At 46.0% G+C, this 72,089-nt stretch overlaps 1 protein-coding gene across 1 annotated transcript; it reads right to left on the bottom strand.

The window, feature by feature from the left end:
- Positions 1–28,217: 28,217 nt before the first annotated feature.
- Positions 28,218–62,053, bottom strand: LOC117874527 (calpain-14-like). Its single transcript, XM_034764735.1, has 22 exons — positions 61,800–62,053; positions 59,965–60,321; positions 56,538–56,607; positions 55,279–55,397; positions 54,536–54,672; positions 52,367–52,541; positions 51,708–51,773; positions 48,805–48,890; positions 46,888–46,962; positions 46,041–46,204; positions 45,181–45,344; positions 44,131–44,142; positions 41,943–42,148; positions 41,266–41,302; positions 40,681–40,743; positions 38,776–38,833; positions 36,886–36,950; positions 36,427–36,495; positions 34,971–35,049; positions 33,322–33,438; positions 32,634–32,689; positions 28,218–31,902 (listed from the first exon to the last, which is right to left on the bottom strand). Exons 2-22 carry the CDS (start codon positions 60,199–60,201, stop codon positions 31,876–31,878), a joined length of 2,082 nt encoding a protein of 693 aa, XP_034620626.1. The 5' UTR covers positions 60,202–60,321; positions 61,800–62,053; the 3' UTR covers positions 28,218–31,875.
- Between the last annotated feature and the right edge of the window lie 10,036 nt (positions 62,054–72,089).

Genomic DNA, 72,089 nt, shown 5'->3' with positions numbered 1-72,089 from the left:
AAGTCTTTAACAATGACAGAAGCAGTTGGTGCTAATGTAGAGAAGACTGTCTTTGCAGCTAAGCAAGTTTGAGCTTAGGAAAGGAAAACACAGGTGCTGCAAGAAGTGGGGTTAGTAAATGTGATTCTACCACTCTTCTTACTGAGTCATTCTCCTAGCAGGCTGTAAGCAGGTGAAGTGGCCCATTTTTTTCCAGGAGACAATACAGAGATTCTTTCCCCCTTGTGAAACATAAATTAATATTCTTCTGCCAGTTAACATGGTTAAAGAGTCCAGTGTTCTAGCAAGATTTCAGTTGGGGCGATTCTGTTTATTTATAAACTTCCCCCTAGTTTCAAAAACAGAGTATTCTCAGGTTCCCATCTTACACTGTTAGGTACTATTTAATAGAGTGGAGAACATGCTTATAAAAGTTGCAGACAACACCATTGGGGGAGAGGGGTTGCCAGCATCTTGAAGGATTGGATTTGAGTTCAAAATGACGATGACAAATTGGAGACTTGATCTGAAAACAACAAAAATGAAATTCAGTAAAGATAAAGTACTGCATGTAGGAAGGAGAAAAAAAATCAAATGCACATATACAAAATGTGGAATAACTGGCTAGGTGGTAGTATTGCCAAAAAGCCTCTGGGGGTTAGAGAGGATCACACACTGAATAGGAGTCACTCTGATGCAGCTGCAAGAAAGGCTAATATTCTGGGGTGTATGAGTAGGAGTGTAATATGGGAAATAATTGTCCTGCTCCGGGCAGCACTGGTGATACCTCAACTGGAGCACTGTGCCCAATTCTGCTTGCCATGATTTAGGCAAGATGTAGATAAATTGGAGAGAGAGTCCAGAGGAGATCAACAAAGGTGATAAAAAGGTTTGGAAAACCTGGCCGATGAAGAAAGGTTTAAAAAAAGGACTCGAGCTGTTTAGTTTTGAGAACCAAAGACTGAGGAAGGACCTGATAAAGTCTTCAAATATATTAAGGGCTGTTATAAAGAGGATGCAATCAATTCTTCTCCATGTCTGAGGGTAAGACATCTTACCTTAATCTGCAGAGAGATAGTAGGGAAAAGTTTAACTATAAGGGTAGTTAGTCTCTGGAATAGGCTTCCAAGGGAGGTTGTGGAATCCGCATCACTAAAGCTTTTTAAGAACAGATTAGACAGACACCTGTCAGGGATGGTCAAGGTTTACTTGGACCTGCCTCAGCAGAGGGTGCTGGACTTTGACTTCTTGAGGCCTACTGATATATGATTCTATTCATATTCTTCTCACTTACAAGAAGTAGATGGGGGAGCACAATGTATCCAGCGACTGTCACACACTTTGTTTATAAGCCTTTTATGGCAGGGACCATCTCTTTATTAGATCAGGGTACAGGGTCTGGCACATTGGAGCTCTGATACAGTACTACCATACCAACCACCATTTACTTTGGTATGGGCATAGATCCTGTGGTGCTGTCAATGCAACACAGCTATTGCAGTTTTTAATTGAAGTTAATAATTTTGTTCCCACCTGGTCATCAACATTTTTCTAGAAGACTTCACAGTGGGTCAAAAGGTTAAAAAATATGCAGAAGGAACTTGAGCAGGACAACTCACTTGTGGATTAAAATCTTGTCCTTTTTACAGTACAAACTTCAATAAAAAGTTTATAACAATATAGAATGGCAAAGGAAATACAGTACAAATTAGATTACAGGTAAAGGTAATAAATAAGACAATCCTGACAAAAAATGCATCAGATGATGCTCTCTCATTATGTTGAGAAACAACTCCCTCTACTGAGGGAAAGAGTTATTGACAGGGCCCAGTTAATGCAATAAATAGCCAGTGATTTATGTAGGACAGGGGTCTCAAACTCAAATGACCACGAGGGCCACATGAGGACAAGTACATTGGTCCGAGGGCCGCATTTACTGACACCTCCGCCCTGCTGCCCTCAGCCCCGCCCCCACCCCACCCCTTCCATGAGGCCACGCCCCTGCCACGCCTCTTCCCACCCCTTCCCTGCCCCCATTCCAACCCCTTCCCTGAAATCCCCACCCCCACTCCGCCCCCTCCCTGCCCCCAGGGGGGCAGGAGGGGTGTGGGGTGTGGCAGGGGGTCGGGTGTGTGCTGGGTGCGGCAGGGGGTTCAGCTGCAGGAGGGGTTTGGGCGGTGGGCTCTGGCCCAACACGCACGGGGGGCGGGGCAGGCTCCATGCCTGCCCTGCCCCCGCACCGCTACAGGAAGCCGACAGAATCTGGGGAAGGAGAGGCACAGGTGTGTGTGTGTGGCTGTTGCTTCAGGCACCACCCCCAGCAGCTCCCGTTGACTGTGGTTCCCCGTTCCCAGCCAATGGGAGCTGCTGGAGGCGGTGCCTGAAGCAACAGCCACACACACCCCTGTGCCCCTCCTTCCCCAGGTTCCGTCCACTTCCCGGAATGGCACAGGGACAGGGCAGGCAGGCAGGGAGCCTGCCCTGCCCCCGCTGTGCGTCGGGCCGGAGCCGCTCTAGGTAAACGCTGAGGGAGCGCGGGGGGGCCGTGAGGAGCTCGCGGGCCACAGAAAATAACCCCGCGGGCCGCATGCGGCCCCCGGACCGCGTGTTTGAGACCCCTGATGTCGGATAAGTAGCTTGGGGCCCATTCTCCAGTGCCTTGCACCTCATGTGGTCATTTACACCTGTGTAAGAAGGATGTAACACCACTATTGAGACTGCAGAATTCCAATCTGATAACGTTCTATAGCTGCTTTGCACAGATGCCAGTGACTCGGCAAAGTACAAGGAAATCCCTAACGGTGGACCTATGGACCATGCAAGGGTCTTGCATCTGTAGGCTGAGGCAAATGGCACACAGTAACATATTTAGCAAGCGATCATGCAAGCTACAAAAAAACAGTTCAGAGGAGGAGAAGGAGAAAATACATTCATTAGTTGGGAAGTTATATTTAGAGCCAGGCTGATTTTACACACACACACACACACACACACACACAGAGAGAGAGAGAGAGAACCAATTCCCCCTCAGATACATTGCTGCAACCGCACTGATGCCAAATGAGTTGTAGCAGCAACTAGGAGAATTTGGTTTTTGTATCTAGGTAGATAATAGCAATGGGAAAGAGTGGGTCCAGTGAAGCTTGGTGTGTTCCAATAAGAGGACACCTGCCTACTTCTGAATATTTTAACCCTGGGGCTGTTTCAAACAGGTTGAATATTTTGGATTAACTGTCAAGAGCAGTTCTTAATATATGGAGATATACCTATCTCATGGAACTGGAAGGGACCCTGAAAGGTCATCAAGTCCAGCCCCCTGCCTTCACTAGGAGGACCAGATACTGATTTTGCCCCTTCAAGGATTGAACTCACAACCCTGGGTTTAGCAGGCCAATGCGCAAACCACTGAGCTATCCCTCCCCCCAAAGACAAGCTAGCAGAGGATGGTTTCAATCCATTGACCTCTGGGTTATGGGCCCAGCACGATTCTGCTGCACCACTACAGTAGGTGGACGTAGCAGTGAGACTGCAGAAAAGCCACACATTCAGAAAGCTGTTACAGCAACAGGTGGGTGACTGATAGATCAACCTAGAGCCAAAGACAACAATAAGGGCCCAGAAAGAAGGAACTTTAGGCAAGTTTGAGGAGTGGGAAGCGGTCAGCTTAGAAATGGATCACTCTGTTAGTTAATTCCAGGAACAGGGGAAATCAGGAGAGTATAACCAGGATCTGATTTTCTGGGTGGAAATGGGGAGGAGGAGTCTCAAAGCTCCAGCTTCAAGTTGCTACCAGTGGTGCTTTGTGAATGTCATGGAGTGGGTGGAGAAAAAAAGAATAATTGCTTCCAAGCATTTCAATGTCTGACTGTGCAGAGCTGGTTGGAATGTTTGATAAAATTAAGTTTCAACAAAATAAGCTGTGCCATCAAAAGCAAAACATTTCAAGGAGAGATTGGTTTTGACAGAGTTGTCCCCCCTCCCTCCCGAAGGTTTGTGAGGTCCAGGGCTCTCTGCTCACTTCTGACCAGAGAGACCCCATCTCCCCCACAAATCAAAAGGCTGAGCTTCTTGATTCACAAAACAGAATTGCGTCAATGGCTGTTTTCCAAAGCCTTCAACAGGCTTTGGGTTTGCTCCAATGAGGAATGAAAATAAAGTTTGAACCCTGAAAAGTGGTCATGAAATGGAATGGCCATCCTCCAGATAGCACTAGATGTGTGGGCCTGCTGGGGAGTTCTGGCTGAATATTGCCACTTGCTCTACCTGTAGCAGTTTGAGCAGGGCAAGACTGAAGCACAATTCTTAGGATGTTGGGAACCTGCTGTCTAAAAAGAACCTGACAGTGAATCAGTGAGAACACAGGGGCCAGATGTCACCACTGGCCTAAGGGGGTGCAGTTCTGCTGATTATGCCAGGGCTGAGGTTTGTCAGAAGAGTTTCTCCTTCCACATGAATACAGACCAAGCTAGCAAAGACAACATGGACCGGGAATACCTATCCAAGTGCCAACCTGCTGACATAGCCAAGCAAGGGGATTAGATGGTATTCCTTCATCCCCTAGCTCCTGATAAAAGTGCAGCAGAACCATGATGATCTGAGCCCAGGGGGTGGGCGGGAAAAAGGGTGAGTAGATATTTCCCTCTTCACCCATTTCCCTCTCAGCCTGGGCAGAGGCATACTGGTTCTACTGCACACTCAACCTACCTGAGGCGGTAGGTGTGGGGAGGAGGTAGATGGGAGGAGGGAGACAGATCACATCTCAAGTTGCTTTTAAGCAGCCTGTTCTGACACATGCTCCGAGTTCAGAGGAATCCAGCCCTCCTTTGCCAGAGGAGGGATTAGTTATAGGGCCGGTGGAAAGAGGAAATCCTGGAAGAGCTCCAAAACAAGCCTATCCATTTAGAAAAAGGTAGATTCTGTGCTCCCTCTCCCACCAAAATGCCCTTGCACTGTAGCTTTCCTAGAAGAATCACGTTAAATAATCTGCACAACATCATACTCTAGACTAGCAAGCCCCCCAAATGTGTCCTCACCTACAGCCCGGGAGAAGGAATCCCAGACCTTAGCTGACTGAGAATACTTACGGGCTTGAAAGTGATTGTAAGTGGGGAATTAGCCCAGGCCCATGAAATCTTTTACACAAACAGCAGTTGAGACATTTTGAACTTGCAACGAATGTGCTTAACCATCAGTGCAGCCCCCTCCCAAGACCCAGGCAACGTGTTTGATATGCAAGCTTGCTGGACTGAGGATGTGTGCCCAGATTTCAATCATTGGGCCAGATTCTCAGCTAGTGTAGGCTGGCATAAGATCCACTGGAGTCAGAGCAACACTAGTTTGCACCCACTGAGGATCTGGCCCACACAGTGTCCAAGGGGCTCACAATGAGTGAGGCCAATTAAACTAACATGTCTAAACCCAGTGACACCCACACTCCATGATCTAGTATGGCAATCGCAATCGAGTTGGCCGCTTGAACTAACAGGCCCTAGTTTTGTTGGCTTGAGTGATACACCAATATCTCATGGCTTACTTTTGGTCACTACCTCCTGTATGATGGGGGGATTTTAAATGAAACTTGGAGAGGACACTAACTTTCTTATTTTACCTACCTAAATTCACCTTCCAACTGTAACTGGATACTGCTGTTTATTTCTTGCCCTAAACTACTATGTAATAGTTCTGAACCGCGGCTGAGTTTCACCATAGAAGTGGCTGAGCAATCCCTGTACACACACACACACACACACACACACACACACTTTAAGATCATTTACGATGAGGCGCTACAGAGCACATACAAAGAGCTGCTAAAATAATGTTATAAAGACTGCAAAATCCAAAGTTAACAAATGCCAGAATTAAAGGTTACTTTCACAACTTTAGTTTGGCTCCTTGTCCGTATGCCTTATGATACAATCTTTACTTACAGGGTCACATACTATTCTTTCCACAGGAGCCCTGCCTAAATCAGTGCACAAGCAAATGGTCTGTTTTGTCTGTGGCTGCTTCAGGATGATGCAAAAGACTCTGGAGTGTTTGGGATAGTGCAATTGGAAAGGTCACAAAATTTGGAGGAGCCAGTGGTTCTCCCCCCCCCCCCCTCAGATTTTGTAACTTGACCAGATCTGGATTTTCAAGTGGACAGTAACAGATACTTCTATGAGCCCACAACTATACCCCCTGCCAAGTTTCAGGTTGGTTTCAATGTAGTTTTCAGACCAGTTCAGAAAAAGGTAAATTTTAAATAAATAAATAAATAAAAGAACTACCGGTTGTTCCTAGCCTCTGTCCTGATCATAAATGGTTCAGGCCTCTTCAAATATTCTTTTAAATCTCAACCTCAGAGAGCATTCATAGAAAATTTCAGACCGAATGCTCAAGATTTGCTAGAATTAAAAGCAATGGAAGAGAGACAGTGTTAGGCAACTTTAAGAGAGATGCTGCTGCCACAAAGGAGTGCTCAGATATCCATAAGGACATTCCCCATTTAAAAAACAAAAGACACTATTTCTTTGTTGAAGTTTAGCTGCCTTTAATTCCTTTGGGGAGATCAGTCATTCCTTAGGAAGAGTTCCCAGCTGTGGGAGTCTGACAAGAGATTCCAGCGTACTCTAGCGCTGCCTTTCTCCCAGTGCAATGAAAGAGTGCTCTTTGTGTTGCCTCTCCTTTGAGGGGACACCACACATGCAAAAACCAACCACACCATAGAGTGAAGCAGAAATCATGGTGGATATTTCCAAAGTCATCTGAGACAGAGACAGACAGACAGACTTTTCTTTTCCATGGAAGGTATGTGTCTATCTAAATCCCCTAGAGTTAGACAGACACCGAAAAACATCTCAAGCCTGCTCCTAACCACAGCCACATCGAAGCTTAAAAGACTCCTGCATCAAGGGCTGCAGATGAAGGCACTGAAATCTTCAGCACAGTTGACTAGCTCTGCTGCAGGTATTGCGTAGAACAGGACTTCATTTCAGGAAGTCTTGGAGTGGATGCCTAGGGACTCTGCTGATTGGCCCAAACATACATGCCAGAAAGATACGCTTCACCCTTTGCAGTGTCTTTGTAATGCAATACAAAATGCATTTCTCTTTGTTCCTATGAGTCAGTTTGGTTTAGTCCTTCCAGAAGGTAGCTCCTGCGTAGAGCAATGAATTCTCCAAATAGGTATCCCCAAGGAGAAATCGTACAAAACAATTGCTTCTGTTTATGAGCTAGCAGACTGATTAGTGTATAGAAAGTTTTCAGTACCTTTTCCATTGTCAGGCTAACTGAATTCTAGCTTGTTTCACAGCTGCAGCCTGAATTGGAGATTCAAATGTGATGCTTTAAAGTGCTTTATTTTCCACCAGAGCTGTCGTGTCAAAACTGCACATCATGCTAGCATTAAATGCATCAAAGATGGAAATGGAGGAATTCTCATGGGCTTCTCTTCACTATTAGGAATAAATTGCAAATAGATTTCCCTCCCCCCCCCTGAACTATTGAGGATCTTTTTTAATTAAATCACAAACATTCTTCTCTGGCAAACTTTCATTGATGACTTCACCAGTTAATTAAAAGGTTTAAGCTGTGAGGAGATGCTATGCATAAAAAAATTAAAGAGGAGAGCTTCTTTAGTAGTGATGGTTAATTGAAAATCTCCTCAGACTGCCACAGTAACATGGGCTGTTCCACGCATATGGGGTCAGGAGGATTAGGACTCAATCAAGGGTTAATTAACAGAATTGTCTAATAGGCCTGGAAGCTGGACTCTTGCTTTCATTCTAATTCACACTGAACTAATTAAGAACTTAATGTAGGAATTCCTCCACTGTAGAAGGTAAATGCAAGAACTTCCATCATGGAAGATCTTTATAAAAGGTATTAGTGGCACTTAAGTTGTCTGGAGAGCCTTTTATAAACCCTGTTTGCATGGACAGAGAGGGGTAAAAAAACCAAACCAGTCCTTGATGATGTATTAAAGCTTTCCAATCTTTAGCATCTGTAGTCCAATTACTGATGTGTATGAAGTGCCATTCAGGCTCATATCCGCTCCCTCCCCCCCGCTTGCTGTAACTGATTAGCCAGAAGTAGACCAGACACAGGCATTTTTACCAGTGTCATTTAACCCTGTTCCAAGCAGGTCTCAGTGTCTCATAGACTCATAGACTTTAAGGTCAGAAGGGACCATTATGATCATCTGGTCTGACCCCCTGCATGCTGCAGGCCACAAAACCGTCCCTACCCCTTTCCTTGACTCTGCTGTTGAAGTCCCCAAATCCTGTGTTTTAGTGACTTCAATTGGCAGAGAACCCTCCTGCTAGCGATCCCTGCCCCATGCTGCGGAGGAAGGCGAAAAACCTCCAGGGCCTCAGCCAATCTACCCTGGAGGAAAATTCCTTCCCGACCCCAAATATGGCGATCAGTAAGACTCCGAGCATGTAGGCAAGAGTCTCCAGCCTGACCCCTGTTAGCCATTATACTATTTACCTGCCATTGCTTGGTATTCCTTGGCTAATATGTTTTACCATTAAACCATTCCCTCCATAAACTTATCTAACTTAATCTTAAAACCAGACAGGTCCCTCGCCCCCATCGTTTCCCTCGGAAGGCCGTTCCAATATTTCACCCCTCTGACGGTCAGAAACCTTCATCTAATTTCAAGCCTGAACTTCCCCACGGCCAGTTTATATCCATTCATTCTCGTGTCCACATTAGTACTAAGCTGGAATAATTCCTCTCCCTCCCTTGTATTTATCCCTCTGATATATTTAAAGAGAGCAATCATATCCCCCCTCAGCCTTCGTTTTGTCAGACTAAACAACCCGAGCTCCTCTAGTCTCCTTTCATACGACAGATTTTCCATTCCTCTGATCATCCTAGTGGCCCTTCTCTGCACCCGTTCCAGTTTGAGTTCATCATCTTTTTTAAACATGGGAGACCAGAACTGCACACAGTACTCCAAATGAGGTCTCACCAGCGCCTTATACAACGGAAGCAGCACCTCCTTATCCCTACTAGATATACCTCACCTAATGCATCCCAAGACCGCATTGGCTTTTTTCACCGCCACGTCACATTGTCGACTCATAGTCGTCCTGCGGTCTACAAGGACCCCTAGGTCCTTCTCCTCTTCCGTTACTTCTAACCCAATGCATCCCCAGCTTGTAACTAAAATTGTTGTTAGTCATCCCTAAATGCATCACCTTACACTTTTCACTATTAAATTTCATCCTATTTCTGATACTCCAATTCACCATCTCATTCAAGTCTCCCTGCAGAATATCCCTATCCTCCTCCGACCCTCCCACCTTCGTATCATCCGCAAACTTTATCAGTCCACTCCTGCAATCGGTTCCGAGGTCAGTTATAAATAGATTAAATAAAATGGGTCCCAAAACCAAACCTTGAGGAACTCCACTGGTAACCTCCCTCCAACCTGACAGTTCACCCTTCAATACAACCCGCTGCATTCTCCCCATTAACCAATTCCTTATCCACCTCTGGATTTTCATATCGATCCCCATCTTTTCCAGTTTAACCAATAATTCCTCATGGGGTACAGTATCAAACGCTTTACTGAAATCCAGGTATATTAGGTCCACCGCATTTCCCTTATCTAATAAGTCCGTTACTTTCTCAAAGAAGGAGATCAGATTCATTTGGCACGATCTGCCCTTCGTAAAACCATGTTGTAATTTATCGCAATTGCCATTAACCTCAAGGTCCTCAACTAGTGTCATAGTGATAGGAATGCTAATGATCAGTCTACTCTCACTTTCCCACCTTTGCTGGCACTGATGGAGCTGCACAAGTGCTTTAGAGCAATGGGAGGAGACTAAGGAAAAAAAACTCACTTTAAAGATCACTGCACAACTGGGGGATGTTTTAAGAAGTCATCCAGTGGGGAACAGCCTCTGCATCTAACTGCGTTAAAGTCAGTCGTACGTGGGGTTTAAATTCATGACTGTGTCTCTTTAACCGTCTTGCCTATTGCCTTAGTGCCCCAAGATGTGGTGGAACCAATAACCAGGTCCTGATGCCCAACCTCTTTGGACTGGATACTTTTTTCCACATTAAGCAATAGTAAGGTGAAGCAAAGCACAGAGCCTCAGTGCAATTTCTTGCCCAGAAGGACAGGAAAAACATTTTGCAAAGGTCAAGGATGGCAAATGCTCAGGGCAGTGCTGGGTTGGGCTATTGGCAGACTTGACTCTGAATCAGGGCAATAGCTAGAGAATTAAAGCCACTCAAGGCAGCCAGGAAGTCACCAGCAGCTGAGCAGGGGAAAATGTGAATGGCATCTTTTTTCCTTTATGTGCCAAGTTACAGCTATCAATTTGCCTGTAGACTAGCGCAGCAGAATTAGCCGCTTATATCAAAGCTACTCACCCAGTGCCTGGTGCCATCACCTTTTGCTTTCATAGACTTCCGTGTGGGAGCTCAGCATCACACAGGAGCAGGCCTCTGAGAAGCCTGGTGTCTCAATTCCAAGTCAGACCGATGGAAGGACCCAGCAGCATTGGTGGAGCAACAGTGAGAGGGTAATATGCCTACAAGACGGCGCAAGTACATCTTGGTCCGTTTATCACGGGGCGCACCCTGCTGACAGCTCCCTACCAATATCGTAGTGAATCTGTCACCACTGACATCACAGTTGTCATTAGGCTGCACTCCATGGCCCCTGGCAGCTGTGCCCAGTTCTCGAACTCTCTTGCTCAAAAAGAGCACTTGAACTAATGGAGTATCTTGTTTAACAGCAGTACAGGTCTTATGCTGATGCAGCTGAGCAGTTCTGATTCCATCCAGTAGAGGGCAATGGCGTGCATATACCCCCCCCCCCCCCACTGAACATAGACAATGTTCATTAGAGCTGAGCCACATTGCAGATCAAAGGCTTATCCAGATGTGAATGCATTAGCTCATCAGTCTCTCATCTGGCTGCATGATTATCCATTAGCCACATTCAGAAATAGAATCACACTTCAGACAGGTGAAATTCAGACAGGAGACTAAAGAAACCAAGCAAAACGTTTTTATCTTAATTGGGTGTTGTCCCTTTATCACTATCCCATGTGCAGACGCTGAGTAGTGTTTGGAGGCCAATCACCACAGGCATCTCTTTGGCCTGATGCCGGTGAGCATTCAGGCTTGAGTTAACACAGCTGGCAATGTGTAGCTTTACATCTCCCGTTTGTAGATAGGAGTGTTTTCACACTTGGAAACCAGGCTTCGCCCCACACCTTCCTCCTGGAAAAGCTTGCAAGCATGCACAATCCTGACAAAAAAAGCTTAAGGTATCAGGTGACAAAGCACCCAAACTTGTTTTTATTATTATTATATATAAACACTTTTAAGCAAAAGTCAGAAGAGATTCACGCCCCCTAACTCCCCACAAAGTAAGAGATCAAATAGCCCAGCTAGGCAGCTTTGAGACAGCTATCTACTCAGGAGCAACTCTCAGCCCTAGCTACACTATGAAATTGACTGTAAATGCAATTGTTTAATAAGCTTCGACCGTGCCTCATTTGTAATGAAAGTGGTACCAGGGCACAAGAAATTTTTTTACATTCATAACTGATGCGGGAAGCCCAGAGGTGCCGGGGCTACGAACTGCCAAGCCCAGAGGTGCCGGGGCTACGAACTGCCAAGCCCAGAGGTGCCGGGGCTCAGCCCTAGCACAAATTAAGCACTGAGGGAGGGAGCAGTCATGCAACAAACAGTGCACTCTTGCTTGGGAGCAGATGATATTTTCCAGGACTCACTCATGGCTTTATAAGTCAGTGATAAGAACTCAGTCCCATCCACGTTGCTTGGATGTTGCCTGGGTTAGAACATGGCCAGGTCGAATACACAAGGGGCAGAGCTGAAATGTATAAACGCCTGTTGGTTTTTAAGCTCCGAAGCTTCTAGCTCTAGGAAATGCACATGACCCCAGTTTAAGCCATCTTCATAAGTGCTGAAAATTAATTATCCCTTTGATCAATGGACTGACACACTGTACACAGCACGGAACTGAAAGCTCATCCAGGCACTTTGTTTCTTAGATGAAAAATTCATGAGACTAACCGCTCATCCTCTTGTCTGATACTATCAAAGCTGTGTAAGTGCAAAGACTGGGTGACCTGCCATCTGATCACACCACCCTTGCTTTCTCAAAGCATCAGCTTCAAAGTGCTAGCAACGGACATCTATAACCCAACTACTCAGCTCCCTGAAAGGCACACACAAGCCAGAGGTGGCTGTGATCAGAAGAGAGGGATAATCAGGAGGTGTCAGTCTGTCCCCGTGCAACTTTGAGTCACATCCATTTATTTTAGTGGCATAAGCAAGTGTTTACCTCTGCAGAGCCAGTACCGCTACGGTAGAACACGCTGGATTCTATTCTGGATCATGCATATTCATCAGAACTGACAGCTAAGTTCTGATTGCAGGGCCATTACTACTCATTGTCTAAGGCCTTAGCTACACTGACGCTGTACAGCGCTGCAACTTGCTGCGCTCAGGGGTGTGAAAACGCCCTCCACTCCTCCCCCGAGCACAGTGAGTGCAGCGCTGTAAAGCACCAGTGGCCTTGGCTACACTTGCAAATGTACAGCACTGTGAGTTAAACCTGACTTCGTGCAGCCGAGTAGGGAAAGTGCTGCAGTCTGTCCACACTGACAGCTGCCCAGCGCACTGTCGTGGCCACATTTGCAGCAATTGCAGTGCTATTGGGAGCGGTGCATTATGGGCAGCTATCCCACAGAGCAACTTTTCCCATTCTGGCGCCGTGGGTTGTGGAAAGGGGGCGTAGGTGCAGGGGATTCTGGGTCCTGTCCCAATGCCCCATGATGCATCGCTTCGCATCCCAGAAATCCCATTGTTTCCATCCACCTTTGGCGCCATCTTTCAACGGTTTCTGTGCAGCGCGATCTGTCTGCGGGAAATGGAGTCTGAACTGCTGAGGTGTATGCTGATGAGTCTCGCCAGCATGTCACGTTTGGCTGTCGAACTATTCGTTAAGCTCCAAAGTGACAGTGAGAGTGAGGAGTCCGACGATGCTATCAAGCCGCGTAATGCGTACGACACGAAATTGCTTGTGGCATTCACGGACATGCTCAGCACCATGGAATGCTGCTTTTGGGCTCAGGAAACAAGCACCGAGTGGTGGGATCACATCGTCATGGAAGTCTGGGATGACGAGCAGTGGCTGCAGAACTTTCGGATGAGAAAAGCCACTTTCATGGGACCGTGTGAGGAGCTTGCCCCCACTCTGCGGCGCAAGGACACGAGATTGAGAGCTGCCCTGCCAGTGGAGAAGCGGGTGGCTATTGCAATCTGGAAGCTGGCAACTCCAGACAGCTACCGGTCAGTCGCAAACCAGTTTGGAGTGGGAAAGTTGACCATTGGAATCATGTTGATGCAAGTTTGCAAGGCCATTAATAGCATCCTACTCAGAAGGACCGTGACTCTGGGTAACGTGCAGGAAATAGTGGATGGCTTTGCACAAATGGGGTTCCCTAACTGTGGAGGGGCGATAGATGGGATGCACATTCCTCTTCTGGCACCACCCCACCTAGGATCCAAGTATGTTAATCGGAAGGGATATTTCTCTATGGTTCTCCAAGCACTTGTGGATCACTGTGGGCATTTCATTGACATTAACACAGGCTGGCCCGGAAAGGTGCATGACGCACACATCTTCCGGAACACTTAGCTGTTCAGGAAGATGCAGGCCGGGACTTTTTTCCCCAGAGCGGAAGATCACGGTAGGGGAAGTTGAAATGCCCATTGTGATCCTTGGAGATCCCGCTTACCCGTTAATGCTGTGGCTCATGAAACCCTACACAGGGAGCCTTGACAGCAGCAAGGAATGGTTCAACTACAGGCTGAGCCGGTGCCGAATGACTGTGGAGTGTGCCTTTGGCCGTTTAAAGGGACGCTGGCGATCTCTGTATGGGAAGCTGGACTTGGCCCCGTGGTTATATCCGCGTGCTGTGCCCTCCATAATATTTGTGAAGGGAAGGGTGAAAGCTTCACTCAAGCATAGACCTCCGAGGTTCAACACCTGGAGGCTGAATTTGCACACCCGAGAGCAGGGCTATTACGAGCCCAGTGAGGGGTTGCCTTAAGGGAGCAATTTGAGGCTGAAAACCAGCAGTGATATCTGGTGCCCTGCACGGGAGTGAAGTGCAGTAGTTCCAATCTTTAGGAATCAGTGTCTGCTTAGCAGACAAGCAGACTTGCAGTGCCTGTTTATTTTCTGGGCTAAGGAATCTTTTACTTTATGCAATAAAGAATGTTTTCAAAGCCAAAGAATCCATTTATTGAAAAGAAACAAGGGGGTGGAGTGGGGAACACTACAATCACAGATTCGCATATGTCCTGTCTGGTGTGCTGTGCAGTGAGTGCTGCACTTCAGGACAACTATACTGCATGGTAATGGGGGTTGAGTGCAGAGGGTAAGGGTCATGGGTTTCAGGGCTGGGTGGTGAAGATACTGGTGTTGGAGGCAGCAGGTGGCGTGAAGAACACAGAATTTGGGGAAAGTGGGTTGGAGGTGACAGTGGGGCACAACGGAAAGAGTTTTGGGACAAGGGCTGTGGTGGGGGGGGGGTGGCGTTTGCGGTACCTCCCCTCTTTCTGTATGGCTACCAGCTCCTGGATAGCGTCTGCTTGGCACTCCAGGATGCTTATGAGCCTATCAGTGCTTTGCTGCCGGTGCGCGGTGCTTTGCCGCCGGTGCGCTGAGTTTTCCTGGCGGATCCTGCTTTCTCTCTCCCTCCAGTTCTGTGCTTTCTCATTCTCTTTAATAGATTGCCGCATACTTCTTGCAGCATGGCTTCTTTGCTTTTTCATAGTCTCTTCCTGTGTCTTTGCAGTCTCTGAGCAGGCGATAAGAGGGACGGCTGAGGTCTCAAGGTTGATGCAGCTGTATAGGCAAAATGCAACATTTAACAGAGGCAGCATTGTTTATACCAGACAGAATAACGTTTCCCCCCCACACACTTAAGGGGTAGAAAACATACAGGGTCTACACAATAGCATAATTTTCCCGTCCGAAACAGAGCACACATCCCACGGGAGCCTCAAAATGGTGAGTAAGGGGGACTGATTGTTTCAGGGCTGCACTGTTCTCTGGGTTTCTGTGCCTTGGGGAAAGCCAACAGCTTCAGGGGGCACCTACACTGAACACTGTCCCAACATTTTCCACAGGAGTTCATTCTGGACGATCTCTCGCTGCTGAGGGTGACCTGGAAAGCAAGGGAGGTCTTCTACTGCAATGCGGCTTCCGCCCTGGCCCATATGCAGCTTGCCTGTGTGCAGCAATGGTGCCCCCGCCCCTCGCAGCACAGTGGCGTGGTCACGTTAGCCTGGCTGGGACAAGGACCACAGTGGCTCTCCCAATAAACCTGCGCAAGCGCATTGCACACATTCTGGATGAGACATTCAAGGAGATTACCGCGATGTGATAAACCACATCAATGCACTATTCTGCATCTATGCATGCATGCCTAACCTTCCTCTCCCAAAGAGCCCACACTGAAAAAATTCCTTCCCGAACAGCAAAGCACGCAACGCAAAAGGCAGATAGGACCACTTACTGGGAACCTGCTCTTCTGTTTGTCCTCCACCAAGTACTGGCCACTGCGACTGGCTACCTTCCTCCTGGCTCAAGAAGAGCTCCTGGCTGCATGGCTCCAGGGATTCCGGGGTGTCTCCATCCGGCCCACCACCATCACTCCCGTCTTCCTCCTCCTCCTCCCCCCCCCGGCTCTGAAGTGGGCATGGGGGTGCTCGGAGTGGAGGTGGGGTTAACCCCAAGTATCGCATCCAGCTCTTTGTAGAATTGGCAGGTCGCGGGGGGAGCACCCGAGCAGCCGTTTGCGTTGCGAGCTTTGCGGTAGGCACTCCGCAGCTCCTTCACTTTAATCTTGCACTGCAGGGCGTCCCGGTCATGGCCCCTTTCCATCAAGTCCTTTGATACCTTCCCGAAGCTATCATAATTCCTACGGCTGGAGCGCAGCTGGGACTGTACAGCTTCCTCCCCCCAAACACTGATGAGGTCCAGCAACTCGCCATTGCTCCATGCTGGGGCTCACTTGGCGCGTGGAGGCATGGTGAGATTTGCTGATAGCACTCCACGCCGCGCCAGGCTGAGCAAATAGGAAGGGGATTTTTAAAATTCCCGGCAAATGTAAAGGGTCGGTCACATGGTTGGTTACCTGAGGCCAGGGCACTAGAGTTTGAACTGATAACCAGAGTGGCTAGAACAGGCACTGTGGGATACTGCCAAATAATTCTGGAGGCCATTCACAGCGCATTGGGCGGCCATACTGGCGCCTCAGCACTGCAGCGCAATACTTGCTATTCCTCTCGGAGAGGTGGAGTACATGAAGCGCTGCAACCACGGAGATACAGCGCTGCAAATGCCTTGCCAGTGTGGACGGGGAGTGAGTTACAGCTCTGGGGGAGCCTTTACAGCACTGTAACTCGCAAGTGTAGCCAAGGCCAGCGTGATCAGAGCCTGCAGCGCTGCACGCTCACTCGCAGCGCTGCAAGCTACTCCCCTCGGAGAGGTGGAGTACATACAGTGCTGCGAGAGCTCTCTCGCAGCACTGGCGGCACGACTATACTCGCGCTTCACAGCACTGCCACGGCAGCGCTGTGAATTCCCGAGTGTAGCCAAGGCATAAACAGAGCTTGATTTTCAGATCCCAGGCTGAGATCTCAGGGCTACTGGTTAGGAAAAATAAAATTATCTTTCAACTTGCCAATAGTGTGAATTTGATCTGGAGTCACTGAGGAAGAATTAAAAAAAGTTAGGAATCCAACAGAGTTTTTTTTGTTTTTTTTTTTTTTTTTTTTTTAATTAAAAACAAAAAACCCCAATCAATCATCATAAAAACACTTCACTAACATACAGAACTGTTAGAACTTGCTAGTTCCAAAGGCTGTTCTTTTTTAAGCCAGAAAGATCAACAGATACAAACAAAGCAGGTAAAGACAGGCAATCAGTGTTCTAGCAGGTCTGAAATAAAGCCCAGCAGGGCACTGTAATAATTCCACTGAATAAGCAATTAAACAGAGTGATACAGGAAAAGGAGGATTTCTAGGTAGGGTGACAAGAAAGCAGAAGCCGATTGGATTTAATTGCACTGGGAGGATTTTGCTCTAGCGGGCAAAATATGTTCCAGCCAGAGTGGGTTGCCCCATTTATGGGGAGGAGGCGGGGGGGATGTTTCACAGGAATAGACATTTGAGACATGCAGAGGAACCCATTCCAAAAATGTTGGTTTCTGATCTCCTTGCACTAATGAGCACATGGGCAGATAATGATGCTCAAGCATATGCATCATCTAAGAACGGTAAAACCTGGAAGGTTTCCAAACTCCATGGCAATTACCAACTTTTAAAAAATTAAAATAACCTTCCTTTGGGTGTCGGGCTATTATTCAGAGTGTCTTACCTCATTATAGTTAGCGCAAGCAGCAGGGTAGGAAACAGGGGAGGGTTGCCTTCAGTTAGCAGCAGATGCAGTCCCTGGGAGGAGGAGGAAATGTTGCCATCCTGCTGCTGTTGCATGGACATCACAAATCCCCCATAGATCCTTCATTAGAACAAAAACAAGAGGAGTAGGGAGCACGCGAGTCTCAGTTTGGGCTCCCCTGATGCTCCTTGGGCCTCTTTGGCAAAGAATGTTCATGGACAGAGCTACCCTGGGTAAACAGATTCAGTAAATAGATGTGGCAATTATACAGACTATCATTCTCAGTGGAACAGCAGTAGGGAAGATGATTTGCATAAGAAATGTGGATTATTCATGTAAATGAATGTGTTATTTGTTTATAAAAACAGATTAAGATGTGTCTAAAGGCCTAGAACTAAGCTATATGTAAGAGTTAGCACTTAGCTAATGCCTTACGCACTTCAAAGTGCTCACGTGCATTTATCTAATTAATCAGTGGGTGTGTCCACACAGTCTACTTCATTTGGATTTTGCTCATTATGGAGAGGGTAAATATTCCCCATCATTAAGAACCCATCATTAAGGTAATAGTCACCTTTGTAGTAGGTGCTTGATTTTGACGGCCAGTAAAAATGCTTGTTTTAAAGTATATACATAGAGTCTTTTCAGCTTCAAGTTTCAGCAAACAGAGGTGGGTGTCAGGAAAAAAAAATCAGAAGAGTTCTTTCTGGGTTAGAGAAATTTGAACTCATGTATGGAAAAAAGTCTGGGTTTTTTTAAAGCACACACACAAGAATGGTTTGGCTAATAGGCTAGCTTCTCTTCTGTGCCAGAACTCTGCTCAACACAGGGAGATGGCAGGGCTGGGGGAGTCAAGGAGTTGCATATACTTCCTGGTTTTCAGGGCTGACCCCAGCCCTGAGACAACTAAGCAGCCCAGCACCTGCTCTAAGCGGTGCCACTGATGCTGGGACCTTCTGGTGGAGGCTCTGACACTATACCCCCTCCCTGAGCCTCCCTTTCACCTTCAGCACATCCCCTTCACAGATGCAGGATCTGGCCTTGGCACACTCATACCAACAGGTGGTTCTCCTCTGAACAACTCTGCTGGGCATTTGCAGCCAGGTAACAACCGCTTTGTACCACTTGAGCGGTGCAATGGGCTGTAGCACAGTAGAGAATCTGTATGGGAAAGAAAGGTTTTAGGAAGGCTGCAAGCGTAGCTTTGAGCAGTTTTCACACAATTCAAGCAGGAGACCAACCTAAGTCTCATCACACAGTTACAATGAATTATCCAAGTTTTAAAGACAGACAACAAAAAGTTCCATAGGACCAGTCTTGTTTCCTTGCTGGCTGCTCACAACTAACTCCAGGTAAATAATTTTATTGGAGAGAAGTTTGTAAATGAGTCCAACACCCACACACCCAGGACATACTCCTTTAAGATCAAACAAACAAACCAAAACAAAAAAACCCAAAAAAACCCACGGAAGCTGGAAGTATGGAAACGCAGAGTTAGGGTAGGCCACACAACCTTCATTCTGCCCCAGATCCCAGCCAGTCTATGAGCCCTCTGGCTTCATCCTCTTATAGCAGGAGTGGGTTTGGTGCTCCCATACTCTTAAATACTTAACCAGAAGTACTACAGATGCTCAGCCTCCCCTCTGAATTACTGCCATGGCTCAAAACTATGTTCTTCTCTCTCCCCAGGTTAGTTGTTCAACTTTTACAAAAAAACCACACACACACCGCAGTTTATTCCCTGTTCCTGAGTTTGATAGAAGGTTCCTTTCTTCTTGTATTTGATGCAATTAGAGCTGTGAAAAACTCAGCAATTTCAATTGTCAGATGGTCATGCAAGTTACAAAATGCTCATCCAGATTTCAGACACAAGGATGTCCAATGTGGCTCAGATCTGGGGGTTTGGTTCAGTCATGTACACAGATGGGGAGGTGGAAATTAAATCAGTATTGCCAACCTGAAGTGTTCAAAACTCAACAGTCCGGCCCCAAAATTAATGCACTTTTAGAAAAAAAGCGCACGATTTTTAAACCCAAAAGTTTTAGGTTCTTTGTGTTTGCCATCTGGTCTTTGAGCATTTAGGGTTCATGTTCCCACTCCCCTCCCCCCACCTCGCAAGAGAAGGGCTAAAAGCTTACTTTTTTAAACAGAGATTCTCATGCTCACCTGATGCCAGGAGCTGGGCCTTTAAGAGAAGGCCACAGAGATCAGGAGACTTGTGATAAAATTGCAGGAGTTGGCAACAATGACTCTCCAACATGAGGTAATGGTCTACAGTGGTTCATTGAAAAGAAACAAGCAGTGGGGTGGAGTTTACCTGCGTTTACAATGGGCTTCATTTTTAACACACCCCGAGAAAAGCAAGTGGCCTCCCTCTTTAAAGGTGACCTGCCAAGGAGATTTAGCAAACTGGGCTTGTGACTCTTTAGAGATGTCTACAAAAAGCCTGGAAGGTTAAGAAGAGTGGGAAACTCTAATTTTAGAGTCCTTAGCCCCCATGGTTTTGCCACAGGATTTCCTGTAGGGTACCTGAGAAGGCACAACAAGAGCTCTCTCACCTGAAGCGTGTGATGGGTTGAACCTCCTTCCTTAGAGGTTTCTAAGGTCAGGTGGCTGGGATGATTTAGTTGGGGATTGGTCCTGCTTTGAGCAGGGGGTTGGATTAGATGAACTCCTGAGCTCCCTTCCAACCCTGATATTCTATGAATCCCCCTCTTAGGGTGCCACCTGATGTGCTGGGGTCTCACTGAGCCCACCCTTTCCACTAGCCTGGGTTTCCTCACCCTGTTCTCTGTGCTAGGCTCTCAAGCCTTCTCCAGCACACACAGGTAAGGCCACACCCAGCTACAGGCACAGACTGAAATCAGCTCTGTGTGGGACAGCTTAGCTAAGGGAACAGCCAGCACTCACATGCACGCCTCCTTTGGGGTATAAACCCAAAATAGTATTGTCTTGTGCTGTATAAAAAAAGACCTGCACAGCACAAGCTCAAAAATTCACCCTCTCTCTCTCAATGTGGAAGGCGATATGCACAGCTTTTTGATGCCTCCCCTCAGATATGAATTGCACAAACTGGGTTTTGTAATAAACTATAAAAGGCAAATTTTAAATGATTATAAGGGATCATAAACAGAATAAAGCAGATCACTGAGCAAATAAAACAACACATACAAACGAAGCTTAATACCCTCAAGAAACAGGTAACAAAATGTAATTTCTCACCTTAAATGTTTTCGGCAGGTTGCAGAGTTTCTGTAGCTTACAGTTCTAGTTATTTCTCTTTGCAGAAGAGATCTCTGTCTAAGCCTAGACTTAGCCCTTGCCTTTCCCTCAGTTTAGTTCCTTTTCCTTCAGATGTTTTTAGCAATCTTCCTTCTTGGACAGGAAGGGTCCTGTCTTCTCCTTCTTGGAGAAGAGTCTTGATTGACTTACTTCCCAGCCTTAAAATAGAATTTACATTAGGAAGAAATATTTTGTTTCTCATTCTAACTCCCCCCGCATCCGCTCTTAATGGAAAAACACTGAAAGTCCAAGATGGCAGTCTAGAACCAGATGACCTGATCACCTGACCCTGTAGTGTCAAAGCAGCAACGCTGGCAACTTCTCAGGAAGGCAGGAGATTAGTATCTTCCAAGTCTTATTATTCTTCTTAATGGCTCATTGAGGCTGATTGCCTACTGTCTGGTGGGCGTTCCCCCAAATGCCCGCACAGTTGTAATTGTTACAATATCAATATTCCTAACCTGAGATACAGAAATGATACATGCATACAAATTGGATAAACACATTCAGTAGATCATAATCTTTTCAGTGATACCTCTCATGACCCATCTTGCACAAAACATTTTAGTTAGGGCATATTCATATCATAGCAATATTTCTATTAAAAATAGGGGGTGCAGTGTCACAAAGGGACCTGGGTGTTGTATCTTTAGCGAAACCATGTCTCCAGAGTGTTCATCAGGCAATGGAGTTAAACAGGTGTTAACAAAAACAACTAGTTTAAGTAGTCTGACCGAGGAGTTCTTTCCCCTTTCATTTACTTGGCATAATTCTAGATAAAAAGGTGTTTAAAGAAATTAAATTAAAGCATCCATTGGTACCTTATCCAGGTTAGCACTTACATTTTTCCATTGTTGCAGTTACGTATAAGGGGAATAGGCTAGTGCAGCCACAGCTTTGGAGTCTTTTAGACTAGGCAAGTCCTGCATTTCTACTGGTAAAAAAATTAAGACTTGGGGTTATTTTTTGGGGGGGGAGAAAGGGGTGACTATTTATGAGTCATCTTTAAAGGCCCAGGTACAATAAGTTTTCTTAAATCACAATCCAAAAGAACAGCACCATCAGAGTTTCCTTCAGCCAAAGTCAAAGCAAACTGATCAGAAATCTCCACTTTCTCACTCACTGGTTTCAACTCCTGCACCATGTGCTCAGGGTCTTCTCAACTTCCTTTTGCCTTCCATACAGCAACAGCTGGTTTATACCCATAGGTGTCTTACAAAAAGGAGAGAAATTCTGCATCTTCCCAAGAGAGAAAGCTACTGGTTGGGGGATCCCCTCTTTATTTTGTCAAGCCTTAATGAGCATCACCTGGAAGCATCTTCCTCTTCCATAACTGGCAGCTCTGCTGGGTGAGGAGGAGCATCTCCTTATTTCTCTCTGCAGGTGATTAACCTCTTCATGCCTGTCTTGGTGGGGGAATAGGGGAATGTACTCTCTTTGGATCTACACCTAGGTTCAGATTCAGGGCCCTCCTCAAAGATGGGGGTTGCATTTATGGTTATGGTTTGGACCAATGTTTAATTTGGCAAACCTTATTGTGGGTAGAGAGGTTCATTCTTGTGGGTTTGTGCTAGGGCTGGTTGCAAATTTTCATTCAGAATGGTTTTTCAAGGGAACAATGATGTTTTCATGAAGTATAATTTTGCATTGAAAATTTCTGCAGGGAGAAAAATCCCATTTTTTCACTAGCGCTATTTTTCACACCTGGAATGTTGCTTTGAAGGAATCCCCCAGCCCCAAAGCAGATCTCAGCTAATGCTGCCTAGTTTTACGTAATTTCAAGATGAAACCACAATGTATCACATTGTTCCCCCCCGTAAAACCAGCCCACACTGCATTGAAAGTCAGCCTGGGAGTGTGGAAATCTTTGCAAAGCTTGGCGAAAAATAATAGCACTGACTTCTTATAGCACTAGATCTCAAAGCACTTTGCAAAGGAGGGCAGTATCATTAACCCCATTTTACAGACTGGCAAACGCCAACATCCACAAATCAACTTCTATTGAAATGAATGGAAGTTAGGAGCCTAAATCTCATGGTGACCCAGGGTGGAGGTCACTGGTAGCACAAGGAATAGAACCCAGAGCTCCTGAGTTCCACTCTAGTACCATACCCATTAGGCCACACTGCCTATGTGGTAGGGTTTGGGTTCGGCTTCAGAATGACGGCCCCAACCATTTTGTTGCAGGGCTCTCATACAGTTCCAGCTCCCTGGACTGTAAACAGCTGACCATGCAGGTAGCTTTAACTTGCACCAGGGAGCAGATCAGCCTGAGGATCACTGCAGTGAAAAGGGTGACTTAAACCCACTCTCCGTTTGGTGCTGAACACAGCTTGCCTGGATCAGAGGATCTGCCTCACTCTCTGTATGTTATGTAATCAGTTGATAAACAGGGGACTTCATTCTCATTCATCTGAGACATTTCACCAGCAGGCAACAAAAATCTCCATTACCAAACAGGTAGCTTCTGCCCACCTCAGATAGCTACAGCTACCTAAGTGCCAGGCATGGGCAGTCCTAGGTAGGGTGACCAGATGTCCCGATTTTATAGGGACAGCCCCGATATTTGGGGCTTTTTCTTATATAGGCTCCTATTACCCCACCCCCTGTCCCGATTTTTCACACTTGCTACCTGGTCAGCCTAGTCCTAGGCCTTGCTTTGTATTCCATGTGGCATTAATCTCTGGTGTTGCCTTGCTGGGGACAGTGAGGTTGTATTTTATAGGCTTTTTTTCCTTCATCTGTGGAATGTCAGCTTCTTTCATTACACAGATGATCGGAGAAAAACAGAGATTTGCCCAGAAAGGGAGACATTCGTTCCCCTGGAATAGGTGGTATAACAAATCAATCCCGACTGCACTGCTAAATTGAACTTCCAGCGTGGTGAGGCTCCTTCGCAGGTGTAATCCAGTGTAAGACACAGCAGGAAGCCGAGGCAAAGAGAAGCATCTCATTTAGTGAAAAGCAGCTTGCTGGGAAAAACATTTCCCTTCCCCTTCCCCCTTTTGTGTCACAACATCTCAGAAATGTAATAAGCTCTGTCTGTCTGTCTGTGTGCACAGCCGGGTGGAGGGGCCTTCCCTGATCCCTGCTGAACAATGGTTAATTTAAAATGAGCTCCCTTGCCCCCCCCCCCATTCTCAGGTGAGGGATCATAAACCAGGTGCTAGGGTTAGAAGGTACGTCTGTACTGAACACTCCTTATGGCAGCGTGTTGAGTACATACCCACATAGGCCCCCAGCACGGGTATAACTAGTAATATAGACGGTGAAGTACTGCTTAGGTGAGTAAAGACACACCTGAACCCCAGTGTATGTACTCTACACACCCAAGCTGTGCCTCCCACAGCTAGGCTGCTATTTTTCAGCAGTGTGGCATCCCACTTGCCTTCCCGCTGCTTGAGTCTTTCCCTGCCACTGGGAAAGGCTCCAGCAGGGGAAAGGCTCTGGCTGCAGGAAGGCAGTGGGGAAAGGCTCCGGTAGTATCCACATAAGACCAGCATCCCCGCGGCCAGAGTCCTTTCTCCGCTGCCTCGCTTCTGCCATTGCTGTTGATTGCCACGTGTAGCTACACGCCGCAGTTTGGATGCAGTCTGCTTTTCACTTTGGCCACTAGCCAGACATAGCCTACATGCCCCCCACCAGCAGTGTTCAATGTAGCCGAACCTAGAGAGGGGGGATACTGCCCATGGGAAAACAGGGCTCGTAACAGTGTGATGAACTCAACTCTGAGAGCGCTTTCTGTTACAGAAAGAAAGAATATGCCTGTTATTAATGCACTGAACTGGAACACATGAGAGCTAGGTTCAAGTGCAGGCTCTGCTACAGGTTCCCTGGTCGACCTTGAGCAAGTCACTTAATCTCCCTGAGCCTCAATTACCCAGCTGTAAAAAGAGACTAATAATACCTTTGTTCTCCCACCCTTCTGCTATCTTGACTGTAAGCTCTTTGGGGCAGGGACTGTGACCAGTGCCTAGCCCAACAGGGTCTTGAGCCAAGTCAGGCCCCTAGGTGCTACTCCAGTATAAATAATAATGATGACTCTGCTTTTTTTTGCTACTCACAACTTGTTTTGATTTCAAGTTCTAAATATTATCCCTTGTGGGAACCCTCGCCCTGCCACACACACACACACACACACACACACACACACCCCTCTGCTACTTGCACCTGTGTTTCATTCATGGGCAGTCAGAGCAGCAGCACAAAACTTGGGAAGAAAACAGTCATCCTGCAAGCAGATAGACTCTCTCTGCCCAGCTCCCAATGGGCACGTGGCCATGCACGCACCGTTGGCAGATGTAGCAGGGAGGCCACAGACAGAGGGGAGTGTGGGTGGGAGTTACCGTCTCACCACCTCCTTCAGGTCAGCCCTGGAGCACTTTATGGAAGCAATGGGGCCCTGCCTCGCAGTGTCTATAGCAGTGGCGGCCATTCAGTACCAGCCTGGGCAGGATTCATACGGGTGATCCTCAGAAATGCAACGAGGCCCAGCGTTGCCAACTCATGCGATTTTATTGCAAATCTTGTGCTATTGGGTGTTTTTCCTAAAGCATTTTATGGGAGAATTGCAACTTTCATTTTTAAAACCAAGAAAGTTTCTATCCCTCATTGTGGAGGCAGTGACCTTAAAGGCCCCAAGTCCCAAAAGGAAATTAAAAGGACCCAACCTTTACTATTTTTAAAATCTCATGAATTTTAAGCCAATCATGATTTTGGGGGAGCTGACCCTTATGAATGTTTGGGTTTGGCAATATTGTATTTCATATCCCATCACCAGGCTCTTGATCCACCCCATAGCTGACTTTTCCTAAGCTGCAAAAGGAAAGGGATACCTTATACCTTGTCGTTTTAAATGTCCATCCATCCAGATGTATTTCCTAAGGGAAAACATTTTTCTCAGAATCTCATACTTCCTTGGTTGTGTTTGCAGACTGGCAGTCTTCCCTCTAAGGATGGAGCACCATCTAGTGGTGCTTTGTGTAATTCATGGAGATATTACTGTTCATTACTAATGAAAAGTCTTCTAATGAAGAAAAACCTGTTTCTGGACCTTAGGCTAGGTCTACACTAGCGGGGAGGGGGAGCGGGGGTCGGCCTAAGATATGCAAACTCAGCTACGCGAATAGCATAGCTGAAGTTGGCGTATCTTAGGTCAATTTACCTGGCCGTGAGGACGGGAGCAAGTCAACTGCTGCCACTCCCCCGTCGACTCCGCTTCCACCTCTCGCCGCGGTGGGAGTTCCGGAGTCGACAGCAGAGCGATCTGGGATCGATTTTGTCGCGTCTACACTAGACGCGATAAATGGATCCCCGATAGATCGATCACTACCCGCCGGATCGGGTAGTATAGACATGCCCTTAGAGTCTGTTACTGTGTCAATGTATATGAAAACGGTGATGGTGGGGTATGTGATAACTGATTGCATGCATACAATGTCTTCCATCGAGCATCTTAAAGTGCTTTTAAGAAAGGTGCATGAGTTATTACAAATGGGGATATTGAGACACAGAGAAGAGAAGTAACTTGCCCAAAGATACATAGCGAGGCAACAGTATTCAGAAAAAGGACTCTGCTCTCCAGCTCCCTGATCCCATGCTATAACCAATAGGAATCAGCCTGAAAACCACCAATTCATCTTATATATTTGGCCAGAAGCATTCAGTGTCTGAAGGCTGTTTGGTGGAGTCATGGGGTGTATAGCCCCCATGCCGCCTTGGCACCTACAGGGTTAATTTGAAAACTGCTTGCTCATCTGATTGGGGGCCTCAAAACAGCTGTAAAGATAAAAGGGCTTCAAGGCAGATGGGCAGGGTGACCACCAGAGAGTAGAGCTCCCTTCAACAGATTGACAAGGAGTTGCTAGGGAAGTTGGTCTTCCAGAGTGGGAGCCCTAGAATGAGAATCTAGGGAAAACCTAAAGAGGATATAAGGTAGGGAGCAGCAAGGCATTGGTTCTAGCGTGTCCCTGAGTTGGAAACCAGTGTAGTCAGAAGGTGGGGGTCCCCATCACCTCCAACAGAAGGCATAGTCAGAGACTACCCTGTGCTAAAGCCATGGGCCTTCTGATTCATTTACGGTGAAAGGGCCCTTGTTATAACCACAGCGCTCTGGCTGGGTCCTCGTCAGGCCCAGCCAGAGAAGTGAGGTTATAACAAGGACTCTGTGTTTGTCACAAGGATCCGGAAGTCACGACCTTTCTGCAACCTCTGTGGCAGCCAGTGTGGCTGACCCCAGGGCCGCCCAAGCAGCTAGCTCCAGGACAGCAGCTGCTCTGGCTTCCCCCAGGACTGCTGCTTGGGCGGGGGCCGGGAGAGAACCAGCCTCATCAGCCCCTGCTGGAGCAGCGCTGGGGCCAGCTGCCCCGGCCACTGCTCAGGCAGCCCCAGGCAGTTAGCCCCCAGGGACCGCCCAAGCAGCGGCCAGTGCAGCTGGCCCCTCGGGACCGCCCAAGCAGCAGTCCAGGGCGAGGCCAGAGCAGCGGCTGTCGGCAGACCCTGGCAGCGGTCCCAGAGCAGCTGGAGCAGCTGCTGCTCAGTGGTCCCCGGCAGCTGGAGCAGCTGGCCCCATGCCCCCCCAACAGCAGCGGCCCTGTTTATAGTAAAAGTCATGGACAGGTCATGGGCCATGAATTTTTTATTGCCCGTGACCTGTCCATGCTTTTTACTAAAAATTCCCATGACTAAATTTTAGTCTTGGTTATAGCAAGAAATTGATAGACACAGAACTAAATGACTGATGGTGTGAAGGGGAGAAATGGACTCAGAGTCAGTGCAGCACCACACACAGCTCCGAGAGGGTGCGAGTGGGTGTGAAGACTGTCTCAGACAGGTGGCCTAGCACTCTTAGATTTGAATTGATAGCCCAGAAGTAGAAAGGTTGGAATTGCCAGACTGGATCAGACCCCAGGGGTCCATCTATTCCAGTACCCTGCCTTCAACAGAGGCCAATGATGGTTGCCAGAAACCATGCAGTAATTTGTAATAGGATAATTTGTCCCCTGGGAAAGTTCCACCAGCTAAGTGTGTATGTGTGAAAAGGTAAACTTGCTTCCTTTCAGTTTCATGTAATGCCTCCTTGCTCTTGTTCTCAGAAAGGGCATTGCTAGTCACCTTCTCTACATTATCCATTATTTTGTATACCTGTATCATGTCTCTGGTTGTTCATCTCCACTCTAGGTAAACCATTTCAATCCTTTCATCAAAGGCTCTCTATTCCCACTACTATTCGTCTGAGGCATCCAGTCCAATCTTCTGCTCCTTCCTACCCATCTGCTATAGCAATATCGCCCATTGCAAAGATAAGCGTCTCTGTAAATGCCGGTGGTTACAAATGAATGCATCCTTCAGAAACCTTTTATATCATTTTCCATGATGCACATTGTAAATGAGGAGTAACAGATCTTCAGCATTACCCAGGAAATGTTATTCTGCAAGTGATATAAAAGCTTTACAACACCCGAGTATGCACCATTGCCAAAACATTTTATTGTGAGCCAGATAATGTCGTTTGCATTGTACACATTTTCATATAACAATTCCAGGAAAACATTCTTTACAATTGTGTAAGAGCAAGTCACATGGTTCAGTGTAGTTTATTGTTACAAATGCTTAGTGATACATGGCACAGATGAATTCTGTTCCTTTTCTGGATCAAATAATCAATAGCGAAATAATCTCCCTGCAATTATGTTGCTCAGCAGTAAATGGTGAGAAAATAAATATGTATAAAATAAACTGGATATAGCCAACAATCATACCACTGTATAACATAACAACCTTGGAAATGGGTCCCTCACCCCAATTCTAAGTATAACCAATGCAAGAGGCTATTCAAACCATGCCCAGCACTTAATCCTATTATTTTTGGCAAACTCCCCCAGCTGTAAATGATTCCTGCTCACCCTGAGCCCACTTTACATAATAAACCTAGTGGCAGATCTTCCCCATCTGTAATGCCAGGCCCCAATCTGCAATGAACTGCCTACCCCAGGGAGTGTCTGGGCAAAGCTTGTGGCAAGATCAGGGCCCATGATTCCTCAAATGTCCATGTGGTTCATATGCTGTTGGTATTACACTCAGTAAATCAGTGAGCTGAGTGCAAATGAAATTGGCCTTGTTTAGTTTGCACTGTCCCAACATGTTCATCTGCAGGTCAGGAAGGAGGCTAGAGGGTTGCTTGCTTGTGGAAAGCCGCATGCTTTATCACAGGATCTGTTAAAAGCACCTTGGGGGTGGGGGGGTTCTGGGTCTGGGATCTCTGAAATGACACCTATGCTCAGGAAGCTATGCCATTTTCTATGCACCGTACACAGTTCTGCTAACCCAAGGATGGGCACATTGGAGAGATCTGAACACTGGTATCTATCTATGTCACAGCAGGCCACACAGGCAGATATGTTGTCTATTATAAATAAAACCAGATACAAAAAGTACAAAAATAAATATTTTAACAAGAATACTTCAAGTTAGAGTAACTACATGAGAACAGACTAACTATAACTGTAGAAATAGACTAACTGCTGGGGGACAAAGCATCGTACTTTAACTAGTCCAGCTAATGAGCTATAAACATGAGCAGCAGGTGAACATGCCCTTGGGCGAGGCTAGCCCCTGGACCCACCCTTCTGCCAGAGGCCCTGCCCCCTCTGCTCCCTCACTGGAGCCCAGAGCACACCTCCCCGCGGCCACTTGTCGCCCGCTGTGCCCTAGTGCTGGGAGGGCGGGCATGTGGCGCTGCCGGAGTGCCCCCGGCCCTAGTGCTGGGCAGGCGGGCAGCCCGGCAGCCCAGCCGTAATAGCTCCAGTCCCAGGTGGGCAGGCAGGCGGTACAGCCAAAGCATCCTCAGCCCCAGCATGATCCCAGTGCCGGGAGGGCAGGCGGCATGGCGTGGCCCCAGCCTGGGGGGCTTGCGCACCACAGCCCTCAGCCTGCCTGCCCCAGCCTCTCGGCCACAGAATGGAACAGCAGACAGGAGGGGGCCTGGTGGAGCATGGGCGGGGCCACACCAGGCTATTTGGGGAGGCACAGCCTCCCCCTGCCTATGATACCTGCCACTCATGGCTATAAAGATTATCTAATCTATAGGGGGTGGCATGTTATTAAGGGCCAACGCTACTCTCATTACACATGTGCTGCTCCATGGACTTTACTGGGGTATTGTACAGTATTCGGTAACCAGGATCTGAATTTGGCTCAGTTTCTTGTATTATCTCTCTCTCTCTCTCTCTCTCTCACACACACACACACACTAAAAAAGCATTAGTGAGGCTGCCTGGGTAAACTTCATTTGCCCCCCTTGTGCGTATGCATTATGATACAGTCTTTAATTACATGATCACATGCTCCGCCCCACACAGACGCAACCCCTGGCTCATTCAGTGAGCCAGGCTGGACTTGCTCTGGGGATGAGTCAGGGTGGTACAATGCAGGAGGTGTTGTCAGTAGGACCCCTGCTTCATTTGTTGCCAAGCTGGAAGGTGTGTAATCAAAGAGGCAGGGAACTGCAGGAAGAGCAAGATTAAGGCAGCTGAATGCCACCCTGGGGAACTGGATTTTGTCCCTGTCTATGCCACACAGTCCCTGTGTGATGCTGGGCAAGTCATTTCAACCAAACTTACTCCGTGATTGTGTGACTGAAAGACTATCTCATAAGACATACACACAAGGGGGCTGAATAAAGGCTGTACAGGCAATCTTAATTCTGGAATTTCCTAACTTTTGAGTGCTTGACTTTGCAACCTCAATAATCTTCTTTGAATGTAGTTAGTGACTTCCTAGATTTGAAAACAGAACACTGCAAAAACCAGCATTTCCATTCTGTAGCATCATCTTGATGCCCACATGGGTCAATCAGCAGGGTGGGGACCTTTAGATCCATTGCACAGCCCTGGGCCACTTCAGCTAGCAGAGTATCTGAGAGCAGGAATATGTTCCAACTCTCATTGTGGACCAGCTCTAGAGGGGGATGGGACATTCTGCCAGTGGGTATCACAGCTATTTGCTGACAGCAGAGGAATGTAAGACTCAGGAATCTCTGGTTCCATTCCCGGTTCTGGAGGGGAGTGTGCTTTAATAGGCACAAACTCTTCTGTTCATTCCCCCGTGACCCCTTTTACCCATATCTTCCAACCTGCTCCCATCCCAGTCCTGTGTCTTCTCCTACCCTGGTTCCTTGTCCCAATCCCATTCTTCTCTCTTACCCAGGCCCAGTCTGTACTCCTTAGGTTTCTCATCCACCTCCCAAGTCTCCTTGCACAGACAATCTTAGTCTCTCCTCCTCTTCCAGTCCCCATCCCCTTGCCCAGAGCATACCAGTTCCCTCTTCCTTGTTCATCAACTGGCATAATCAGCATAGGTCCATTGACTTCAATTTCCACCTGAGGATCTGGCCCTAAAGCTTAGACGTCAGCTTCCAAATTCATTGGTAGTTTTCAGTGATTCTTTTTACACTTGGCGGGAGGGATGGACCTGAATTACATTTGCCTGAAGGGGTTGTGGAATTTGAATGTGTTTGCGTCTTTAGCGCATAAGCCATTTGGGGCAGGGATCGTCTCTTTTCTAGGTTTGTCCATCGCCCAGCATAGTGTGGGCCCAATCCTAACTGGAGCCTTTGGGCATTACCATACTATACATATATATTACTAATTGTAACAGTGTCCAACTACAATCAACCTGAAAACTATGGGGAGCCTTACAGATTCAGGACATCCAATAAGGGACTTTTAATCCTGGTAGCTTTGCTAGTTATAAGAACTACATGTCACCCTGGTCTCTCAGTGAATCCACAACTCTGCAGTCCCATGCTAACAGCTGATTCTCAGAGGTGTCTGAAATGATGTATTAAAAATAAAAGCTGATCTTCAGTTCACTGCATCTCGGGTCTTTAGATCCAATCTGTTCATAAAAGTAGATCCTCATGGGATAAAATCTATCCATATGGAAAGAGCCTGATCCAGCAACCCCTATTCACTTCAGTTCTCCTAATGCACTTAAGCCACCCCATTGGCTGACCTGGGACTGCTCGCATGAGTAGGGATTGCAGGATTGGCCCAAAGTATCTAGCATGTATAACAAGTTGATAGGGAACAGCCCTCCATGTCCTGGGAGGGGCCAGTGTGTCTAAGTCCAACTCATTCCTCCTCCGCTGCTTTGCTTTAGGAATAGAGAGTCATCATCATCCACTGTAAAATAACGGGGAAAGTGGGTTGAACTAGCACATCCAACTGGACTTCAGTAACATTCACAATTGAGTAGGAGATCTGTGGGTTCTCTGTCTGTGGCAACACAGTATGAGGACCTCACATATGGTCCAATCCTGCTCACATTAGAGTCAATGGGGGCTTTACCATTGACTACAGTGGGATCACAATGAGGCCCACAGAGCAGGAACTAAGATCTGTGCTCTTCAGATCCCATAACACATAACCCATCCCAAGAGTGCAAGAGAAGCAGCTCCATTACGATGAGGCACCTATAGACACTGGAGCATGTGTAGCATAGATTCCATCCAGCAGAAGCCAGTGATGTGACCACATGCACACATCCAAGCCATTCGCTACATTTTATATCACCAATTAGCCCTCCAAGAAAGTATGATCTCTTGCATTTTATTGGTGGGCAGATGATCTTGTGGCTAATGCAAAGGTTTGGGACTCTGGAGTTCTCAGCATTAATTGCTGTGAGACTGTAGTTGCTCCGTGATTCAGTTTCCCCATGTATAAAATGGGGATAACTAACACTTCCCTATCTCACATGGGTGTTGTGAGGCCTGGTTAATGATGGTAGCATTTTACAGTCATTATGCACAGGTGCCTGGCAGTGCTGATTCAGGCCCTGTTGTTCTAATAAGCCCTTTACTACAGCCGGCAAAGAGGTCTAAGGCATGGAGCTGTATTTCAGGGAATGGCCTTACCTCAGATTCCTGGAGATATATCCCTTTGCCATCTTTAGTTAAGTTCTGAAAGGCCTCTGTGAAGAAATAGAATGAGGAAAATTAATTTGATGGCCAACAGGGACAAAGACAACTCACCAGACTCGCCAGCCCAGGAGTGAACTGAAATGCAGAGCCTCTAGCAGTTCTAGGGGGACTCAACGCCATCCAGGATAGTTCGAAATGCCTGTGTTGGGCATATGGGACATTTGCCAGTGACAGGTGGGGTGGAGTATGAGCTGCCTCATGGTGCTGTGATCATTTGACCCCCGGGGAGATCAGAAGGTTTCCCTCTCTATGGCAGCTCTGGCTGGGACACGTCACAGGTCCTCCTGCTTCCTGCATAATAGGAACATCTCTTATTCCCTTAACTCCTTGCACAAACAAACACTGCAGTGCCAGATACAAGACCTGCTCTCTCCACAGAACCAAACCTTTCCAGGTTGCCTGGCCTAGGAGTCTGGGAAAGAGGCTTAGGGCCTGATTCTCCTCTAATTCACTCCATGATTTCAGTGGGGTTACTCTTGCTCTACACTAGTTTATATGAGAAGAGAACCAGGCCCCATATCTTGGATCTTGCAGCCCCGGGGATTGAGCTGAATGGCTTTGCAAGGGGCCCCAGACTTGCTCTGGAGTCCAGCATCAGTGACATGCTGAGTAACGTCCATACCCCCCATGATCTCCACTCGCAGCATGAAGCAGACGAAGCTCTCAAAGCTGATTTTCAGGTCAGGGTTGCCATATCTGATCGCCATTAGGTTACAGACTTCGTTGCTGAGCGAAATACCTACAGAAAGGAAGAAAGGGAACGATGAGGCACCTTGCAGCCATTCAGAGCATCACAGGGTAATTGCAAAACTAACAGGACTTCACCCTTCTCCAGCATCTTTCAGTGAGGCTCTCAAAGTGCTTGATATACATTAACTATGCCTCAAACGAGGGATTGACCTAAACCAGGCCCTCAGATCCAAATGCGACCCCCAAACTTTGAGTGGTTCAAAATTTGGATCATCTCTACTCACAATATCCATGGGAGGTAAAACAAGTAATATAACAGATCCCTCTACCCGCCACTACAATGCAGCCACCTCTGGGGTAAGGCACAGAAATTGTTTAGCAGCAATATAACACAAGAGTTTAGGAAAAGAGGTGAAGAAGAATGTCCAGCTGAAACTAGTGGGGAAAATTATCTCCACACCATTTTCAGGGTCTGGATATCTCTCCAAGTCCAGGTGGTTGTTTTTTTGTCTCACAAATAAATGCAGGTCAATTCACCCCAAGTGTCTTTCAGTATTTGTGCCTGGAAAGCACAACCCTTATGATTTAATGTAAATAATGGCAATGCCTGGATTTGGAGGTTATCTTTCACCTCTTTAGTGTATTATAGCTACAGTTTTGAATGTTACCAAGCAAAATGACTTTAATAACCAGATGGAGACAAACTGCCAATAAATCATGAGCATTTAAAAGCCCTGATCCTTAAAAGAACTGTGTGAGTGAATCCTTTCTCCCACTCAGAGCCTCACTGAAGTCAGCGTGGCTCTGCCCAGATCAGGGGGAAGGAAGGACCTGCCGCCGAATTGCCGCAGAAGAATGAAGCGGCGGTAGAGCTGCCGCCAAAGTGCTGCTGATCGCAGCTTATTTTTGTATTTATTTTTTTCCCGCCACTCGGGGCGGCAAAAACACTACAGCCGGTCCTGGCCCAGAGGCAGGGGTCCATCTGTCTGGTTCTCCTGGCAGGATCGGGACGAGGATCTTAAAGGAATAAAGTCTGACACTGCTACTGCTTGTGTGCTTGTCTAGCTGGCATAGAGGGCCAGATCCTCAGCAGCTGTAAATCAGCATTAGCACCACTGACTTTGATGGGGCTGGACTGATTTGTACCAGCTCAGGATCTGGCCCACACACCCAATTGGCTAAGGTGAAGTTAGTTATGACTCTGTGGGGATCCTATAGGTTTCAAAATAGGGCTTATAATGGAGAGTTAACTATGGAGTGGTTGCCTTCCTACCCCAGTAGAGAGCTGACAATGAGACTTGTACACAAAGCTAAAGTGAAACTTCACGCTGTAAATCACTTTCAGAAGCCAAGGTCTGGGGTCCTTGCGACACTGATAAAGTAGGCTTCACCTGACTGCTGGGAAAGTGGTTGGGAGAGAAGCTAGAGGGAGTAGCAGAAGTAGCTACGGTTATGGGGGAGAGGGGGTTCTGTGCTGTTTGCCCCTCTTACTGGCATTTAGTACAGTCTTTTAGTTCTTTCCCAGGTGGGGGGATTGTGATGAGGATGTGGTTACTTGCCAAAAGTCGGTGACCAGCTCACCTGTCTCCTGCACAGCTGCATGCAATTCCACTAAGTCCAGATTTCCTGATCTATCAACATCTTTCTTCTGGAAAACTTCCTGTTTTTTTTAAATAAATCAAACAAGCGAAAGAAACAAAAATGAATCTGAGCATCTTAGAAGGGGAGATCTGTTGGTCAGCAGCATTGACACGCAACCCCCACTTCGCTATGTGTGGGGCTCATCAACGGGGAGGTGTCAAAGCAATTCATTACTTATACTTAGTAGTAGTAATAATATAGGAAAGTAGTAGATTTTTCCAGGAATCTCTATTAACTTCCTCTGCAAAGCAGCCTCAGAGTTGGGAGTTGTACATGGAAAAGTTACAGGCCAAAAGTCTGTCTTTATTTACAATCTGACTCCAGCGGGATTTCACAAGGGGTAAAGTCAGTGCAGAATTTGGTCCCAAGGAATCTGTTTGCGATGTGCGGATGAAGCACCTATTCAGGGATATGGTGTTCCCACATGCAAGAATACGCCCTGACTAAACTTCGCAGGGTCCAGAGTTCTGATCCCAGATGAACCAGTGACTTCCCAAATCAGTTGGGGCTAGATCCACGAAGGGACTTATGCATTGCAATGCCTAACTTCTAGTGCTCTGCTGCCAGGTGGAATTCACAGCCCTGAGTTAGACGCCCAGGCTCCCTATACCAATGAACAGAGAGAGTTAGGCGCCTAAGAATGGGATTCTCAGAAGCCAGCAAGCTGAGTGGAGAGTTGCCTAAACTAGCCAACACAAAATGCTGGGGAGAGGAGCGAGGCCTAAGCCCTGCCCCCAAGAGTAGTTTGGTGCATAACTCCAGGCCAGAGAGAGGTGCCTATATCTGCTCAGGATTCACAGCCATAAACGCTCTCCTGGAGTTGGATGCCTCAGTCCCTTTGTGGATCCTAGCCCCTGACTTTCTTGTGCATCAGTCACAGACAGCAGGTCAATTGGGTTTTAAAATCAGGCCCCTCAGTGAAAACAGATGCTGCACTAGCATTGATCTTTCTTAGCTATACACCTCTTACAAAGGGGTATCTCCATTCTCACTGGATCCTCCCTCACCTCCGGTGACTGACCTGCTTAAGACTATGTATTTCCCTGTGTCTTGACAAGCAGGCAACTTTCCCATCCAGTCTTCATAGCTACCCAGAGATCAGACTGGTTTCTTGGGATTTAACTATCAGAGGGGTAGACGTGTTAGTCAATCTGTAAAAAGCAACAGAGGGTCCTGTGGCACCTTTAAGACTAACAGAAGTATTGGGAGCATAAGCTTTCGTGGGTAAGATGCATCTGAAGAAGTGAGGTTCCTACCCACGAAAGCTTATGCTCCCAATACTTCTGTTAGTCTTAAAGGTGCCACAGGACCCTCTGTTGCTTTTTTGGGATTTAACTGTTTCCTAGCCAACACCGATTGAGAAGTATACAGAGAGGCAAGTAACATATTTTTTTACCAGGTAGAAAAGCAGCCTCTTCCACAGGACCCTGAATTCCTGAATACTCAGTGTGCCAGTGGCATTAAGCTTAGTGGAGGAGTTAAGGTCGATGATGTCTTGGTAAAGGGGCAGAGACTCCAAAATTGAAAAAAAAAAAAAGGTCAGTCCATATAATTTTAGGATAGTGGTGATGCTGATTCTGGGAAGTTCCCCCTTCACTATGGGCCGGCTCCTGCTCCCACTGAAATCAGTGAGTGTTTTGTTACTGATTTCAATGAGAGCACAATCTGGTGCTTTGCAAAACAAACTCTGTTTCTTCCTGACTGAATTGTTGTTATTGGGAGTTAGGAAATAAGTGAGCAGGGCAATGCCCTGATGATGTAGAAATCACAGTGTAAGTCCCTCCCCCATGAACAATAAAGCTCAGGTAAGGTATTAGGTGCGTCAAATAAATATATAGCCCGAGCTAAAGGATACGTCCAGCAGTGCCAGGATACCTTGGCAGGCATCCAGACTAAATCTCAGCCGAAAGCTCTGGAGATCTGGAAAAGAGAGGATTATTCCGGTGAATCACTCAACACTGCTCAGAAAAATAGACTCCCAGGGCCTGAGCCTGCTGCCCTCGAAATTCAGTGATGAAACTGCCATGCATTTCACTGGGGATAGGATTGGGCCCCCCAAACCTTTTGTGACACTGTTCCTCTCATTTACAAGTTACATCACTTGTGATTCAACCTGGGCAAGGGAAAAACGTGAGACAGTAGGGCCAGATTCCACTTTCAGCTGCATGGGTGTAATTCCCATGGAAGCCAATGGGAGCTCCCTGCAGCCATGTGATGAAGAGCAGAATACGACCCATTACCTGTAGCTAATATAAGAAATAGCAGTTAAAGAGCACCCCAAATATGATTTACTGGGTGACCTGGAGCAGTCACTTGATCTCCTTAGGCCTAATTCATCTGTGGTGCAGCTTTACTAGCCACAATGAATTGAAACTCTTGTGCTTAGTGTTTTTCTCTGTGTCTCTTACAGACAGGCAGCTTTTAAACTCACAAGCATAATTGAAAACCTAATTCTGAGCATTCCTGGGCCATACACGAGTTACGTGAAAAGAAACAGAAATAAACTAATCTTGTTGCAACTCATGGTTATAGATTGCCTATAGGCTTCCACAGAGCAGATGCCATAACTCACAGATCACTACTCTACAGAAAGCGAAGATGCTGTAATCTCATTATAGCTCTGTTTATTAAATATGCATCACGCACAGTAAAAGTTTTGAAACAAATGTCTTCAAACTGATTGCCTATGAAGAGTAAAGACACTCCACCTGGCTTGGTTAGTTTCCTTACAAATTTCACAACACCCAATGGGTCACTTTCGAAACATACTGACATGAAGATAAAAAAGCAATCTTCATTCACCCTTGAGAAAATTAAAGGAACTTGCAACCCTTCAGATGTTTTATCTCCCCAGAGATAGGTGCAATGAAAGAGACTAATGCTGATAACACCCATTATTAGAACTGATCAGGAATTCTATTGTCTGCAAATGCCAATTTGTCAAACCAAAACTTTTCATGGGAAAGAGTCAGTTTTGACAATTTTTTTTACTTGAAAAAATTTAGGAAAAAAAGTTTTGAAATTGTCAAAACTTTTAATTTTGATATTTTCTAACAAAGAATTCTGTTTTTCTCGTTTGGAGCTGGATTGAAGATGGATCACTTGATGATTACCAGTTCTGTTCATTCCCTCTGAAGCACTTGGCATTGGTCGCTGTCAGAAGACAGGATACTGGACTGGATGGACCACTGGTCTGACCCAGTAGGGCCAATCTTATGTTCTTAAGCAACTTTTGTCTTTAATTTAAGCTAATTATAATAAAAAGTCAAAATTGAAAATAAATGTTTCAACTAACTGAATCCCGTTTTTTTTCAAGCTTTCAGTTTGTGAAAATATTTGAGATTTCGACTTTTCATTCCCATTTTTGATGGGAAAATTTGTTGAAGTCTCAAAAGTTTGCGGCATGAGAAAGCCATTTCCCACCCAGTTCTATTCATTACCCTCCCATGCCTACATCAGCCCTTATCTGCATAAGCATAAAGGGACTCAGCCAACTTAATGCTCAAATGTTTCAGGCATTGTGTTTTGGGGCCATATCTGTACCAAATCCTGAGAACTGATCCTTGCCGGGTTGGAATCCAATTTGGAACCTAAATTATCAGAAAAGGTTCAAACCCGGGGTTTCAAACCAGCTCCTCTACTCCCAGAACTCAGGGAGGGAGTTTGGGAGTTACGGGTCCACTTCAGGCTCTTCTCTAACTAGTACCTAATTAATGTTACTAAACTATTATCTCCTAGCACTTACGTGTCCAGACGACATTATTCAGGATCCTCTGGAGTTGGACAGCGTTTATTTCCGGATGCTAGGGGAGACAAATACTATTGTAATAAATTTCCCCTCCTCTGGATTTCCCAGCATGTCCTGTCCTCACTATCTGCCTTTTCAACCCCCGTCCAACTCCCACAGAAAGACACCTATTGACTCTGGGGGTGATCAATTAGACCTTTAGATTGTTAAAAGCACATTCTCATCTGGTATAAAATGGTCGAAGCTCCACAGACATTCATGCATTTACAATTATTTATACCAGCTAAAAATCTGGCCCATTATTTTCAAAAGACCCTCTTTCTCTTTTGTGTCATCTGTGACATCAAGCACATTGTCAGCAAAGATGGAAAAATTAAAAAAATATTTCCATTTCAGTTTTCAAAACAGAATTTTGTTTGTTTTATCATTTTTTTCATGGTTTCCAAAAACTGAAATTGAATTTTCTGGAAACTTTTGATTGCTGAAAAACTTCAGTTGCTGAAACCCAAAACGGTCCAAACCACAGAGAAACCCCCTGTGAAAGACAGTTGGAATGAGTGTAGCAAGTATTTATGTGCACACTCATCCAACCAAGGAGTCAAGAAAACACCCCATGACAACAATCAAAAGTTACACATGAAATGAAAATAATGAAAAACCTGGAAAAAAAATTTTTTTTCTTCCCCCATGAAAAATAAATCCTCAAAAATTTTCAAAAATGTTTACAACCAAAAAATGTTTTCAGAACCAAAAAATTTTTGTGGAAATTTTCATTTGTGAACATATGCTGTTTTTTATGTGCAAAAAAAATTATGCACAAAATTTTGACCAGCTCTAATTCTCAGAGTTAAACAGGGCCTGATCTTCAGAAGAACTGAACAGCTACAGCTGGTATCAATGGGAACTGCCAGCACTCAGCACCTCTGAAAATCAGGTCCATAAATAATAATAATTAATAACAATCTAAGAATAAATATTGTTTCTCTACGAGCAAGACTAGTAATCGACTAATAGAGTCCGAGGTCCATTGTGGTCATCTAGTGTGACCTCCTATAGAACACAGGCCATAGAACTTCCCCAAAATAATTCCAAGAGCAAAGCTTTTAGAAGAACATCCCATCTTGACTTAAAAATTGTCAGTAATGGAGAATCTACCACGTTGCTAAATTGTTCCAGTGGTTAATTACTCTCATCATTAAAAAGTTACGCCTTATTTCCAGTCTGAATTTGTCTACCTTCAACGATTGTGTTATATCTTTCTCTGTTAGACTGAAGAGCCCACTATTAAATAATTGTTCCCCATACATATCAGATGATTGGAGCGGCTTTGCTAATGCCTATGTTAACTTTCTGAGCACACCCAGAGTAAATTAGTGGCTTTCAGAAGCCTAAGCAGACCCAATGTGAGCGGAGTGCTCGTGAATTTAATGTCGAGTGCTTTTCACTAACTGGCATGTTTCTCGAATGCTTACGTATTCCACGTATCAGAGGGGTAGCCGTGTTAGTCTGAATCTGTAAAAAGCAACAGAGGGTCCTGTGGCACCTTTGAGACTAACAGAAGTATTGGGAGCATAAGCTTTTGTGGGCAAGAACCTCACTTTTTCAGATGCAAGAAGTGAGGTTCTTACCCACGAAAGCTCATGCTCCCAATACTTCTGTTAGTCTCAAAGGTGCCACAGGACCCTCTGTTGCTTTTTACGTATTCCACAACTCCTTGAGTGACGTTCACACTGTACCCTCACGCCGATCTCCTACATTCCCTACCAGTTTCCAGCACACTCCAGCTCCCAATTTCCCCAGTACATTCTAATTTTTTTTTTTTTTTTTTTTTGCACAATTGCTCTGGCAGAGCAAGCAGCTGGCCTTGAAGCATTTCCTTTGGCAGTTAATGTGTACGCTTACTTGTTCAAAATGCTTATTGAAGAAATCCTCCCAAATCTTGCCTTCGTGTTTATCAATTATTTCCTTTAGGGAACAAAAAAGTCAACGTTAATTGAAGAAACAGAAGCAGGAGTATCCAACATATGATCACATTCTTCCCAAATTTCACTGCATTCCCTGTCCTGCCATCACCACTGCAATTACTTGCCCAGCTCCCATTGTGGTTTCAACTTTGCTAGTACACAAAAGGAGAAGAGTGGAGAGGAACACAAGTAAATAAAAGGGAGACCCTCCGCAGGCAGATGGAAAAGAAAGAGTGAAAATGAATTGTGATGATCTCGCCAAACAGAATGGTTTGCACAGCAGTGAAAAAGCATCTGTGTCTGCTGGCCTGTCTGTCTTGTTCTGGACATTTATACCATGTTCACCTTCATGGTACAAGAGATTCAATTTATAGAACAAGACATGGCCTCTCATTCTTAAAGTGCTGTAACACGAGGTCTCACATTCCAACTCAACCCCGACCCATCACTGCCACAGGAGAAAAGCCAAAGTCCTGATCTGAAACACAGCTTCCAACAGTCCACCTCCCTCGTTCCAACTAACCTTGGAAAGGATGAAACTTGAATTTCCGCCCATTTCGCTGAAAATGGAAAACAATGGAAATGTTAGACCGTGTCTCCCTTATCACATGTGATTTTCCACCTGCCAAGCAGAATGCCTTCCTCTGTATCTCATGCAGGGACCCCAACCTGCCCACACACAGCTGCTGTGTCTACAATAGGGATCTTCCCCACCATTGCAACTCCATTAGTGGAAGCAGTAGTGTCAATCTGGCTCCAGGCAGCTGCTGGCATTTTAAGCACTATATCAGCTAACCCTGCACAGAACAGGTCTCCTGGATGTGATGGAAAGAAGGCCAGTGGCTGGTTGGGCCTAGTCTGAATTAGAGCTTTCACCGTTGCTACCAGCCATGGTGATGAACCAGTCGTAGCAATGGTGGAAAATGTAAGAGGAAATATCCTAGTGTAGACAAGGCCAGTGTCCTGTGTCTCCCCATACAGTATGCACAGTGTCCCGAGTGCTCCTAGTTCTGTGCCCTTGCCCTGTTGCACTTCTCTGGAAAGACCAGGACTAATAGCATTGTTTAGGCTATGGAGCAGGTACTTATCCTGCCCTGTAGCAGACAGCACTGCCCTATGACTCCACCACCCCGGTGGAAAGACACAACTATCCAGGAGCATCAAGAAAACACTACAAGTAAGGGAATGGCATCATCTCACCGAAGGATGTGTTTCCTGGAGAAGACCCGCAGGATGAACTCGGATTCCTGCTGGGGTTCTGCGGTGGAGGGGACGATGACATAGACCCCAGGCTGCAGCCGGAAATCCTGAGTCACTTCCCGCTCATTCAGGAAGAAATGCCTTTGGTTGACGGAGGGGTTCCTGGCAAAGAACGCTGGTGCCAGCCTTTTGTTGCTTTTGTGGTACTGTCCAGGGAAGAAATAAAGGAAATTCCCATTGGTTTCAGGGGACAGTCATCTGGGAGAACCCAGGGGGCATGCTTAAAGAAAACCTGCCAGAGCACATCCAGTTTCCATAATCCACAAGCAAAGGAGGCAGACATTAGAGATCTAATCAGAGAGCCAAAAGATCATTCTCCTTGTCTGTCCTCCTGCCAGATTGTCCTTATGGTACATTCTCATTGCCCAGTTTTAAAAGTCACCAAGCAATGGGGCTTCCACCCAAGTCCCTCTGCAGCCTACTCAGATCTCACTAGGAACAGCGGCCCGGAACTTCAGCGGGGGACGGGGCAAGAGTGGCCTTACGCCACCTTTGCACCCTTCTTATTCTGGCTGCTGCAGGAATCATTTCAGCCCCCAGTGAAAGTTATAACAGCCAGGAGCTGCCCTAAGCTCCAGCAGCCTTCTGAGCACTGCACTACCCAGAGCAGCACACAGCTCCCTATGTTGAGGGCTACATCCTCAGCTTTTCCCTCATGCTCCACAGCTCTGCCCCAGTATGCCCCATGCACAAGAGTTTTTTTAAGGGGGACTCGGGGTCGTGGATTTATAGGGTCACCTATGGTGGTGGTCCTACACTGTGTCTGCACCAGGACAAAGTGGAGTGAGGGCAGAATTCCACCTTAAGTCTTTGCTACAGCTTCCAGGCCTCCATGTGTGTGTGTATGTATCCCTGATACCCCAGATCCTACTCAAGGATGCAGCACTCTTTGCTCTTACAAATGATTTTTATTCTGCAGGCCAAAATACTGCAGCCTCCTTACATGGGCTGTGCCTCAAAACCGCTCAGACGTTTCACTCTCTTGCAGAATGGTGGAGTTCCTATTCTTCTCCCTTTGTCCATATTTCTCTCATGCTAATGCAGCAATCTCTCATCTAGGGAGGCATGAGACTGCCCCTTACCATGCATCATATATTAAATTCATAGCTTTTATGCCTCTGTCAATACCGTGATTCACTGTAGTTCCAATTCCAAAAACGGTCTCGGTTTTACATCTCTCAGCATTAATCTCGGTGTTTGATACAAACCTGAAACTGAACTCCCCGCCACCACCATCCCTGGTGTCCCCATTAGCATGGATGCAGCACAGACAGTGCTGCGGTGTTCTCCTAATCCGTGTCAGGCCCATGTGTGCTAGTGCTAGCAAATTTAATCTCACTTGTATTCCTAATGGTGCCCTAACATACCTAGTTCAGAAAGAGCCCATATCTGAGGCTACTGTTTCTAACACATGCTGGGGTGACTGTTCGCTAAAGTTAGTTCTTTACCAATCCATGTTCCTGGGGACACTGATTTTGGAAGTGAGTTAAGTGGTTAGCAGGGCAGTAGGTGCAGGATTCCTAGATACAAGATCAGAGCTAGATCCTGCCCTGGCTTATACCTGCTATAGCCCCTTTCAGATCAAGGGGTGTAAGTCAGGGCAAACTCACTCCTCAGTTTTTAACTCCCAGGAGCCCACCTTAGGTTCCAAAGTTCCAAGAGGAGGTGAAAGGGTTAAGAACATCCTGTAAATGTTGGCAAAGCCCAGATGGCAGAAGACACCTGCAGCCTTTTCTCCGGGAGATCCCCAACAATGAGCTGGTGGGAGGGTGAATTACCTTGAGACTCCTCTAACTAATTCTGGGCACCTTCCCAGACCTTGGCTGATCCCAAGAGTAGGAGGGTGGTATGCCACTTTTCCCTCCCCCTTCCCCCATTGCTGCTCAGAGCACAGCTCAGATGCAGCCCAGGAGCAGGACCTTAATGCTGAATTGAGGTACGCTCCTCTCAACACAGCCCGAGTCATAGCTCTGTATTAACGGTGATTTCTTGTAATGCCTTCTAAAGCTTGTATTAAGGCATTTTGAACTGTGGGTCAAGAAACAAAGGCACTCGCAGCTCCACAGGTGGTGGCATAGATTCTGAATGGCCCCCATGTGATGCCAACGGAAGGCAGAAAGGGACTTACCTCTGGGCCCACCTAAAGGGGAAGAAAGAGAGAGCATCCATCAGTCAAGGAGTTCAGAGCCCTTTGGCTCACAGCTAACAGCAGATGTAGTTTAACAACTGGAGGAGATTCAGTGGGGCTCCTTAGCTTAAAAAGCCTGAATTCCTCCCTTCGAAAACCTTTCCAAGGCTATCCACAGCCCATTCACCAGGGTGGGCCAGTAAGGCTGGGGTCGCTGAAACACGTGGTGGCAACAGGACCCTCAGCACTTTCAACAGTCAGGAAGGAGGCTCCCTAGGGAAGGGGGTCCCTTGCTAATGTGGCCCACAGGACGTTGGTGCTGCAGCTGGAGGAGCACAATGCCCCAGCAGGAAATGGGGGAGGCTTTGTACCTGACTAAGGCACAGTGGCCCTAGTTTTCAGAACGGCTGAGCACCCACAACTCCAGCTGAAGTCTGTGGGAGCTGGGGCTGCACATTCCCCCAGAATGGCTGGGGCATAGAGGGGGAACCTATAGCACTCATTCACCAGTATGTTACACATGGCTGCAATATCATACCCAGGGCCAGCTCCCTGCCCCTCCCCACCCTCGGTGGGGGGATTTTGCCATTATGGATGGTAGCCTGAGAAGGACTCCGTATCCAGCCTCTGCTCAGGAGGCTCCTATCCCTTCCCTCAGCCGTGGTGCGCACATGCGTGTGTGCGCACACAGACAAACACACACACAGCTGGGCACGGTGAAGCCCAGCAGTACACACTGGGGTAGCAGGAGCTCCTTTACCGCCCAGCAGTCTGACAAAGACTATGCAAACACAGATCACGTCCTGAGCTCGATGAAAAGCTGAAGGAAAGACGTGTCTGAAGGGGCCCAACCCCGCCAATTCAAGAGGAGATTCTTGGATGAATGGGAGCCACATGCAGACAGGGAGGTGAGAACACAGAGCCCATTGGGCTTTGCAGGATATGTAACTCTGAGGCTCTGGAGAGCTTTCACTTGGTTCGGAGGTAGGAAGTTTCTCCTGCTGGGCAGAGCGGCCCATTTATTCCACCACAGACCAGATTTCTACCCACCTTGAAGATGGAAAACCCTATGGAGAGGTGAGGTGCCCGGTTTCGGTGTTTGCTGCTGGGTTTCTGGATCAGGGACACCAGCACGCTGCAGGAATGCAGGGACCTTTTGCTGCCGTCACCCTGCAAAACTTCCAGCCAGTACTGGGGATTCATCCAAAATGTGTCTGAGAAGCAAAACATAAAAACCTTCTGGCCACGTGTTCCATCACACATTTTGTCGCTGGGTTTACACGTGATACCTGGCTTCAGGCTGAGTTGGGGAAGCAGCTCATTTATAATCCCCAAAGGCCCCAACCCAGGCCAGAGCCCTGCTGGGCTAGGTAATACACAAACATATAGTAAGAGAGAGGCCCTGCCATGGAAGATCTCACAACCTAAGCAGACAAGACAAAGGGTGGGAGGAAGGAAGAATTATTTCCCCTCATTTTAGTGGGAACTGAATCACTGGGGCACCAATTGCCAGTGGTGCTGAGCACCTGTGGTTCTCCTGGACTTCAACTGGACTAGTGAATGCTCTGCATCCCTGAAAAAAATCAAATCTTAAGTGGCTTGCCCAAGTCACAGAGTCAGGCATTGAAACCACTTCTTCTAAGTGCCACAATAGGCCCATCACCACAAGACCATCCTAAGGAAACCACCGGATTTCAGTGGTAATGGAGAATAAGCTGGTTCCCTTGCCTGTTCATTACCAGGCTTTCTAACCTTTTTTACAAGGTGTCGAATTTTGGTTATGATAGGGTGACATTGGGCTTTGGGTCTTGAGCCAAACTTTGCTTTGCTTGAACAAATTCCTCTCTTTACTATTTACGCAGAAAAGTCTAAATCCGGATCCTCTAAAGAGCCACCCCAGTACCATTCACCTTTGTAGGGCCTCAGCCTGCCGCCCGCCGTGCTTCCTTTGACCCATCTCCCAATCTGCAGAGAATACATCCACTTCTTCCCATCTTCCTGGCTCATCAGGTCAGGAGTCAATTTACAGATCATCAGATCTACAAAGTGGGTCTTAAAATCTTGCAGAGACATCCTGTGAAAAGACCGCCACAAGATGCTTAGTCAGCAGCCAATCCGTGTGGTTAAAAAGTAGAGGCTGGCTATCCCCAGCATGCCCGATTCTGTGTTACATATGGTAATCCTTACATATTATTAGCTAGTAAAGAAGTTAATGTTTGCTCCAACAGCAACATGCAGCAGTGGTGAATGCATAACTAAAGGCCCAACAAAGGACAGCAGCAGAGGGATTATTATGAGAATACAAGCAAAAGAACAAGTATAATGAAACCGGCTGAAACATTGCCACCTAGTGGCAAAAATATATGGGACTGGGAAGCAGTTGAACAAACACTATCTGCCTGACCAAAGCTTTTCCCGGGTTTGTGTTGAAAATATAATGACAAAAATAGACTTTAAGGTCAGAAGGGACTGGACAAAGATTCTTCCTCTACTCTTGAAAGCGCTCTTGACTTCACATAGAAGAGCGCTTGTATCATACAGGCTGTTTCTCACGTCCCTTTACCACCAGATGGCAACGTAGCAGCCCCATCTAATTTCTCCCTTTGTTTAGTTAAAAAACAAAAAGCGATCCAATTGCTATAAAGCATCATGCACATATCTCATCTTAGAGCGCAGCAGAGAGACAGATCAGCATTAGCTGTGGCCTTGGAGCTGGGTGAAGGAGGAGCGGAGCTCAGATATTCACAGTTCCATTACCAGAATTCTCCATCATCTTGGTTTCTCCGCAGCAAAATCTTCTCCTTCGGGCTGAGCAGCTCCCAGTTCCCAGAACTAGGGACAGAAACAAGGCAGCTGATTTTGAAGCAATAATTAAATAAATGCTCCAAATCTATCTTCAAGTTCAAGAAGTTCAATACAGACATCTGCCATAAGATCAGTTCCCGCTGTAACAAATCTCTGGCCCCAAGCAGTTCACCGTTTGCACTAGACGCTGCACTGTGGACACTCAGAATGGCATGGCAGAAGCAGGAATAGAACCTAATTCCCCCTATACCTAAAGCATAGACTTGAGCTAAAGGCAAATCTCCATCAGTTGCTAGCCATAGAGATCCTATGTAAAACAGCTGAGCAGTTCTGTTGTTCTTCTGTAGAGAGCACTAATGATGGATAGCACACTGGCCAGCAGATCTAGGGGTTGTCCCATTCCATGAGAATTTTTGAGATTGTGAATTTTTTTTCCTCTCTTGAAAGAATGAAATGTCAAAATCTGGAAAAAAATTATACACATTTTTTTACTATAAATTCACTTATATTTTTAAAGGAAGTCATTTTGACCTGAAAATTTGAACTTTTTCATTTTGAAAATATCAAAATGGAACATTTCAACAATTTAGAAACTTTTTTTCTCATTTTTTTTTTTTTAAATGGGAAGTTCATCAAAACAGGCCCTCTCCTGAAAACAGTTTTGGTTTCAACTAATCAGCATTTTCCAAAGAAAAAACATGTTGGAAAATTCCCACCCAGCTCTATTGGCCAGTTCATTAGATTATACATGCTCTCTCCAAATGTTTAAAATATAGAACCCAAGGTCTATATTGTTTGTCAATTCTGTGTCAAAGGACACGTAATTGGACGACTATTCTGCATCAAGTACCAGAGGCAGCTGGAAGTGATTTACAAGTCAGGCCTACGGTATGCTCTTCATTCTTTCTTCAGCATGGCCAGCTTTCATGTTATCACGTGACAGATGCAGATCAGAGGAAAGTTACTCTCTCTTCATACAAGGCAAAATCCAGACATGTTCGCTGCACAAATCCTCTTTGCTCAGGTTTTATGAGGGGGTGTTGGGAACTAACGGGAGCTGCCAAAGAAGGAATCCACCCCAACCTAAAATGGGAGTAGGTTGCAGAGCTACAGCACAGTCCTTCTGCAGACTCCAGCCTCTGAGCTTGAATAGCAGCCATCGTCCCTCTGTGACTGAGGGGCAATGGCTACTATACTTACTATGCCCTCTGTAGGGAGAAAGGAAGTTCCCAGCTGCTGCATCCATGTAAACACAGATTCGGGGCCCTTCCACCACTTCCCTTGCCATCTCTACTTGTGCCTTCCCACTTTGTCATATTCAGAGCCAGCCTGATGCCTACTTCCCTGAAGAGCAGGTAGTTCAGGCCCTGCCCCACTCTAATCTCAGAATCCCAGAAGTTGCAGTATATAGAAAATCTTGCATGATCCGCAGACAAAGGGATGAATGTCCTGATATACGATATCAGATCACCTTACTATTCTAGCTGTCCTGGGAGCAGCCTCGCTGATCATCAGAAAACACCTGTGTCTGATGCTAGATCCCACCGTGTTCATCATTTTGCATTATGAAGAACCCCCTTTACGTTATGTTTCTTTTGACAATAAAAAAGCAGAACCAACGTTCTGTGTTTTAAATACTCGGAAGTAGCATGTGTGAAATAACTAAGTTAGTTGAACTGAATTAGCACTGGCTGATCTAGCAAAATATCTCCATGAACTCATTGCCTTGAAACCAAAGGGTATCTAAAAGCAGCCCCATCTGTTCCATTAATGCAGATGTCATCAGCACTAATTTATGCCTGCAGGTGGCAGCACCATTTCATCCACCCAAACCTCTCCTCAGCACTAGCCCTTCCCTGTTTCACTCACCTGTCGCTCCACTCTCCTTTCCATTCAGTTTTCCCCCATGGATTTCTCAGTCTCACTAAATTTTCCGGTCCATATTTGCAAGTCACCTGCACAAAACAAACAACATTGAGTTTACCGGGGTCTTTGTCTGGTTTATATTTGCATAATATGCCATGGTGACTCCTCTCCTTTTACTGATGTCAACACGTGTGACGATAACGGTGCGCGCGCTATTCTTTTCAATTACTCTGCTCAACGCAGAACGCTGAACTGAGGCCCGGAGTGATGAAGTGTCTTGCCCACAGTCACGCAGAAAGCCTGTGGCTGAGCCAGGAATAGAGCCCAAAGCTCCAGGGTCCTAGTCCAGGGTCTTAATAAAACCATCCTCACACTACAATATCTGTGTAACTCCCTAGCAATCAACCTGGAGTAGTGCCTGCATAGCCAAGGGCAGGACTGGGCCATGAAGACTAGTTCTATCAGTAGGATGAATAATCCAAGGCAGCCTAGAACGTTGCTACAAGAAGCTTAATTTTAGCACTTCCTGAAGTTGACTGTAACTGGGGGAATGGAGGGGAGGGGCATTGTGCCTGACCTAGGGGGCAGAGAGAGGGTGAAAGGAGTTTCCTCTCCCCACACTCGCCTTCTTGTGTTTTTGCGCAGGTTCTAGGCACAGCAGCCGCGCTTGTGCTCTCCTGCATGGAAAGAATGTTTCAAGGCAAGTGCTGCTGCTGGTAGCCCTCCCAGACGCGACAGGGCTGTGGTCCCCGGGCACTAGGCACCTTGTGAATGGGATTCTGACTGAGCCTTTTCATCTCTTGTTCTGAAGGCACCTCATGTCAACAATGACCTAACGCTGTTATAACAGATAGCTGTCTGGTGGCCTGTGTGAACTGAGTCTCAGTCCATTTCCGAACAGTGATCACACGAACCACCACCAGAACTGGCTCTCATCTCAGCAAACACACCAAGGAATAAATGGGGGCCAGGGAGGTTAACTCTTCTTTACCAGCAGAGGTTGAACCTTTGGGTCAGGGATGAGCCCAATGAGCAGGGTGAGGAGTGAGGACACTTGCCCCCCTGCTTGTGCCCCTGCTAACGAATAAATAGGATGCTGATCACTGAGATCATCTTTCACTCAGCGTTTGCCTCATGGCCCAGGATCTGGGAGACCTGAGGTGGGCAGTGGCTTGCCAAGCCATCTGTTTGGTGGCCTTTTCTGCCCCGGTAACAGCAACAAGAGCTCTTCCCACCCATGCTTCATCCCATCCAGTTGGTTTCGGATCCAATGCTCTATCTACTGCCTATCTCTTCCACTAATCCCTCCCCCCGATGAACTGAACCTATCCGATCTGGAGGCCAGGCTGTCTGATCAGTTGCAGGCTTGGACAGGGCTTCTTCGATGCCTTTCCCTTAACCTTTGTATCCTGCTGTGACACTAAATGGTGGGACATTCTACCACTCAGTGAAGGTGAGCAACCCCGGTGGGCCAGCCTTTGCTCCACAGTGGTCCCACAGCCAACCAGAGATGTTAACTGGAGGCTCCTTCATGGAGCTGTGAGCATGAGCCCATGGCTGGTGCCATCCACAAACCTGCCTCTTCTGCGGCACACCCTGGCACGGATCTACCCAGAGTGCATCAGGCTGCAGCACCTCTTGCTGGGATTATGGCTGCACTTTTCCACACATCTGTCCCTTTATGCACTCCATGCCTGTGGCCCACAAAGTCACAGAGCCTCCTTGGCAGTCTTCTCCTGGTGCTGGCCAAGCTGGCCATCAGTACAGAAGGGTGCCAAGTGCTACGGGTCTCAAACCCCAGTCCACAGGGCTCTTAGGAGCCTGTATGTTCCAACCCACCACTCAGTGACCTGTTAACAATCACCGGCACTCGAAGCTCAAGTCTGACAGAGCCCTGGGATCTGAATGGTGGAACACCAGGGATCCTGACTGGTTCCCTGCTTCTATTTAAACAAAGCAGAGAAACAAGAAGTCAACTGTGAAAGTGGATTTTCCCCGCTGAGGACTGCCTCCCCTGTGCTACCTGCTCCTATTGCCTGACTCAGATCTCCTGGTAATCTGACCCTGCCTGTTTCCTGACGCCTGACTCTTGGTCTGCCCTCTGGGCTGTCTTGGCCTCTGATATCCTGGCATCCTGACCCGGCCTGCCTCCTGGCTTCTGACTCCTTTTCTGATCACCAGGCCTGACTCCTACTCCAACCACTAGGTCCAACCACCCATGTTCCAGTCATGACCGAGGAGGAAGCTTGAGGGGAAGGTGCTCTGCAATTGTGGGGCCTATTCCTGTAACTTGCTCACAACATGCATCTGGGCAGAGTTCCTCTGGGCAATATCCACCATCTCTTCGAACTCCTTAGTGGAACAGTGGGCGCCATCTGGGGTTCGATGCTTTGTGTCCCCATCCAGTTTCTTCATTTTAAACCTATGCCCCCACATGCCTATTCCTGGTTTTCATTTTCCGTCCCATGCATTCAGATGGCTTCTGGGCTCTGTGGCCCCTCACTTGGTTGCATGGGTGTCCTAGGTAGGCTTAGGCCCACCTGCCCAGAATTCAAATAGACCAGCCCCTTTCACTTTAAGATAAAGGGAATTTAGACAGCTCGGCTTAGCATGCTTTTGTAGGTTATACCGTCCGCAGAGCCCATGAGTCAATTACAGCCTGAGAGTTACACTGAGGTCGAGCCAGTGTCCCCTATGTTTTATTCCTGCTGGCAAAAATAATGCAGTTTTGAAAGGAAACCTGTCTGAAGCACTCCTCATTTTCAAGCCACCCTGACATCACTTAAAAGGGAGTGGATGGCACATGACGGCACACAGCCTGCTCATGGTCTGACCAAAGGCTGCAACAGGGAATGCTGCTGGCATTAGAGACAAGTTTGGAGCTAGAGAACCAGTGTTGTCCTTACCTTTCTAATACCAGTGACTGTGTAGGCATGGCCAGCCACCAGCCCATTCTCTAGGACCCTTGCTGTCTGCATATAGGGAAGAAAAAGAAAAAACTGCAATAAATGTATTAATAAAGCAACAGCTGAGGCCAATGCTGCCCTCAGTTCTGAGGGTGCGGTTCCCAGCGGAGTCAATGGGAGCTATACTTGTGTATATGAAGATAGAATTTGGCCCCGTGTAACTACAGACTGGCTCCACCTGCAAAATTCTGATCTGGGCTCCCAATGCCGCCTCGTCTGCAGGGCATTTAGAATGGGGGTTTTAGCTGAGCCCATTACAAAGACAGGGGCCATTTGCAAATCTCAGACATAGGTTTGCAGTTCTACTCCATTCCCTACCCCAAAGCCCAGACCCATCTCTGATGGTAAGAAATGTGGAACACCAAGGGCAGTTTAGAAAAAACATGCAAAACTTAAAAAGAAATCTGTGATTTTTAAATAAAAAATGTGAAACGTGCTAATGTGCATCATCTTAGATACCACAGGGATGGCAGCTATAGAAAAATGAGAGAGAGATCGGTATAATAAACTGCTGCTCAGCTTGGTGGAGGGAAATATTCCCAGGAAAGATGGTGCTGGTGGTAGCCTATCCATCCATTTGACATCAGACTGGGCCTCACCCCTAAATGCGTCTGGCAACCCATAAGAGATCTGCTGTAGGTTGCTCTTGTCAGTATATCCCATAGATCAGGAGGAGCCTCTGCCAGTTTTATTGTCATATTAACTCCGCCTGTAAAATCCACCAGCGCTTCCGACACTTGTCCAATCTGCAGATCTTCATAGGAGCCATAGAGCCTAGCAAGAGAGATATCAGTTTATCGGCTATTAATTTGTGGTACAAACATAGCTAATAGGGATGCAGTGATATTAGAGAGGGGTAAACCCCAGGATGGGCTTGCAAAGCCAAAGTGAAGGTTGAAATCTCTGATTCATTTTATATGAATCCTCAATATTCAGGAGGAGGGGAATACAGATAATTGATTTCAGGTTTGGAAGGGACTTCTGGTTTCCTCTATTTCTAGTCTAAGCCCCTTCACTAAGAAGTATTGAAAGGATCTCCTACACTATTCCTTTCATAATCATATCTTAGCTAGTTTCTTCTGAATATCTATTGCATCTTAAGACTTTAGTCCACTGTCTGATTTTCCTCACCATTAACATATTATTTCAAAATAGCAAAGCAAAATGGAATCTTCTCAAATTTAGCTAGTCTCTCATTGACAGAAGGCTAGTGTCCAGTGAAATTAATTAATTTTCCCTCTTTCATATTGTCTCCCTTCTAATATTTATTGAGAATTCTCTCCCATTCTTGGGATCGTTTTTCAGACCAAATACGTTAAGCTCCTTCAGTGTCTCCTTGTAAGATTATGAAGGTCATGTATCATCTAATTTGCTCTTCTTAGTGTTGATGAATGGAGCTGGATTACCAGCCCTGGAGGAGTGGGACTGGAGTGTTCAAACGTGACTTTATGGAGTGGTTCAAAGTGAGTCCTTCAATTTTTGGGTGCCCAACTGGAGTCATCTTAAAAGGGCCTGATATTTAGAGGGTCGCTGCTCAGCCCTGTCTGAAAATGAGGCCCCTCTATGGTGTCTCAACTTGGATAGCCAAAAAATGGAGGCACCCCAAATCACCAGTCATTTTTGCAAATCTTGGCCTAAAGAACTATATGAGTCACAGAATAAGTACAGGTTTCAGAGTAGCAGCCATGTTAGTCTGTATCCGCAAAAAGAACAGGAGTACTTGTGGCACCTTAGAGACTAACAAATTTATTTGAGCATAAGCTTTCGTGGGCTACAGCCAACTTCATCGGATGCATGTAGTGGAAAATACAGTAGGAAGATATATATATACACACACACACACACACACAGAACATGAAAACAATGGCTGTTACTATACACACTATAAGGAGAGTGATCAGTTAAGGTGAGCTTTTATCAGCAGGAGAGAAAAAAAACTGTTTGTAGTGGTAATGAAAATGGCCCATTTCCAGCAATTGTCAAGGAGATATGAGGAACTGTAGGGGGCTGGGGGGGAAATAAGCATGGGGAAATAGTTTTACTTTGTGTAATGGCCCATCCACTCCCAGTCTTTGTTCAAGCCTAATTTAATGGTGTCCAATTTGCAAATTAATTCCAATTCAGCAGTCTCTCGTTGGAGTCTGTTTTTGAAGTTTTTTTGTTGTAATATTGCGACTTTTAGGTCTGTAATCGAGTGACCAGGGAGGTTGAAGTGTTCTCCAACTCGTTTTTGAATGTTATAATTCTTGATGTCTGATTTGTGTCCATTTATTCTTTTACATAGAGACTGTCCGGTTTGGCCAATGTACATAGCAGAGGGACATGTCTGACACATGATGGCATATGTCACATTGGTAGATGTGCAGGTGAACGAGCCCCTGATAGTGTGGCTGATGTGATTAGGTCCTATGATGGTATCCCCTGAATAGATAAGTACAAATAAGTACAGTGTTTGCAGTGGCAATGTAAACTTCCCCACCCCACCAACCGTTTCAAACCTACCCTAGAAGAACCTTCTCCCAGGGTGAGAGTGTGTTTCTGTCTCCATGACCACTGCTTCTTAGGTTCCTATACAAGGGTTCTAAACTGGGGCTAATTATCATGGTGGTAGCTTTTAATTTTTAAAGTATAGAGATCAGAACCATACACAATATTCCAGATATTGCAAAATTTATAATACCTATTTGTTAGAGAGAAATAACTGCATATGCAGGAGGCAACAAATTGTAGACAGAGATTATCTGCATAAAGTACGACGATTCACTTACTTGGCATATGCCTTCTCCAAAAGGGCTCCCCAGAAGACATTCTTACAAACGGAGGAGAGAAAAACCAGCTGACCAGCCTCATTGACTGGCAGTCGGTCATCGACCACCACATCAACCCATTCACCAAAGTGCCAAAACTGCAAGGGGACAGAAACGAGCAAATATTTCACTGGGAAGTAACCTGCTCTTCAGCAGTAGAAAAGGACCCATCTATTAGCTATGGGCTGTAACAGGCTGTCAGAGTAACGTGTAACCTGTTAGAGGGTGATGATTCTATTGTGGTCAGTGGGTTCTGCTGCCTCACAGGTGCAGCTAGTTTTTATACATGGGTGGGGTAAAGAGAGATGGGAGTAGCTCTCAGGCTAATTGAGAGACCAAGTGTGTAAAGATTTGGAACAGATGGGTCCTAAGGGCAGCCATACTGGGGGGTGTAGGAGTGGCGAAGACTTAGGCTGGAGTAAGGTAACCACAGGGGGCAGCCAAAGCTGGATAGAAGGATTGAGCATAAGCTTTTTATATTCACCAAGGGGGGGACTTTATTTTGACTCTCTGAGTGTGTCACTTCATTTAAAGAGGGGTTGGGATGACACCCACTTCCTGACTTGAGTTACCTATTCACAGCGCTCACTGAGGGCAACGGGAATTGCACATGGACTATCTGAGAACACGATCTTAGTCACGGCCCCGTCAAGTATAAGGAATAATTTTTGAGGACCTCCAGTGCTAGGGGGATGCACGCTCACCCGGAAATGGAAAATGCCAGCGTACTTCCTATCAAAGCTTTGGTTTTGCGGCATGACCACGGCCAAGATGTCTTGGTGGAACGTCAGCGCTTCCAACGCGGCCAGGAACCAGCAGTTTTCTGTACCAAAAGAATGAGCAATTACACTAGGGTGGAATCAAGACAGAATTATTGCTGTCATTGACAAATATTTTTGGAGGAGGCAGCGTGTTGGATGCTTTTAAATTATAACTACATCAAAAAAATTAGGATGAGCTAGATTTGTGTTTTATTAAGTCAAAACGGGTTTAGTGCTTTAACTGTCCTCTCATAGCCTTTTCATTTGGAATGGAGTACAAATGAATTTGGAATTTCACAAAAAAAGTTTTCAGTTAAAATATTTAAGTTTTTTTTTTTAAATGAAAACACCTTTTTTTTCCCTATTTCAACAACTAGAATTGCCAAAATCCCCAAACTGTTGGGGGTTTTCTATGAAAACTTGAATTTTTTCACAGGGAAAAAATAATTTCCTGACCAGCTCTAACAGTAATGATCTGTGTTTATTATACCTTGTGTCTGAGGATCTCAAAGCACTTTACAAATGTAATGAAGCCTAAGAACATCTGTTACCCTTTTAACCTGGGTAAACTGAAGCACAAATATGACTTGTCCAACCAGTAAGTCAGTGGTGGAGTTGAGAATAGAACATGGCAGTTCTGCTCTAACCACTAGGCCACACTCCCGTTTAGAAGAAGACAAGTCTTCATACACCTTCACTAACTTACTCACCCTTCCTCGTCTCACTTCATAACAGATGCAAGTCAAGGTTGACACAAATCCTGCTTTGTGCCCACATACACATATTGCAGTAGTCACAGGCCCTTCTGCTGTCTATGTGATATGAAATACATTACATGCTCTAATAACTAGGTACAGTGATGAAGCTTCTATTGTTATCATTTACGTAGGATGCATGGCACTTTATAGACAAGTATGAAGACTAGGTCCGTTCATGTTCCAGCACCAACATTAATAAAAGTCATGTTTATGGCATACAGTGGAGCTTTCAACTAGTTGGGACACTTCTCACCTTTTTGGATCACATCTTAGCCTAGAACATTAGCTTGTTTGTTGAGCATATTACATAATTACCTAATCCATTTTATGCAGAGCTGGAATGATATTGAAATCAACACCCTTTATATGCAGTCTTACACAGTTCAAATTAAGCTCAAATTGCTCTGTGTATAGCTATATATACAAAAGAGAAAGCAGCCATACCAACCAATCCTTGGCAGAGATCAAGCCTTCTTGTGTTTGCAGTATAAAATACTGGAGTTTTATGAAGTTCCTGGAAGGTACAAGACCAAAAAAGAGAGAAAGAGAGAATGTCAAATCATTGCAGTGGTCCTGCAAAACCCTGAGGACTGAATGGCTTCTTCTGAAGCCTCTTCACCACTTATGGAGTGAGTTTCTGAGGAGTCAAAGGTCTCTCTGACATTCAACCGCATTGCTTCTGGAGGTCTCTATCATGTGTCTAGAAGAGGGTGTAGGGAAGTCACCTCACTCCTTTCTGACTAGACCTGGACAAATCAGGGATTTTTTGCTTTGCTGGCAATTTCAAAACGTCAGAAAAAAAAAATCATTCTGGGTTGATCAAAACGGTCTCACTTTGAACAATTTGTAAGTGTTTCGTGATTTTTTTTTAACAAAAACTGCGAAACCGAAAAACCAAAACGTTTCATTTTGAAAATATTACAGTGAAATAATGTTTGAAATGAACAATTTGGTGAAACTGACACAAATTTGCAAAACAACAGTATTGCCAAATTGGCATTTATCACCAAAAAAAAGAGATGGGGCTGAAAAATTTTACCCAGCTCTATTCCTAACAGGGCTACTCCTGCGGCTGAACAGGTCAGGTATCAGATCCTGTACTGATGCCATGAAATTACTATATGATTATCACCGAGACATTGTTTGTGGTTCCAGAGTAAACTGATTTTTAAAGATACCTTAGGGATTTTTTCTCCCTTTGTTCCTCCCATAGTATAAATACACAGCAGAGTTGAGATTGTTTCAGTGCCATAACTATGCATTTGTTACCTTAACATGTTTGGATTTCTTTTAGGTGTAGCCTTAACTTTGAATTTCCTGAGTTTGAAATGCCTGATTTGGAGATAATTAAAACAATCCCTATAAGGTTTTTCACTCTTGAGTTACTAACACGTAGATTCAAACTTAACTTTAACATAGTTTCTTGTCTTGGAATTCTATAATGCTGCTCATTCTTTTACTCTTAGTACTGAGATTCCAATGATGTAGTTCACAACAGAGGCTATCTCCTGTCATGTCTTCAACAGCTATGACTAATAACTGGGCTAGACAATGAAGAAAAAAAACTAACTGATAGCTGCTGAAGAACTTTCTGTGACCATAAAAACTCTGAGTAATAGTTCAGAAAGAAGACATATTATTACTCTCCAATGCCTCTCCGGGCAAATTCATAAAATAAATGCCAAACTTCTCTTTCACTATTATGATCCACAAATTGCTCAATTTAATTTTCACACTGTCGTCTTCCCCATCAGGGGTGGCAGAGAAATGCCAAGCACTCAAAAGACACTTAGAGTAATTAAATACTAACCCTTACCCCAGATGAAACTGCTCAGCCTGTACTTAGGCAAACAGTCACAGAGTATGTCTGCAATGCAATTAAAAACCCGTGGCTGTCAGCAGCATGGGGATTTCAGAGCAAAAGGCCTCAAACCTGTGGAGGTACTTCCAGATTATACAGGTAGAAATACAAAATTTGGAGGCTTTTCCAGAGCACTGGGCCCACATTGCCCCATCCATTCAATCCTGCCACTATGTTACTTTATTACTGTGCCTATGGTGATGAGCAGAAAGGTTATATTAGACAGATGGATCGACTGTGGTATATTTTTCTCAATGCACAGACATTCTCTGCATATGTCACTCCCCATCGAATCAAGATGATATTTTACTCAGGGATGTCTGAACATTACAAATGCTCCATAGTGTCATGGGCCACAAAAATGTCAAATAAATCTAGCAAGTAGTTCTGGGGCATGAGAGTATGGGGAAATTTTTTTCTACCATATATCAGCTCTTTATTAAAAGAAAGGAGAACCATCGTCTGTATTTTGGAGTAATGTCTTACAAAATCTAGTCTGAAAAAAGAACGGGTCAACACCTTGTCCTTTGATACATGAGCACGCATCTCTCAGTGACATTTTAGGGCATTTCTGTTTAAAGGGGAAAAGTAGACCCAAATCCAAATAGACCCAAATACCAACCAAAGTTTGTTAATCAATTAAAACAAACTGTTCTAGATCTGTTTGCAGAACATGTGTTAACCCAAGGTGAATGTTAATAGCTGAGTTACATATGAATCCTTGAAAATGGGGCTGTTACATCTGCCATTTGTGGCCTGATTTTCAAAGATACATCTACACTCCTATTGATTGCAGTGGGAGGTGTGGGAGCTCAGCTCTTCCGAAAAACAGACCAAACCCTATGGCCAGAGTATAACTTAACCAATGAATGGAGCCCTCCATTAAATGGCAGGATTTGCGTACAGACAGGATAGCGTGATTGGTTGAGAAGGAATTTCCCCTGCCCCTGACTGCCCCCTGCCACCCCATCCAAACCCCCCTCCTTCCTGACTGCCCCCTGGGTTCCCACCCCCATTCAACCCCGTTTCCCCCCTGACCACCATCCACACTCCTGCCCTCTGACCACCACCCTGAACTTCCCTGCCCTCTAGCCAATCCCCCCTGCTCCCTGTCCCCTTACCGTGCTGCCTGGAGCACCGAGGGCTGGCAGCGCTACAGCTGCGCCGCCCGGCTGGAGAAGGGCCACGCCGCCGCTGCCACCACGCAGCACAGAGACCGGGTCAGACTGGGCTCTGCAGCTGCGCTGCCCCAGGAGCTCACAGCCCCGCCGCCCAGAGCATTGCACTGGTGGCGGAGCAAGCAAGCTGAGGCTGCAGGGGATGGGGGACAGCAGGGGAGGGGCCTGGGGCAAGCCTCCTGGGCTAGGAGATCGGGGGCCGGGCAGGACGGTCCCGCAGGCCGGATGTGGCCCGCGGGCCGTAGTTTGCCCACCCCTGCTTTAAGGCATAATTAAATGAAGACTGTAGACGAGTGGCCACCTCACAACACCCTTGGTGGCCCAAGAGCAGCCCTGCAGGCAGCCTCTCACCTCATTTTCCCTTCTTGGGTCCCCAAATAAATTCTGCATAGGGTTTTTCCAGTCAAAGCACACCAGCTCTGCTGATTTATTAACTTGAAGTTCAAAACTAGACACAAAACTGGGTACAGCCAAAACTCCCCTGGTCTGGTCAAAGTCCTTCCCGCCTTAGCCCTCCCGAGCCGAAGCAATTCCCCTGACCTTAGGGTCTTTCCTGCAGGAGGCTCTTGCTCTCTCTGCAGTCTCACTACAGCCTCTTGAGCTTCCCCCTTACTGTAGCCACTTTCTCCTCTTTATAGGAAATTGCCTGATTCCCCTCAGATGGGACTCATTCTGTAACCAGGGTTAACTTGCCCTAGGATCTTCAGCCCAAGGGCAAGCCACCCTGTTTCAAAGACCTATTAGTAGGTTGTTCCGTGCTAACATGGAACATTAATGGCTATCCAGTGTAAACAATCCCTCACATAAGAGCCATTCACTGAACATGACTTACATGTGGCCTCTTCCACTGTAGGTTTGGTGGCAGTTTCTGCAGCAATGATCCCATTCCAATGGAACGAAGGTCAGCTGGGAAGTTCTCATCCTTGAACAGGCATTTATTCTTCAAGCATGTCTCCAGCAAGGTCTCGTAGTTCTGATGAAGAAGTTTGTTGGGTTTTTGAAAGGCTCCCCTGCATGAAGGCACCCGTGGCTTTGATTTCCCTCGTCTCAGGAACGAGAGCAAGGCCATGGTAGTGGTAGGAGAAATTCCCAGCTAGTGATACTTTAGGGGTCTTGTCACTACACAATGCCAGAGGACTCTCTCGATCTTCCTTGTGCAGAAAAGTGTCTCCTTCAGTAGAGTTCCTGGCTGTTAAAGTAATTGTAATAAGCAAGTTTAGTCATAACTGTTTGTGCATTTTTCAAGAATAACCAGCAGGGAGTGATGAATCTCAAAAGCAGAGTGGGCTTCTTACCATCTGTCTAGCATAGGTTCTATCATTGCACCCAACAGTGTGGTATCTGAGGCTTCAACTCTGTAGACCTGATCCAAGGCATATTGAAGTCAAAGGAAGGACTCTCATTGACTTCAATGGACATTGAATTGGGCCTTAACTGCAAGACCTTGATAACTCATATTTTAAGCAACACACAAGGATATTCTGAGTCTCTCCCCATATTACCTCCCCGGCACAGTAGACTATTCTAAATCCCTTCTAAGACCTTTTCCTATCATGCCACAATCTTAGTAACACCTTTATTCCAGTCACCTGGAGTCACGCAGACATTACTAACAAAATGCCCATCTCTGGTGGCATAACTAAATGAAGACCTAGGAGTAGGTTGTTCCATGCCAACATACAACATTGCTAGCTATCGATCTTAACAATCCCTTTATACAAGAACCATTTACAGTATGACAACAAATCAAAGAATAACACCAGCTAGAGAAAACAGAAAGCCATTACTCATAATCTGCTTTTGGATTTCCTCTGCTGAGTTTTCTTCCCCTTTCTAACTGTGTTTTGATGGATGGTAAATCCTCCTATTCTAATAGCCATTCCACCCTGCTGAATGCAACACACCCACTATAGAAATCACATTGAGGTTTCTTTTCCGTTTACATTCAAGTCAAGACAAGAATTTCTCCTCTCCTCTTATGTGCTGTAACCCAAAGTGTTAACAATGATCTTGCACATATTTTTTATGCCACATGCCTGTTGGATTTCCTTTAGCAGCCATGCTAAAAGCTAACAGAACAACATCCTTTAGCTCAAGTGGCAGAATCCCCTGTGCATGGAGCAAGAGAATCCAAGTTCTATTCCTGCTGTAATTGGGAATTTCCACACAGCCCAGGTGCACATCTTAGGGTACATCTACACTACAGCGGGGAGTCGATTTAAGATACGCAAATTCAGCTACGTGAATAGCGTAGCTGAATTCGACATATTGCAGCCGACTTACCCAGTTGTGAGGACGGCGGCAAAATCGACTTCTGCCGCTTTTTGTCGGCGGCGCTTACTACCACCTCCGCTGGTGGAGTTAGAGCGCCGATTCGGGGATCGATTGTCGCGTCCCGTCGGGACGCGATAAATCGATCCCCGAGAGGTCGATTTCTACCCGCCGATTCAGGCGGGTAGTATAGACCAGACCTTAGTGATAACCAGGAAGTTCTTAAGGGACCCTGGTTATGCTACTACAGTATAGACTGAAAAAATGAATTAGTCTTGAAAGAAAAGTAGCTCCCAGGCAATAATGAGAGGATGAGCATTTGGGAGGCTTTCTGCAGCAGATACTCCGCAAAATTAAATTTCATTGCATCACAGTAACCTTAGAAATTGTACTCACTTGGAATCAGATATTCCAGGCTCAAATGTGGCTCTCATCAAGGAACTCAAGTTGAGCTGGTTTCCCCATTGATAGCTCCTCAAGATTCAGAAGCCAGCCAAAGTGCTATATTCTATCTTCATTCCACATACAGAGTTCCCACTGGCACAGACAGGAGTTTTAACACAAAGAATGGGGGGAGAAGGTGACCCAGAGGCTGCAGTTTGTGTGGCTGGTGCCAAAGGGCCTGAGATGAAAAGAGAGGCCTCTCTTATGTTAACTGTTATGGGGTTTTTCCTGTGTCGTGATTACCAGCCATTGACTTCAGTGGAGCTATGCTGAGTTACACCCACCGAGGAGCTGACACGTGGGGTCTGATTTTTCAGATGTCCAGAGCCCCCACAATGCCAGATTAAGTCATTTGCAGCCCTACCCTTCTCCGTGCCTCAGTTTACCAATTCATTACATTTGTAAAATACCCACACTTTACAGACATGTTTTGAAGCTTGTTAATTATAAAAGCTAAGACATTCAAAAAGGGGTGCCTAAAATTAGACTCTTAGATCCACATTTAGGTGCCTAAATAAACGGCCTAAATTTTCAAACGTACTGATCCAGCAACTCCTAGTGACTCCAGTAGGACCCACTGAAAGTCAATGACATTTGTGTTCCTAAATACCTTGGGTACCTTTGAAAATTTCCCCTTAGGAATCTAATTGTAGGCACCTAATTTTGAACATCTTTGCCAAATTGCTTTGAGATCTTTGGATGACAGATGCCATGTAAGTTAAAAGTAATGCAACACCTAATTACTTACATCATGGGCAATTATTACTCAGATGGCTACAGGATCCTTTCCCCACTTATTTTAATCTTCTTCTTTCCCAACAGTCTCAGAGCCTTGGGTGGAAGGGGCTGAAGATGTGCAAAGTACAGTATATACAGATGCCTGCGTGTATGTCCGTCAGTAATGTTACTGAATGTGGCTCTGAGCATATACTATTTATTCCACCTCCTGTACTGGGGGCGGAGTATGATATGTGTCTTCCTTTTCAGTAAGTGCAGTTTCTAAGGACAAGCAGCTGTGGGTAACAGACAGAGGATAAGTGCTTTAACTGAAAGCTGTGAATGAGAAGGCTGGCTAGATCTGGCCCTGTTCTCTCTTCGCACCTCCCTCTGGTATGTTTACTACTGGAAGCAGTGTGTCATCTGACTTATACCTCTGCACTATGGATTAGCAGTATGTGACCTTGCCTGACCTTTCTCACACTGTTAGATGCTCTGAAGCTGCCAGGCGTTGGGAATGAGAGTCTCAACAATCCACAGTCAAAGCTTTTGCATATAGTAAAAGCAGTAAGCATATAAAGTAACTCTCTGAAAGCCTCTCACTTCCTCTTTGCCGTGTGAGTGCACTTATGCCAGCAAATCCTGAAGCAGGTTGTTTTCAGGGGCCAGATCCTCAGCTGACGTAAACCAGCCTAGCTCCATTGAAGTCTTTACACTGGCTAATGATCTGCCCCCAAGTCTGTAGCTGTTAGGGGTATAACAAACGTCTCTGCGCTGAAAGGTGAATTTAGTGGACAATTAAATAGTCCTATCTTTTATAGCTGGTCATTTGTCATAGCAGAATGTTAGGTATCAAAACAAAACACCAGTAGTCAATCTGGAAACCTCACAGCAAAGCTGAGTTTCCTAGGTTTTGGTAAAACTTGCTAGCACACAATAATACATTCTGAAGACAGCACGGCAGGCACAACATCCAATCTTTGATTAACAAGCGCGTGGGTATTTTGGTACCAAAACTCTAATCCTGGTTTCCATTATTTTAAATACATTTTAGCAAATAAAGTTATTCTGAAAAGAATCACTGCCTTTTGTTTAAGTGAATTAAAGCACTTCAAGGTTAAAGACCTTCCTCCAAATCCTCAGTGCTTAAACCATTGCCCTAAAGGGTTAAGAGTAACATCTTTCAATGTCGAAATTTTCAAAGCAGTGCCAGGGATTTGGCCATAGACTTCTATTGATCGTAATATAAGATGCCTGGCTGAATTGCCTGCACGGTTCTGAAAATCTCAGCCTGTCAGTCTACATGCTGAGATCCACATCGCAGCTTTTAAGCACCTCGGCTGAAATTTTCAAATTACCATTCAGATCATCAGATGCCACCTGAGCCCCATGGAAACCCATGAAAATATGCCATTTACACCTGCAGAAGATCTGGCCTGTAGTGCTCATAGTTAAGCACCTGAATCCATATTTAGGCACCTTAATAACTGTCGTGATTATCAGAGATGCCGAGCACATATAACTCCAATGTAGTCAATTGCCCCTTCCATTCTCTGCAGCGTGGATTATGGCCAAATGTAGCCTACCCCCAAAATGCATAGCTCTTGATCTTGAAATGGAAGTGTGCACAAGGTGTAGATTAGTCACCCCTTTATCCCCCCATTCCCAGGAATTTGGTGGGCAAGAGCCTTTGATGTGTGGAACCCAGATCATTTGATCGAGTTGGTCTAGTTGTTAATCTAACATGGATTGCACCTGTTCTCCTGTTTGAACTGATCCGATATGAAAAGACCCCGACGTCTCTATCTTTCCCATCTCCCGTTAAAGAGCAAAGAACAGCAGCAACTTCTCTGTTCTGTACAGCTAGTCGCAACATGTTGCAAATATGCCCATTTGAGCTGCTAAAAGAACGTCATCCAAGCATGATAAAAGAAAAGTAACTACAGCAGCACCACCTGTGTGCCTCTCCTCCACTTGGAAAATCCTAATCCTCATAAGCGCATGCAGGCACCAGACATCCTCTGAACTTCAGCACCAAATCACTCCAACTATCACGTACAGTTTAAATGTCCTACCTTCTTCCAGGTGGCTTTGCTTCCTCACAAGAAACAGTAATGTTCCACTGTCAACAACACTCCAGTGGCACCTGTTTTTATATATACACTGTATACATATGCACGTGATATATCCTGTCTATGCAAATCGGACACGTAGTTTCCACCTATCAAGCATAAGAGAGGGGAAAGAAAATAGGTTTCGTGGTATTGAGCAATAATAGGCATTTTCTGGAGACCTGCCCAGCAGGCAACGTCCTGGTCCCACTGGTGGACTTGAAAGAACACGTCAGTCCATCGCCTTTACCAGAAACTTACACATCCACTGTTTAAATGGAAGGCAGTTTCCTTGTTTGTATAGTTGTTTTTCTACCCAATCTCAAAGATGAAACAGGTGACACTGTTCACACCCTGCTGATAATGCATGATGAGTGGATTTATTTGACTCCATCCACATGCATTTACATTGGATATCTGTTTTCAGGAAGGGAATCCAGCTCAGAGCGGAATGAGCCTGTACAGTGTTTAGAATTGTGTCACGTCGATGATTAAGACAAGTGCGGTTTCTGAAAAAATGGAAATTCCAGGGATATGATCTTCTGCTACCACCATACAAATCATCAGAATTATTCAATAGCTATGGTCAAACCCTGTCAGCTCTCTAGACAGAAAGGATGGTCTTGTGGCTAAAAGAGGGTCTGTCTTGCGGCATGGAGCTCAGGCAATTTGACTCTTCTGCAAACTCACTGTGAGAGACCTTTGGCAAGTAACTCAATGTCACTGTGCCTCTGTCACCCCTGTGTAAAACGGGGTCAATAATACATAACTTTCTCTATTGAGATTGTAAGCTCTAGGGGCAGAGGCTCTCTCACACCTGTGTATGTACAGTGTCTAGCACAATGGGGTCTTCAGGCCCCATCATAATATAAATTATACTAAGATATTGACAAGCAGGAAGAGGCCATCTGGCTTTGTTTGCCAACTACACATCCTTGACTTTACCAGTTAACAGAGTTATTTATCCATATGCTGCAGTGCGTGTATCCAGCATATTATGGTAGCCAACGTTCATACTGGTAATCTAGACAGCTGCTCCAATAGAAGTCTCCTGCAAACCACGCCAGTAGAAGCTGGGCTGAGATTATCACAGCTATAAGTTGTCTCTTTACAAGTATTAAACCATCTTATCTTACCAGTCTTTTTATTGCTCTGTTTTTAAAAAATGAATTATAATTCAATTATTTATCATATGACTATACCATTGAATGCAATATTAATTCCTAGCCAGACAGGACAATTTTTGCAAGAGAAAATAGGCTGCTCAGGGTTTCCTTGATGCTTTAGAAATCTGTTGGCTTGACAGGTAGGAAGAAGTAGGTACAGCACAAACAGCAGCAGTGCAGCTTTCTCCACACTGCCCCACCCACCAATGTACTGCAATGGAGGCCACCTCCAAGACCAAAGGGGAATTCAGATTCCATGGCTCCTTGAGACCTTGACCTCCCTGTCTGTTAGTACTCCTCTGACTCTTCCACGCCTTGGCCAGGCCCAGGCCCACCTGCTTATACATCCTGCCACCAGCACAGAGAAGGGCCCATAGTCTGGGGAAGGGGGCTGCTGGGACTGTCTAAAAACCTCCTCCACCTGAAGCAAAGAGGATGCAGGAACATATGGAACAATGGAGTGAGACAGTGGAAGGGCAGAGCAGTGGAGAGAGAAAGGGTAGAGGGACATTTACTATGTGGGATCTAGATACCTGTAGTGGGGTGGTTACCCCGGAAGGGCTTAAGACAGCCTTGGGAGAGGGCTGTTGCAGGGGGGAAGTAGCTAGTAGGCTGTTTGGGGAAGCAGCCGCAGCTGGTCCACGCCCCAATCAGGCCTCAGCTGGCCCTATATAGGAGGCTGGGAGCCAGGAGCTCAGCAGTCTCTCTCTAGCTGTAGAGGGAGATGGACCTGGCTGCAGGGACCTGAGCAGAGTATCTGAGTGGAGTAGGGCTGGGGAAAGGCAGAGGAGCTGGGGAAGCTCCAGCCTGGAAAGCCCCAAGCTGCGGCCTAGCAGAAGGCCAACGGGTACTGGGGGTTGCAGAGGGCAGCCCATGGGTAGGCAGAGGCAGCAGGTCCGAACCCCTTTGCCTGTGATGAGTGGCTGATACTGCAGTCTGCCCCAGTGAATGGGGGCTAGATGGAGACTGGGCAGTAGCCAAGACTAAGGCAAAATGGGGATAGTGGGTGGGGGTTCCCCTGGGAGGGGGAGACCCAGAACTGTGGGAGTACTGCCAGGGGGCAGCACCCAGAGAAAAGGGCACCGGGGTCCTGGGAGGGACATGGGGCCAGTGGCAAGGTGGATCACTGGCCTGCAGAGGGTACGCCAAGGCTGGCAGAGCTAATTCCTGGAGATGACCAGCAGGAGGCGCCGCAGGGGTGAGTCTCACACTCCTACAAGACTCTAAAAGAAAACTGTCCCCACTTACACACACTTCTTCTGTCTCTCCATTGCAGCTCAAAAATCTCCCTCCCTTCCATCTATCACCCTCATTGCCTCTTCTCTTCCATTCCACCTCAGATACTTTGTTTCTCCCTCCATTACTCCCAATACTGAGAGGCTTGGTCCATCAGTAAAAATGCAGCAAGGGAAACTCTCCTTTCCATATCTATTAAATTAATGACTGGTTTAACATTGGGGAACCTTATTACCCCTCACCTACCACCAAGCCCCATAAGTGCTGGAAGTAGGGGTGCTGGGGGAGCTGACGCACCACCTGGCTTGAAGTGACACTCCATTATATCCAGGGTTTACAGTTTTGTTCAATGGCTCTCAGCACCCCCACTATACAAATTGTTCCAGCAGCCCAGCCTCGCCCCTGCTCATTCTGCACCCATTGCTACCTGAAATCTTTGCCACTTTTCATTAGGTATTAATGCTTAGTAATGAACAGACCTCAATGCCTCTGTGACTGTCCTGATAGGAAGTGGGGGGTTTTCTGAATACATTCCTTCCTCAAACCTCCTCTAAAAGAGACAAAAAGCCATGAGTTTATGGGACTGACTGAATCACCATTTGTTTTCAAAGCGAGGTGCCCTGCTCACCTTACCTCAACCTCAGGTAGATGCAATGGAAGACACACCTTCCAATACAACAGGGAAGTGGACAAAAACAAAATCCCAAAATACTGTGTCATCGACACTGTGCATCGACGTGACCTTAAGTGAAACTAGCTGAATCTCAACAATGTTGTGTTTAAACCCAAAGACTCACCTCCTATTTTACAGGAATGTGGGTGTTATAAGATTAAGAAAACTAAGGGCCTGATTCCACCACCCTTCTTCATACAAACAAGTACCTTATCTAGCAAACCTAGACAGCTGCCCCATTTATGTGATGGTCAACATCTTGACAGAAGAGATTGAACCAGGGACCTACAGAGCTAAAAGCGTCAGCTGCTACAGCTTGATCTGAAAAACCAACCTCAGCAGCCAGGCGCTGTAACAGACTGACATCCCCTCTGTAACTGGGACACACAACATGGATTGACTAGTGGGTTACTAGGGGAGTATCTAAATTGTGACCTTTCCACTAGTTATTGATCAAACCATTTTATTGAAAACTGCCCTGTTCTCAACACTGACATTTTTCATGAAAACTCATTGTTTTTTGGAAACTTTTATCAATTTTAAAATAAGGCATTCCCAAAAATTATTTTTACACACTTTTGATATAATTTCTCACCATATGACTAACCTGAGCAACATAATCACATCTGAAAATGTCCTGTTTCAAAAGATTAACAACAACCAACAATAAAAACTGGATTAAACTTTTCAGTGAATAGGTGGGAAAATGAAACAAATTATTCTGACATTTTTCTCACTTTTTTTCTGCCTTATTTTTCAACCAGCTCTATTTTCCACAAGGTGAGGAGACTTGGGGTACATCTACACTACAGCGGGGAGTCGATTTAAGATACGCAAATTCAGCTACGTGAATAGCGTAGCTGAATTCGACGTATTACAGCCGATTTACCCCGTTGTGAGGACGGCGGCAAAATCGACTTCTGCCGCTTTTTGTCGGCGGCGCTTACTACCACCTCCGCTGGTGGAGTTAGAGCGCCGATTCGGGGATCGATTGTCGCGTCCCGACGGGACGCGATAAATCGATCCCCGAGAGGTCGATTTCTACCCGCCGATTCAGGCGGGTAGTATAGACCAGGCCTGAGAGACCATCAAAACAGACTGTCTCCCTCCTGGAAGGAGTTAGCAAGTAAGCCATTTTTTTTTAACCTTTGTAAAGATTGGGAGGTAGACACCTCTGAAAAAATTGTGAGGCTGTGGGCTCATTTTGCTGAAATAAAACCCCCAAACGGGGGAACTTTCTGTTCATAAAAGTTGAGGATGTGCATTTTGCTTCTTATTGTTTGGCCTGTGGTATCCGTGATTAGCTTAGTGGTTAATATAAAGCTCCGTTTGTAAGTGTCTGACTACTTCTCAGCTATAGTGGTTAGTTAGCTTAACTTTCACAACAAAAGTCTGAGACCCCTGTCCTGCAATTCATGGCTCACAGACACTGACAGTTGCAAGATTGGAAACTTCGTTCAGTGTCCGATAAGCACAATTCAACCAAATTTTCTACCTTGACTTTCCTAATAATACTAGCAGATTACATGTTCTTCCCACTTGGAAGACTGTCCGATCTTTTCAGCTATACTAAACATGAACTGCAAAATGCATATTTTATGTCTTGACTACAGTTCAAGTACTGTACTCTTGACTAGTACTTCAACCTAGTGAAGTAGGTCAAACCTCTGACCAGCACTAGGCAGGTAATGTTATCATCTTGAGGTTCTATTATCATCTTGAGGTTCTGCAAATATGTACATAATATGTTATACCTGGATGACACATCTCTTAATAGATCACTAATTTGTTTGGCATGCATTTTTAACTAGACTCTCTCTTGTGGTTAGTTAGGACTGGGCAGAAAAACAAAAACAAAACTTATGAAGTTGTTTTTGTTTTTTAAATATTTAGATGGAATTGTTCTGACCAGCTATAGTAATGGTTAAAAGTTAGCATCAATCCAGTAAGTAAAAACACCCAAAATAAATGCTGTGAGCCCGATTCTGCTCTGATACATCAGAGTAAAGCCAGTGTAATTCTGTTACAGACTGCTGACTTCAATGTATTTATGTGGATTTACACCTGGGTAACAGAGCAAAATCTGGCTCCGTTGTATTGATCAATTTATACTAATAATCTCCGTAAATACTCTGCAATAACTCTCTTGTGCTCTCCTACTATTTATTGAAGTTCCCTTAACAGTATCGCTTTCATCAACATCAAAGCTATTGGGGACAATGTACATTTTAAAAGAGCATATTGTTCATTAGAGGCAGCTTGATTGCACAGTGCAGAATAGCAAGGCTTGGAGGTAGAGCTGATTGAAAACTTTTCTATAGATTGTTTTTCCATTGGAAAATGCTGTATTGTTGAAACTGAATTTATTCATAGGAATGTGTCAATTTCAATGAAATTTCACTTTGGAAAAAAATGAAAAAAAGCATTTTGATAACCTCTTAATGTTTTCATTTGACATTTTTAGAATGGAACATTTTGATTTTTTGTTTCAAAAAAAACCCCAACCTTTTGGTTTTGAATGACCCAAAATATTTTCTGAAAAAAATTTCATTGTGGGAATCTTCCAAATTATTTCTGGTTGTCCCAATTCAGAACAAAAATAAATGTTGAAATCACTGAATAGCCTGAAAAAGTGGAAATTCCAGTTCCTGTCCAGCTCTATTTTGGAGCCACTTAGCCATACTAACCCTGTTAACAACAGTTTTAACATTTTTTTGCCATTGTATAGTTTAATTTTAGTTTCAGACACTGCCTAGTCACTTTAATGTGGCAAGCTGTCACAGAAGCCTGATAGTGCAGCATTTTTAAGGACATATCCCTATTAAAATAACATGACTGTACAATGTGAAATTCACTAGGTATATGAAGAGAGGTATCAATAACAGTTATAGATAACCCACAAAGGTTCATGTCACCATTGATCATATGACTTGTTTTATATGGCAGCTATATTTATCTGTCAGTTTTTGAGCAGGCTAAACCAGATTCCTTGGACAAGCAGTATTTCTCCAAGTTGCTCCACTGCCCAGAAAGTAGGAAAGAGAACAGGCTTTTATATTGACACCACTTCCAGGAAGGTGAGGTAGTGTTTGTGTAGAACTGTTTGAGCAAAATATTGTAATTACTATTACAATTTGTATTATGTAAAGCACCTACGGGGCCATTAGAAATCAGGGACTCACTGTGCTTGGTGCGGTACAAATGCAGAGAGAGACAGTCCCTGACCTAATGAATTTACAGTCTAAACACACACAAACTTGGAGGGGAAACCAAGGCACAGAGCGATAAAGTGAATTGCCCAAGATCACACAAGCAAGTCAGTGGCAGATCCAGAAATAGAACATGTCTCCTACTCTCAAACTCTCCACCAGACCAGGGGTGAGCAAACTTTTTGGCCTGAGGGCCACATCGGGGTATGGAAATTGTATGGTGGGCTATGAATGCTCATGAAATTGGGGGTAGGGGTGCAGGAGGGGGTGAGGGCTCTGGGGTGGGGCCAGAAATGAGGAGTTCAGGATGCGGGAGGGGGCTCCGGGTTGGGGTGCTGGGGGTGAGGGCTCTGGGGTGGGGCTGGGGATGAGGGGTTTGGGGTGCAGTAGTGGGCTCCAGGCTGGGACCAAGGGGTTCACAGGGTGGGAGGGGGAATCAGGGCTGGGGCAGGGGGTTAGGGTATGGGGGAGGGGTGTGAGGGCTCCAACTGGGGGTGTGGGCTCTGGGGTGGGGCTGCGGATGAGGGATTTGGGGTGCAGGAGGGTGCTGTGGGCTGGGACCAATGGGTTCAGAGGGTGGGAGGGGGTTCAGAGATGGGGCAGGCTGTTGGGGTGCGGGGGGGGGTGAGGGCTCTGGCTGGGGATGTGGACTCTGGGGTGAGGCTGGGGATGAGGTGCTTGGGGTACAAGAGGGGACTCTGGGCTGGGATTGAGGGGTTCGGAGGGCAGGAGGGGGATCAGGACTGTGGCAGGAGATTGGGGCACTGGGAGGCTCAGGGGTGCAGGATCTGGGCGGTACCTCTGCAAACAGGTCCCAGAAGCATGTCCCCTCTCCAGCTCTGAGGTGCGGCCAATGGGAGCTGCGCGGTGCACCTGCAGATTGGGCACAGGGTCGCCTGGCGACGCCTCCGTGTACTAAGTAGGAGCCAGAGGGGGGGTCGAGCTGGGGGGGTGTCATGCCGTCTGCTTCCTGGGAGCTGCGTGGAGCAGGGCAAACCACTGACGCCGCTCCCTGGTGGGAGCTGAGGATCAGATTAAATGGTCTGACGGGCCAGATGTGGCCCCTGGGCCATAGTTTGCCCACCCCTGCACCAGACCATGCTGCCTCCCCAAGTAGTACCCACTTAGTT

Source organism: Trachemys scripta, chromosome 3 (genome assembly GCF_013100865.1).
Source record: "Trachemys scripta elegans isolate TJP31775 chromosome 3, CAS_Tse_1.0, whole genome shotgun sequence".
In the NCBI taxonomy this organism is placed as follows: Eukaryota; Metazoa; Chordata; order Testudines; family Emydidae; genus Trachemys; species Trachemys scripta.
This window is presented reverse-complemented; position numbering and strand designations above follow the sequence as displayed.

Coding starts and splice junctions, on each gene's coding strand:
- LOC117874527 (XM_034764735.1), bottom strand. CDS start 60,201: ATGGCCTTGCTCTCGTTCCTGAGACGAGGGAAATCAAAGCCACGGGTG. Junction 46,963..48,804: donor AAAGGAGAGTGGAGCGACAG/GTGAGTGAAACA, acceptor TTCTGTCCCTAG/TTCTGGGAACTGGGAGCTGC. Junction 38,834..40,680: donor TCAATAAGCATTTTGAACAA/GTAAGCGTACAC, acceptor TGTCTCCCCTAG/CATCCGGAAATAAACGCTGT.